The sequence below is a fragment of the Lolium rigidum genome, chromosome 3 (assembly GCF_022539505.1).
Source record: "Lolium rigidum isolate FL_2022 chromosome 3, APGP_CSIRO_Lrig_0.1, whole genome shotgun sequence".
In the NCBI taxonomy this organism is placed as follows: Eukaryota; Viridiplantae; Streptophyta; class Magnoliopsida; order Poales; family Poaceae; genus Lolium; species Lolium rigidum.
In genome coordinates, this window is record NC_061510.1 from 160670201 (window position 1) to 160742289 (window position 72089).

At 42.4% G+C, this 72089-nt stretch overlaps 1 protein-coding gene across 2 annotated transcripts; it reads right to left on the reverse strand.

Moving 5' to 3' along the window:
- Positions 1–19335: 19335 nt before the first annotated feature.
- Positions 19336–31339, reverse strand: LOC124702601 (1-phosphatidylinositol-3-phosphate 5-kinase FAB1A-like). 2 transcript variants are annotated; one of them, XM_047234763.1, is made up of 12 exons: positions 30825–31339; positions 29365–30024; positions 28357–29097; positions 27995–28148; positions 27563–27907; positions 26223–27191; positions 25795–26126; positions 25512–25635; positions 25195–25350; positions 21901–23385; positions 20405–20665; positions 19336–20145 (listed from the first exon to the last, which is right to left on the reverse strand). In XM_047234763.1, the coding sequence occupies exons 2-12, from the start codon at positions 29970–29972 to the stop codon at positions 19801–19803; spliced, it is 5520 nt and encodes a 1839-aa protein (XP_047090719.1). In that variant the 5' UTR covers positions 29973–30024; positions 30825–31339; the 3' UTR covers positions 19336–19800. The 2 variants fall into 2 exon arrangements, with proteins under 2 accessions (XP_047090719.1, XP_047090720.1); XM_047234764.1 differs by having other exon boundaries at positions 29365–30027.
- Positions 31340–72089: the final 40750 nt, after the last annotated feature.

Below are 72089 nucleotides of genomic sequence, written 5' to 3' on the forward strand. Positions count from 1 at the left end.
AAGGAACTCAACATGAGACAGAAAAGATGGCTAGAATTGATCAAGGATTATGACCTGACAATCAATTACACACCAGGGAAGGCTAATGTTGTAGCAGATGCCCTGAGTAGGAAGAGTACCGGAGGAGTGGAACAAGAAATATCACCGGAGTTGAGGAAGGAAATAAGCCAAGCCCAAATACAACTTTGGGAGAAGGAAGCCCATGAAGGATTATCGGCGTTGCAAGTAGCCGATGAGTTGAATGTCAACTCGAAGAATGAGATAATGATGGGTCAACCGGACGATCCATTCATAGTGGAGGAGATGAGAAGAATAGATGAGGGAAGACCATCGAATTTCATCGTGGAGAATCTGGATCATTATGGTTCCGTAAAAGGATTTGCGTTCCGGATATTGCTGAAATTAAGGAAGTAATACCCGGGAAGCTCATCAAACACCATATTCCATACATCCGGGAAGTACAAAGATGTACATGGACTTAAAGGAACTATTTTGGTGGAATAACATGAAGAGGGAGATAGCACAATATGTGGCAGAATGCCATACCTGCCAGAGAGTGAAAGCAGAACACCAGAGTCCCAGCAGGAAGTTACAACCTTTACCTATTCCAGAGTGGAAATGGGAAGAAATAGGGATGGATTTCATCACCGGACTACCCATGACTAATAAAAAGAAGGACATGATATGGGTAATCGTGGACCGGTTGACGAAGAGCGCCCACTTCTTAGCGGTAAACCAGCAGGATAAAGGAGAGAAACTTATCGATCTTTACATCAAAGAGATCGTGAGTAAGCATGGAGTGCCTAAGAAGATAGTATCGGATCGAGGATCCGTGTTCACATCAGCATTCCGGAAGCAACTTCACGAAGCTTTAGGATCCAAGTTGGACTATAGTACCGCTTATCATCCCTGCACCGGTGGACAAACTGAGAGAACCAACCAGATCTTAGAAGATATGCTTAGGGCTTGTGCCCTAGACTTCGGAGGATCATGGGAGGAGCACTTGCCACTAGCAGAGTTTTCATACAATAATAGCTATCAAACAAGCATCAAGATGGCACCATTTGAAGCTCTCTATGGAAGGAAGTGTAGATCACCGATATGTTGGTATGAAGCCGGAGCAAGCAAAGAGTTCAACCCCGATTATGTCAAGGAAAAACAACAAATCATTGACATTATCGTAGACAAGCTCAAGATAGCCCAAAGTCGACAAAAGAGTTATGCCGATCAAAAGAGGAGAACTTGGGAGCCACAAGTTGGAGACATGGTATATCTTAAGGTAAGCCCGATGAAAGGACTTCGCAGATTCGGAGTAAAAGGAAAGTTGAGCCCTAGATACATAGGACCCTTCAAGATACCGAGTCGAATCGAGGTTTAGCCTTTGAATTGGATCTACCTCGGAAGGTTAGCACAAGTTCATAATGTATTCCATGTGTCACAACTCGTAAAGTGTTTGAAGACCCCGCATGAACCAATATCACATGATGAGCTCGAGTTACAACCAGACTTGACATACATCGAGAAGCCAGCCAAGATTCTCGAGGAAAGCTGGAAACAACTCAGAAATAAGGCGATCAAGTATTGCAAGATACAATGGAAGCACCACCCCGAGAGGGAAGCCACCTGGGACAAAGAGGAAGACCCGAGGAAAACATACCCCGAACCGTTCAGTATTACAACCACAACTTCGGGACGAAGTTTTCTTTAAGGGGGAAAGGCTGTAATGTCCCAGTGTTTAGAGACGATCGAGGGGTAGATTTTAGAAAGGGATGTGCATTGCATAGTAAATTCTGGGAAATTTCGCGCTTTTAAACAAAAACCGCATCGAAGGGGGACAAGTTTCTCTCTCGACACCTTACAGGGTTAGGGTTTCGAGAGTGCGACAAACTTGCAACTCACCTAACTAAATTAGGGTTTTGAGAAGAGAGGAGAGTATTGCATTACAACTTAAGTTGCATGATTGAATTCTAAACTAAGTTGTATGATTGAATTCAAACCAAATTTGAATTTGAATTTCAAATTCAAACCTCAAAGGAATATCACATAATTTAAACTTGAGATAATAAACAATTATCATTAATCAAGATAATCAAGAATACAACAACTAAGTAAAGCTCATTTGAGAGAAACTTTGAGCTTTATTGATCATTACACAATTTACAATGTCATTACAATATTCATAAGTGGAATAAAAGAATAATACAACACATTACATAAATGGGCAGAATAGAAGAAAGAAAAATAAAGAAAAATTACAAGTTAATGATCCTAGTCTAAATTCTACAAGATCCTCTTCACTTGATCTTGTGATTTGATGAACTCCCTGTTCATTGTGGCTCAATGGATGATCCCCGCACAAATCAAAGCAAACAAACAGATTAAGCCAAGTGGCAAAGCCACTTGGCAGTTAACAAATAGAAGTTAAAATGGTGGATAATGATCACAGCTCGCCGAGCCGATCCTCTCCAAGCCAAGTGCACAGGACCCGGTACACACATACACACAAGCAAGACACACACAGCATGTGTGCATGCTCAACACCCAGCCACCGAGTGTGCATGCGGCACAACACACACACACATCATCGAGTGAGTCACCAAAGTGACAAGCCGGAGCCGTCGACCAGTGGATGCAAGAGAACACCATATATAAACTTTTCGAAGCCAAACCCTAGCCATTTGCTTCATCCATCGACAGGCAGCAGTGTTAAGCCACCAAGAACACCAAGAACAACCAAGAACAAGAAGAACAACCAACGGTCGTTCAACCTGCTCAACCTCACCACCGAACCAACATCAAGATCACCAGGAGGAGAAGGACAAGTAAACCAACCACAAGTTCATCACTCGAAGCAATCCTCTACACCAACAAACAATCTAGGAGCCGGAGTGAGGTATAAACCAAATCAACCCGAGCAAAACCAAGTTTTGCTCATAAATAAGCATACAATGCATCACAGAGCACAGTAGGGTAGAAAACCCCGTTTGTGTCATCATCCGGCTACAAAGCCAATTGGTGCAAGCAAATATGGGTAAAGACTCTAGGAAATCAGCCTATGGGAACATCAGCCATGCAAAACAAGTGCATAACCGAAGAAATCCAAAGAAAAGATGAAGTCCTAGTCTAGCCTAGCCCACACACTTAGCACCTACAGCCTAATTGACCATCGTACTTAGACAGACATCGTCTCGTTTGATTTCAACATCAAGAGTCACCGGCAATCCAATAAATGGATCACCCGTAAAACATTTGGTAAGCAACAAGAAGCCAACAGATAGGGGAGCTATCCCAGGGCAAGCACATGAATACCGCCAGATCACCTCAACCACTTAACCAATTCCAACAAAGAAACCATGCACAGATATCATCACCCAAAGAGGGTTCAAAAGGAGGGTTAGGGTACACAACCAGGTGTTGGCATCCATCTAACCCTACCAAACTCAATGAAATGATCATAACCGCAGAGCAGCTCACATCAATTATCCATGTGATTAAGCCAAACTAGACAGATAATTGAAATACACAAGCAACCAAGTAATACATACACTTGCTCATGATCTAGAAGATCACCGCAAGCCACAGCAGATGCTGGGTAAGCAAGAGCATGCACCAAAGACATGCTTGAGTACCACACAAAGTTAAGTAAAAGCATCAATGAAGCACAAGCCATAGGACAACAGAAAACCATTAAGTACCGATGATTATATGATCATCGTGGCTTGCCTTAGCATACAAAAGCTTGACAAGGGCAAGCCCGGCAAGCAATCCATGAATCATGTAAATGAAATAGCCACAGCTTAAGCAACAGCTTATATCACGTACAATTACATAAATCAATTATAATTGTATCTGTAAGCACTCCATCAAGGGATGGAGTTAATAATGCAACAGTTAGGCTCAATTGAGCATGTCCAGGAACTAGAGCACAGTTAATAGCACATCTGGAGCACTGGCACTTGCCAAAGGCAAGGATCATCACAGTATGATCAAGCCAAGAGCAAATCATGGCATACACAGGAGAGAGATAGTATGCAGAGAATCAGCAGGCGCTACTAATTACACAAACACCACAAAGATGCTCATGAGCAATAATTCATGAATCGCAACAAGAAGCAATTGAGCAAGAACAAGACAAAGACAAAGAAGCTAGAACCATAGCAAATGCACAAGCAGCAGAAGACAACCACACAAGATAGCAAAGATACGCACCAGCCTAGTAAGCGCAAGAAGACATCGGCACGGCCAACATCCCCACAGGGAGAAGCAGGCCAGTGGCCAAGCTAGACGAGGGGAAGGAGAAGCAGTAGAACAAATAGCCGAGAAGGGCGGAGGAGATGACCACTTACTGGTGAGCGGAGAGGAGATCGACCATGGCGGCACGGCGGCACACGCCGGGCGAACGGCAGCGCCGCAGCCAAGCCTAGCCGTGCACAACTCGCCGCAACGCCGCAGAAGACCACGGCGAGGCACACGGCCTCGACACCGTGGCGCGTCGGCGGCGACGAAACCGCCGCAAGACACCACGGTAGGCTAGCAGAGGCGAGGGGGGCGCGTCGAGGAAGCGGCGAAGCACGGATCGACGCGGTGGATCTGAATCGCCGTCGAGTGGCGGTTCAGATGCGCCATATCTCGCCGGCGGCGACGGCCGGAATCGGCCGGAATAATTCGGCGAAGGGGCGGCGACGCGTGCGTCGCCAGAGCTCTAGGGTTAGGGTTCGGACACGAGCGCGCGGTGAGGGAGTGAGCGACCGACCGCTCGGGTCGGCTGGACCCGAGCTGGTCTAGCTAAACCACCGGGCTCCACCGATAGTGGGCCCAGTGGGCAAATTAGTCTTTTCCAAATTTCATAAAAACCGTAAATTTGGACATTCAATAGAAAATTGATAAAAGCTCTAAAAAAATAATTAAAAATATGAAAATAGATCAACATAAAATTCTCTAACTAAATAAAATATCAAAGAGAATTTTTGAAGACAATTAAGAATGAATCTTAATTTGATGATTTAAATAATGATTTAAATCACACATATTATTTTCAATAATGAAAATAAGTCCATTAATGCTTTTGGATTTTAAAAACACCTTGACAACATTTCAAGGTAGTATTTTACTCTTAAACAAGTATCCCCAAATTATTCTTAGTATTAACCTCTTACATAAAATAATAACGACATCTAAGGGGGAACAAACCCTAAAAATGGAATCATGCATAATTGCTTTTTTAACCATTGCCCTTATCGGACAATGATGCTATTTTTCGAACAAGAGGACAAGGGTCAGTCCATACCTTCCAACCGCAGAACTTTGCAGTTGTTCAGTGCAAGTTCATCACTTGCTCATGTCATTTGAGTATTTCTATCAAATTACTTGCAAAGTATTATGGTTATCACTATTGCACAAAAATCAAAACCACTACTTTCATAACTATGAATATGACTAAGTGGTGGGCAATGGAACCATGGATTGTGTTGATATGGTGGAGGTTCCATTGCACGGGTTTATATCCATCTAGGATTAAACAACAAATGTCGCCAAGTGATTCTTGTGCCGTAATACCCGTGTTAACCATAAGATCCGGAGTGGGACGGAGTAGTCAAAAGTGTTTCCACCTCTCGTTCATCAACGGATGCGCTTTACCGTAGTACACTTGTAATCCAAGGGGGCAAGCCGGTGAGGCCGGGGAGTCCTAAGTCCCCACCGCATAGTCCGTAGTACACTTGTCGCCCGAAGGAGCAAGATGGTGAGGCCGGGGAGTCCTAAGTCCCCACGGTATTGCGGTCTAGGATGGGTTGCAGCCACCGGCGTAGGAGTGTATGGTAGAGCCCAAGCACCGTTGTCGTGGTCGGGGTCCACCCCGAAATACGGGAATAATGGGACCGACGTGGACCTGTGGTCGGCGCATGCAACAAAGGGTGGGTGTTCGAGGTAGCGGAGGAACATGATTGGCTAGACCTTATACCGGGCCTCACACCAAAGGAAGTGTGGACGGGAAAGCTGCCCGGTTGGCACCAAGGTTAAGATCTCTTATGGGTAAAGCAACACACCTCTCAGCAGTGTAAAGAATCGTGACTCCGTCACTCCCCGTTCCGGGATTGAGGAACTGCGAACGCGGCCGGAAAGGAGCTCCATGAAGTTCTAGTAAACCGGTGAAGGCCGACGGACATAGCTCTTTGAAATAAAAGCAATCTCTTGAAGAAATGTTTACCAAAACTTGCATTGGTATTAGACTTTCCGGTCTAATATCGTAGCTAGTGCATTAAACACCTCTTATCTATAATGAACTTGTTGAGTACGCTCGTACTCATACCACTCTTAAATCCCATGCTTAGATTGTCCGAATCGTCCGGAGGAGGACTACGACAAGCAATGAAGGAGCCGAGATCATCGGCTATGAAGAACCCGACCTCTCAGAGGTGTTGAAGGCGTAGACTATCTCATAGTCTACGGATCCGGGAGGCTTCCGGAGGAGAACAAGCCTAGGAATATCCGTTGAGTAGTAGTAGTAACCGAGCAGCCCGAACTCTTAGTATTTAGCCGCTCGAGGAAATAAATGTATAGTGTTAATGAGACTCCTATATTGTAAGTTGAGTTGGGTTCACCTCGAACCCAGGAGTATTCCTCTTAGGACCCAAGAGGAGCTCCAAGACAATATATGTTTGATGCTTGTAATAATAAGTGAATGAGTTATGGACCCCGCTATGTTCTCGTTGTACTACTCGAGGGATGTAATATTTGCGGAATGGTACTTCGTGAATGTTATATCAACGACCGGCATACTACAACATGCAAGGGTATGCAGTGGTCACCACGGATATGTACGCAACTTTCATTCAATTTGAGCATTTTCATTTGAGCAAGTCTCGGTGGCCTAATAAAATCCATCTTTACGGACCGTTCGTTTTTGACAGATTCTGCCTTTTTATTTCGCATTGCCTCTTTCGCTATGTTGGATGAATTTCTTTGATCCATTAATGTCCAAGTAGCTTTATGCAATGTCCGAAGTGTTAAAAATGATTGTGTCACCTCTCGAACATGTGAATTTTTATTATGCACTAACCCTCTAATGAGTTGTTTCGAGTTTGGTGTGGAGGAAGTTTTCAAGGATCAAGAGAGGAGTATGATGCAATATGATCAAGGAGAGTGAAAGCTCTAAGCTTGGGGATGCCCCGGTGGTTCACCCCCGCATATTCTATGAAGACTCAAGCTGTCTAAGCTTGGGGATGCCCAAGGCATCCCCTTCTTCATCGACAACATTATCGTGTTCCTCCCTGAAACTATATTTTTATTCCGTCACATCTTATGTACTTTGCTTGGAGCATCGGTTTGTTTTTGTTTTGTTTGAATAAAATGGATCCTAGCATTCACTTTATGGGAGAGAGACACGCTCCGCTTTAGCATATGGACAAGTATGTCCTTAGGCTCTACTCATAGTATTCATGGCGAAGTTTCTTCTTCGTTAAATTGTTATATGGTTGGAATTGGAAAATGCTACATGTAGTAATTCTAAAATGTCTTGGATAATTTGATACTTGGCAATTGTTGTGCTCATGTTTAAGCTCTTGCATCATATACTTTGCACCCATTAATGAAGAAACACTTAGAGCTTGCTAATTTGGTTTGCATATTTGGTTTCTCTAGAGTCTAGATAACATCTAGTATTGAGTTTTGAACAACAAGGAAGACGGTGTAGATTCTTATAATGTTTACAATATGTCTTTTATGTGAGTTTTGCTGCACCGTTCATCCTTGTGTTTGTTTCAAATAACCTTGCTAGCCTAAACCTTGTATCGAGAGGGAATACTTCTCATGCATCCAAAATACTTGAGCCAACCACTATGCCATTTGTGTCCACCATACCTACCTACTACATGGTATTTATCCGCCATTCCAAAGTAAATTGCTTGAGTGCTACCTTTAAAATTCCATCATTCACCTTAGCAATATATAGCTCATGGGACAAATAGCTTAAAGCCTATTGTGGTATTGAATATGTACTTATGCACTTTATCTCTTATTAAGTTGCTTGTTGTGCGATAACCATGCTTCTGGGGACGCCATCAACTATTCTTTGTTGAATATCATGTGAGTTGCTATGCGTGTCCGTCTTGTCTGAAGTAAGAGAGATCTACCACCTTTATGGTTGGAGCACGCATATTGTTAGAGAAGAACATTGGGCCGCTAACTAAAGCCATGAATCATGGTGGAAGTTTCAGTTTTGGACATATACCCTCAACCTCATATGAGAATAATAATTGTTGCCACATGCTTATGCATTAAAGAGGAGTCCATTATCTCGTTGTCCATGTTGTCCCGGTATGGATGTCTAAGTTGAGAATAATCAAAAGCGAGAAATCCAAAATGCGAGCTTTCTCCTTAGACCTTTGTACAGAGCGGCATGGAGGTACCCCATTGTGACACTTGGTTAAAACATGTGCATTGCAAAGATCCGGTAGTCCAAGCTAATTAGGACAAGGTGCGGGCACTATTAGTATACTATGCATGAGGCTTCCAACTTGTAAGATATAATTTACATAACTCATATGCTTTATTACTACCGTTGACAAAATTGTTTCATGTTTTCAAAATAAAAGCTCTAGCACAAATATAGCAATCGATGCTTTCCTCTTTGAAGGACCATTCTTTTTTACTTTTTATGTTGAGTCAGTTCACCTATCTCTCTCCACCTCAAGAAGCAAACACTTGTGTGAACTATGCATTGATTCCTACATACTTGCATATTGTACTTGTTATATTACTCTATGTTGACAATTATCCATGAGATATACATGTTACAAGTTGAAAGCAACCGCTGAAAATTAATCTTCCTTTGTGTTGCTTCAATACCTTTACTTTGATTTATTGCTTTATGAGTTAACTCTTATGCAAGACTTATTGATGCTTGTCTTGAAGTACTATTCATGAAAAGTTTTTGCTTTATGATTCACTTGTTTACTCATGTCATTACCATTGTTTTGATTGCTGCATTCATTACATATGTTTACAAATAGTATGATCAAGGTTATGATGGCATGTCACTTCAGAAATTATCTTTGTTATCGTTTTACCTGCTCGGGACGAGCAGTAACTAAGCTTGGGGATGCTTGATACGTCTCCGACGTATCGATAATTTCTTAAGTTCTATGCCATATTATTGATGATACCTTCATGTTTTATGCACACTTTATGTCATATTCGTGCATTTTCCGGAACTAACCTATTAACAAGATGCCGAAGTGCCAGTTGCTGTTTTCTCGCTATTTTTGGTTTCGTAAATCCTAGTAACGAAATATTCTCGGAATTGGACGAAATCAAGACCCAGTGGTCCTATTTTTCCCGGAGCCTTCCGAACACCCGAGAGCCGCCGGAGGAAGCCCCGGGGGCCCCACACCACACCCCGGCGCGGCCGAGAGGGGGCCGCGCCGCCCTATGGTGTGGGCCCCCCGTGCCCCCTCCGAGGCTGCCCTTCCGCCTATTTAAAGCCTCCGTCGCGAAAACCCCGATAAGAAGAACCACGATACGGAAAACCTTCCGGAGCCGCCGCCATCGCGAAGCCAAGATCCGGGGGACAGAGTCTCCGTTCCGGCACCCTGCCGGGAGCGGGGAAGTGCCCCGGAAGGCTTCTCCATCGACACCACCGCCATCTTCATCAACGCTCGCTGTCTCCCATGAGGAGGGAGTAGTTCTCCATCGAGGCTCGGGGCTGTATCGGTAGCTATGTGGTTCATCTCTCTCTTATGTACTTCAATACAATAATCTCATGAGCTGCCTTACATGATTGAGATTCATATGATGATGCTTCTAATCTAGATGTCATTGTGCTAGTCAAGTGAGTTTTACTTATGTGATCTCCGAAGACTCCTTGTCCCACGTGTGTAAAGGTGACAGTGTGTGCACCGTGTGGGTCTCTTAGGCTATATTTCACGTAATACTTACTCACCGTTATGAATGGCGTAGTGAAGTGCTTATTTATATCTCTTTATGATTGCAATGTGTTTTGTATCACAATTTATCTATGTGCTACTCTAGTGATGTTATTAAAGTAGTTTTATTCCTCCCGCACGGTGTAATGGTGACAAAGTGTGTGCATCCGTGTTAGTACTTGGCGTATGCTATGATCATGATCTCTTGTAGATTGTGAAGTTAACTATTGCTATGATAGTATTGATGTGATCTATTCCTCCTACATAGTGTGAAGGTGACAGTGTGCATGTTGTGTTAGTACTTGGTTTAGTCGTGTTGATCTTTCTTGCACTCTAAGGTTATTTAAATATGAACATTGAATTGTGGAGCTTGTTAACTCCGACATTGAGGGTTCGTGTAATCCTACGCAATGTGTTCATCATCCAACAAAAGAGTGTAGAGTATGCATTTATCTATTCTCGTTATGTGATCAATGTTGAGAGTGTCCACTAGTGAAAGTCTATTCCCTAGGCCTTGTTCCTAAATATCGCTATCGCTGCTTGTTTACTCGTTTTACTCGCGTTACTACTGCTCGTGTTACTACCGCTTGTTTACCGTCCCGGGCAAAGCACTTTTCCGGTGTCGTTGCTCATACTTATTTATACCACTTGTATTTCACTATCTCTTCGCCGAACTAGTGCACCTATTAGGTGTGTTGGGGACACAAGAGACTTCTTGCTTTGTGGTTGCAGTGGTTGCTTGAGAGGGATATCTTTGACCTCTTCCTCCCCGAGATCGATAAACCTTGGGTGATCCACTTAAGGGAAACTTGCTGCTGTTCTACAAACCTCTGCTCTTGGAGGCCCAACACTGTCTACAAGAATAGAAGCTCCCGTAGACATCAAGAGGCAACACCGACTCCACCCCAAGTGGTTTGGTCCCTGGTGGTGTAGCTGGTGCCCGGGCCATGAGGTCACCAACGACCGACAGTGATGGTGAAGGGCCCTATTGCGTTTTATGTATATCTTCATATGTCCTTTGTGCAATTTCCATGGAATGGCTTGTAATTTCTATATTCTTTGGGTCCTTGATGTAATTATGTGGCCACAACTTTAATAGTGAAGTTTCTAGCCATTTCTTGGTTTTTTAAAAAAAACCTCTACTGGTCCAAGTATTGTCCCTTGAAAAGAAAAACGAGCTTAAAATAGTACCTTCATTTCGAAATATAAGTTTTTTAAAAACGTAAAAGGTTTATAATTCAGAATGTAGGCACTTGTTCTTAGATATAAGGTGTATAGTTTTATGAGAAAAAAAATCTAAAATACAGTGTATTGCATTGCACCATTGTCTACATAACCTTTTTTTAGGATTAATTATATTTTTTTATCTTATGCAAACTTTTTTATTTTCTCACGTTAACTGGGATACTCTCGCCCAAATCTGATGTACTTTTTCCTTCACATACGTTTTTTAGTTTTCGTGTTAAAAGCTACAGTATACACCTATAAACGGAGGGAGTAATATTTCCCGTTCTTAAACTATCCCTCGTTTCTCTCGTACACCCTCTGACACAGCTTAAACATTGCAATATTCGTCCATGCGGGCACTTGTTTTTTGAAATCTTCCGGTACCGGCATAGGTCCAGTCCAGTGGTATCACATCAGCCCATGGGAAGACAGAGGCGTCGAGCCAAGGCTTTCAAGAAACCGAGAAAGATGCAGGCAGCATCTTCTCTGGAGTACGCATTACCCGAAGCTCGAAACAAAATAAAGAGAGAAATGGGAAGACCCGCCGGACCTGCCTCTGCCTGCTCGCAGTGCTGAAGCGTACCGGTAAAAGCAGCAACCTGCCGGCTGTTGTTGACCAGAGAGGCAGAGACCACAGGTCTCCTACTTCCTCAATTTTATCAAGGCTAGCCAAAAAGAGCTGAGTAATTACACTTCTAGTCCAACAACTTGTACATCATGTGATGATTTGGTTCTACAATTTGCAAAGTGTGAAGCTACAGTCCAACAACTTGTTCACCACGTGAAGATTTGGTCCTCAATAAATCAGAAGATGACACGTGGCGTTACAGTTTTTGCAGAAAGACCCCTAATATATTTAACTTACACATGTAATCGCTGGTGCTGTCTTACAAGTGGGACCCGCCTGTCAGTGCTGGCGAAACAAATAAAAATTCATATGCGTCCGCGGGCTGGGGGTTCGAACTCGCGACCTGAGGGCATCTCCAGCGCCGCGACGCAAATGGTCGCTGAGCGACCGTTTTCGTCCGCCGTGACCGGAAATGCGTCAGGACCCTGCTCCAGCGGGGCGACGCAAAGTGACCGGCCCGTCCGCGGAGACGCAAACCTGGCCCAAATATGCGCCAGGTTTGCGTCTCCGCGGACGCTTGGCGGACGCGGCGAGCGTCCTCCATTTCTTACCCGGTCCCGCAAGTCGGCCGAGAGCAAAATCGACCGCTTCGACCTCGATTTCTTTTTTCACCCTCGTTGGTGCCCTAGTGCGACGCCCCCGCCCCGGTCCCCGCCGTCCGCCGCAGCCGCCGCAGTGACTCGCCGCCGGCACCGTTATCGCCGCGCGGGAGAGCAGGATCGTACTCGGGGTTGGGGCTCCGGCGCGAACCTGCCGGCTGTTTTCGGGCGAAACGTTACCGGTTGCGCCGCCCTTCCGCGCCGCCCACGACCTGTTCGACCTATTGCGCCGGTAGGTTCCTTCTCGTTTTTTCGGCGCGATTTGTGCGCGGCCATTGATCACCGGTTCGTATCGACGCGGATGGACGCGTGGCATATGGTGAAGAAGTTCCGCGCGGAGATCGTTGACTCCTCTTCGGACGACGAGTCCGATCATTCGGCGCACACATTGGCAACTACCGCGGCCTCCATGATCCACGAGTTCACCTCAAACCCGGGCCGCAGCGACCGGGCTCTGTGAAGGGGCGTCGAAAAACCTGCCGCGCAACGAGTGGCAGAGGGGCCCGCCTCCACAAGGACTACTTCCACCTCACCAATCCGATCTTTCCGGAAAAATTGTTCCGGCGCCGATACAGGATGTCAAGGGACCTGTTCTTGGTCATTCTACGGGGCGTCAGGAACTACGACCCCTACTTCCAATGCAGGCCCGATGCAACGAGTGCGCTAGGCTTCACCTCCTGCCAAAAATGCTCGCGGCTATTCGCATGCTCTCATATGGAATAGCTGCCGATATATTCGATGAGTATCTTCGAATGGGTGAGAGAACCCGCCTTGAGTCCATGTACAGGTTTTGCCGAGCCGTGATTGCCGTGTTCGGACGATGATACCGTAGGGAGCCAACTCGTTGAGGATACAAGACGCCTCCTATCTATCAACGAGTCTAGAGGCTTCCCAGGAATGATTGGCAGCATAGATTGCATGCACTCGGGAGTGGAAAACTCGTCCATTTGGATGGCAGTGGTCAAGATCAGACGGGCATGAGGAGGGACGGACTGTCATTCTTGAAGCCGTCATATCTCAAGATTTATGGATTTGGCATTCATTCTTTGGCATGGCCGGTTCCAACAATGATATCAATGTGTTGCACCGATCACCGGTTTTCGAAAGGCTCATGCAAGGCAAAGCTCCCGGGTGAGCTATGAGATCAATGTAAATGCATATGACAAGCCATATTATCTTGCCGATGGCATCTACCCCGACCGGGCCACATTGGTGAAGACTCGTCCGTAATCCAAACTCGAGAAGACGAGGAGGTTTGCCAAGATGCAAGAGGCTTGCAGGAAAGATGTGGAGCGTGGATTTGGTGTGCTCCAAGCTCGGTGGGCAATTGTCCGTCACCCGGCAAGAACATGGTCCCCGAAGACCATGCATGAGGTGATGACATGCCGCGTGATCATGCACAACATGATCGTTGAGAACGAGCGTCCCGATGGCCGCAATGAGAACCGAGTGGGAATTCCAAGGTGAGTTGGTTGCGCCACTTCCCGGAGCTTCATCTTGGCGGTGACTATCTACATATGAATGTAGAAGTCACAAACGATACCGTCTCCAAACAGACTGCAGACGGATCTCGATTGAGCATCAATGGACCATGGCTGGCCATAAAGATCATGCCTAGAGGACTAGTATCTTATTTTCATGTAGACTTTTAAAAATTTAAATGTTATAACTATGACTTCGTTGAAATCCTATTTGTTGTTTCAAAACTTCATATTTGATGCAAACGCGGAAATGCGTCGCGCCGCTGGAGCCACCCCAGGGTGCAAACGGACGCGCGGACAAAAACGGTCTGTCTCGCGTCCGCCGCGCGACGCAAACGGACATTTCGGACGTCCGAAATGCGTCGCGCCGCTGGAGATGCCCTGACTCCCCGCTTACTTTGCGTTGCCAGTAAACCATCCGCACCTTAGTGCACTAATACTCATGGATATTATACTTTTATACTAATCCATACCATTTGATAACACATACTCCCTATCCTGATTTGAGGACGACTTGATTTTATACAAACTAGTAAGTAGCACGAAACAGTACGAAAAGTGTATTTGGCACATGAGCACCAGTGCTCCTAATTTTTAAAAATCATATTTTTTGAATTTCAAAAAAAAGAAATTAAATACCCACATACATATAAATATTCTGTAGGTACGATACAAATTTTGGAGAAAAATATGTTATATTTTAAGCTATACAAAAAAGACAAATTTCTGACAAATATATACCTCTATACGTAGCCACAAATTTGTTTTTTTCCTGTAGCTCAAAATACAATGTAATTTCTACCGAAATTTTGCATGAATATTCAGAACATGTGTATGCATTCATGGAATAAATGTGATAATTTTTTGAAACGCAGAAATACAGTTTTTAAATATTTTGAAAACTGTGAGCACTGGTGCTCATGTGCACCAAATTTGCTTCTGAAACAGTATAAGAATATAACCTTTAGGAAAATATTATTTACTACATTTATGTTAAAACTCAATTTTTTTCTCTAAAAATTTAAAGACAAAACACTCTAATATATAACATACTATATTTTTTTTGAACAATATAACATACTATATATGTCGAATTGTATTTGCAATCTACTATATATTTATAAAATGAAATATATTATCAATTTTTTCAGTAAAAATGAAATACATAAAAAGACCTAGAATATATTTAGACAATATATCAAAGACGTGTCGATTTCTCGATTAAATTGGAAATAAGTTATACAAGAGAACTTGTAAAAAAAATACTCCAAACATATGAAAAATATACCTATTTATAAAATATAGGGTTGCAATAATGAATAGTATACTACAAAGTTTTAAAAAAACGCGTTTTAGATCTAGCTAAATGGGGTACACGTTACTTAATTTATTTATGGACATCTCAGTTTCATGTGACGTGAATTTTTTGATCATAGGTCCCATGGACCCTATATAAACAATATGTCAAAAAATATTGAAAAGATATGTCATAAAAATATATCATAAATTATGCGTGTAGATAATGTATGTAACTTGTAAGTATGTGCATGCCAAGTTTGAATCTCAAATATATTAATATGTCACCTACAAAAAAAAGACAAAATGCACGGTTCCTAATATAAGCAATGGACGTACACCGTTCACAACAAAACGGAGTATCCGTTTCTCTTTTTTGTGTTTGTTGCATAAGGTCGTAATTTTTTTAAAAAAATTGCAAAAGTATCAAGGTGACATGTACGGGTGTGAATTATTTAAACTTTTTTGAAACATTTAAATAGAAGTTTCTGATTTTTTTAAAATATCAGGGGTGCTCCACCTTATTTCCCTAGATTCATGGCTTGTCAAAATAGTGAAAAATTGGTGTAATCTGACTATAACAAATTTACGTTCTGGGTTTAGAACATAAACATTAGTTGGTGTAGCGGTAATGATGAGTTTACTCAGCAGCTCGCGAGTTTGAACGCCCCAGACAGCGTGCATTAATTTTTATTTGTTTCGTGAGTACTGATAGGCGGGTCCCATTTGTAAGACAGCACCAAAGATTACATGTGTAAGTTAAAAATATTAGGGGTCTTTCTGCAAAAACTATAATGCCACATATCATCTTCTGATTTATTGAGGACCAATCTTCACATGATGAACAAGTTGTTGGACTGTGGCTTCACACTTTGCAAATTGTAGGACCAAATCATCACATGATGTACAAGTTGTTGGACTAGAAGTGTAATTAGCTCAACCAAAAAGTATACTCTAGAAAAATATCGATATTTATAATAGCAAATGTATATAACATGAAAATATACTTTAAGATGATTCTGATATTGTAGATGCTATAATATATTGTAAATGTTGATGTTTATTTTTAAAACATTTGAGCAATTTTTTTTGATCGGGACTACGGCGGGCTTACGCCAGCCTGAACCATTTTATATCAATGCTCAAAAAAGCAGCAGGATCCAATACAAATTTAAGAGGACAGAGAGGGAGAAGACCTAGCGGATCAAGGGGTCATAGTTATTACACCAAGAAATCAGAGTAAAAGAGGAGGGAGGGGTAGAGCATCTAAAAGCCCACAGCCTAAGATCTTCGATACATTCGCGGACAACCAGGGAGAGTGGTTTCGTCGAGGGAATTGAAGATGAGAGTGTTCCGCCTTTTCCAGATACTCCAAGCGATGGTGGTGGCGACAGAGGAAACAAATATTTGATCACATTTTACAACATTGAACTCTGAATAAACCCATAATGCAAAATAATTGTGAAAAGAGAGAGCACTAGCACTTGCAACATTGTAGACGGACACACGGATAAATTTAGTATTGTATTGTACTGCAGAACAACTCTTGTCAACTCTTGTTGGATCGTTGCTGCCTGATTAATCCACCGAGGACACTAGTACCTAGTACTACTGATATTGTTCCTTGGTGATGAGAGAACTGCTGACTAAACCGGCCTGCCAATGGATCAGTCGCCGGATACGGCTGTTTGTCAGCACAGAGTGACCTCTTGGTGATTCAGCGGTTTGACTGCAAAGTTTTCAGTGGAGACCAAACAGCAGTAGAATGCACGGAGCGCATTCATGCAAACGCACAGCGTACGTGTTGACCATCGGCCGATAACCAGCTCACTAGTACAGTACTATGCTAAGCTATGTCGTGAATCGCCTCAGTTATTTTCTTGTCAGTTACCGTATAATTTGCGATCACACCACATTTACATTTCAAATTGTCAGCTGTGACATACTTTACTAAGGGCATCTCCAGCAGGCTGACGCATATTTATATCCGTTTGCGTCGGGCACGGACACAAAAAAACGTCTGTATGTCCGCATGCGTCTGCCCTTTCTCCAGCGGCAGAGACAACATTTATTTAACCGCATGCGCTGATTAGAGAGGAGAGAGAGGGAAAGATTCTTTTTGTGTGGCTAGGAATGAGCGCATGCGTGGTTAAAGGAGGAGAGAGAGAGGCTGCATGCAGCCCAACCGGACACAAACGGACGGACGTGCGGACGCGTCCGCACAGACTGCGGACGTTTTGCGTCTAGCCGCTGGAGCGCATTTTTTGTCCACGCAGACGCAAACGGACGAAAAACGTCCGTTTGCGTCGGCCCGTTGGAGATGCCCTAAGGGCATCTCCAGCGGCGCGACGCATTTTAGCGTCCGCGCGCGTCCGTTTGCGTCGGCCCTTTTGGTCGAAAACGACCGTGCGTCCGTTTGCGTCGGGGGGTGACTCCAGCGGCACGACGCATTTTTTTAGGACGAATCATTTTTTTGAACTGAAACATAATTTACAAAAACTGAAACATAACTTACATACTTGAAAACATAAAAAAAAACCTAAAACGCCTACTCGCCGCGCATCGTGGCCGTGCCTGCTCCTCGTCGTCGTCGAGCAAGATGACCTCGTGTATGTCCCACGGCCGTAGCCATCCGGGGAGCGTACGCCGGGCGCGATGCCGGTGCTCGAGGTTGAGGAGGCTGCGGCCGAGGCGGCAGTGGAGGCACCCAAGGCCGCGGCCGTGGCGGCGGATGAGGAGCCCGGCCCATAAGGCCGTGGCGGCGGTGGAGGAGGCACCCAAGGCTGTGGCGGCGGTGGAGGAGGCGCCGCCGAGTCCGGGAGCGCTCGTCGAAGGGCTTCATCCGCGGACAGGCCCGCGGCATGACAGCGGTGGCGTAGCGGGGCAACGGCGGCTGCACAGGCGCGTCGTACTCGGAGACGAGGAGGCCGACCTTGGCCATCTCGTCGTCCGTCATGTTGTCGGGGAACTCGAAGTTCCGGCCCTCCGCCATGGCCTGCTGCCATTCGTGGAAGACGAGGCCGACGTAGTCGTCGCTGTCGTCCTTCACGTCCTCGCTATGGTACGTGAGCGCCTCGATGTAGTCGTCGTCGTCGTACATGGCGTAGGCTTCGTCGTCGTCGTCCTCGTCCTCGCGGTCGTTGTGCTGCGGCTGCCGACGACGCGTCGGCGCTCGCCGACGACGAGCCGGCGGTGCAGGGCCGAAGGGATAATCCCGTCGCCCATGAAGCCGCCCTTCGTCCGCTGTCCGTCTCCGTGGACAGGTACGTACGCCAACTCTCCGAGTCGATGGCGTACGCCGGATCGGCGAGGAGGTCCGCCGGCGGATATCGCCTCCGCCGCCGGATCTCCTTGGTCCGCTCGGGCTCGCGCGCCGGTACCGGAGGGATGGGCACCCGACGGCAGCCGAGCCGCCGGCCGCCGAGCAGCCGCACGCCGGACCAGGCGTCGCACGGCACCCATTTGCCGTGCATGAGCCTCCCCACCGTGACGAGGAGCGGCACCTTCTTGCTGCCGCTGCCGGAGGCCTCGAAGTCGTTCTTCTTCCCCATGGCGCGGCGGCGGTTGTGGTGCGAGTGGAGCTGTGGGCGAAGGAGCAACGCGGCCGCCGGACTTTAAGGACGGCCGCGCACGGGATACGATGCCATTGAAGGCGGCGCGAAGCCCGGCCCGCCGCCCGCCAGTGCACGCGCAGAACAGGAAGCTGCGGCATTCATGGCGGCGCAGACGCGGAAGCGCTGACCGCGGAAGCGATGGCCGCGGAAGCGATGCCCTCCATGCAAGCTCGCTGCCAGGCGGGCCCGGTGGAGACCGCAGTGGACACTTTGCGCGTCCGCGCAGCGTCCGCCGAGACGCAAACCTGGCGCATATTTGGGCCAGGTTTGCGTCTCCGCGGACGGCCCGGTCACTTTGCGTCGTGCCGCTGGAGACGGTGCCAGATGCATTTACGACCAAAGCGGACGCAAACGGTCGCGTCGCGCCGCTGGAGATGCCTAATGGGAAAAAAAAAGTCTGCCACAACGCTCAGTTGTTGTGATCTAGTGAACCATCAAATCGTCGCCAATTCATCTTGTCACAGTTCTATCTGTAATAAGCGGCAACCCCATTCTGCCGTCAGAAACTCTTCAGTGACAGGCTAGCATATTACAACCACTGCATCCGTGGTGTGTCGACATTTAAAAATATTTACAACCCTAACAAGACCGCTTTTGCATCATCACGCTAATTCCGTGGATGTACATCAAATTCCCAGAAAACCACACACAAAATTGCACTCCCAACATCATGTTTCTACACCAAGACAAGTCTTTCTAGAAATAACATACAACTCCAACATAGAAACAAACATTAGGACAAAAATGTTTCTAACGGCAACAAAAATGATTTCTATTTTTTTCTGCATGGTATGATATCCCAATGCACTAGACTCAAGTGTTTACGCGCTCATATACACTTGTTAATTTTCTATCTATAACACTCGAGAACTTCAGCTACATTTTGTACATCTTGGTCTGCCAAAGAAAAAAAAAATGAAGAAGGTGCCCAATAAATGGGGGCAAACCAAAAAAAAATGAGCAAAATTGCAAAGAATCAAAATCTATTTATGTAACCAAAAGAAAAGGATTTACTCCACAGTAATTCCGTGCATTTTAACGATCCAGCATGCTTGACGATCCCGTGGAGACCAACTGATCGTTATCTTGGCCGCTTTCAGATGCTTGCTTGCTGGGGATGATTGCTGACGGCGACCACTGATCTGGGACAACAAGAAAGTAGGCCGACATGGCTTTCCTGAAACGCTTCTTGTACTGCTTTGGTGAGATTACAGTTGGTGATACATTCTTCGGTCCGCCTAATATTCCTGAAGCTTTCACCCATGTCTCTAGATGTTTGTCCCACGTATATTGCCTCATGAAATCTATGATTCCCATTACAAGTTCATGCCTCTTCTCATCAACACCAACAAGTAAAGAGTAATCCATTACGTCGATGGACTGCAAAAAAGTTACCAATGTTTCTGTAAGAAACTGCACTTGTTTGTTGTATCAATTTAAAGCATACCATATTAACTCATTCAGAGTTCTATAGAGTATAGATTTCCCTTTTGGAAGAAAATAAAAATAGTTTAATAGATTCTCATAGACTCATAGTGGTAGAAAAAGATCGCAGCTCACAGCAGATATACCACATATGATATAGATTATAGAATAAAACAATAGATGTCAATCAAGTATGCAGGTGTGTTGTACTTACAGCAAGGAATGCAGTATCATTCCAAACAGCTCTCTCCAGAAGCCGCTTCGCCTTGTTCCCGACAAAAATTGGGGATGTTGGCATCACTTCAAGTAAGTTCTCATCAAGAAGTACTTTGTCACTACCATTCGAATCAGGGTTATATCTTGATCTTGTCGAGCCTTTCAAATCATATAATCTTGTCACACGACGTTCAAATAAGAGATTTTCCATGACCAGAACATCCATCTTCACCTCCTTTCCACCTTTCAGACTCTTAACCTACTCATTCCCAAACTATAATATTAAAAGATCTATAAAGCACTTCTGAAGATTAAGCACATAGATCAAATTTCACACTAAAAAGCTGCTGTTGAATTACATGCCAAACAAGTTTGAGTCCAACTATCAGGATCACTTTCAGGCTGTTGCATCACTCAATGGATGACTTGGATAACATTAACTTAATGCTTACTGAGAACTAATGTTTTCAAAAGGAAGTATATAAAGCTGTATCTTGTGAGTCGTAATGCTATTTTTTTTATATGTGTCTACTTTACAGGTGCGACATGATTTTCTAACCAAGTAACGCCACAGCCTAAGCTCCTTTGCGTGGGCGGCTGAACAGTGGCACGGTGGCAGGCAAGGTAGGTTTCGTGTAGGTAAAGCCTCCTTTTCTGGTTTCTTGATTAATTGATTGATGCCTTCAGGCTTACACAGATTGCCTTCATATAGGCTACTTAGCTTGATCCTGAAGCCAGATCAAACCTTCCCAGCCTTTTAATGTTTTCCTATCTTTAACAAACCCTACCTTGTCTAACTTTGGAAACTAAAAAACTTCATAAACAAGGAAATTAAAAGATCAGAGGCTAAGCCTCAAGGCTGATGGCCCTAAGTCTTCCCACGGATATTTGACGGTAAACAAAACTAAATCAGGTAATTTTTAAATATTTAGTTATTTCCACTGCTCATATACGGCTGCCATTTTATTTTTCCAAAAATAATCTAGCTTGGGCCACTACTTTTTAAACAGTACAATGTTAACAAAGAATTATAATATAGTATGAAATTACTTCAAATGCAAAAGGTAGAGGCTCATTTTCTACATGGCCAACCACCTGAAGTTTGGAAAACATGACTACATGTCGGTACACATCTATGGTGTTACAGTTCCCCTCCCTTGCATCCATCGATTAATAATTTTCTAAGAAAGACTACTCCTCCCTCCGATCCATATTAATTGTCACTAATACGTATGCATCTAAATCGAAATGTGTCTAGATACATCCATATTAGCGACAAAAATTATGGATCAGAGGGAGTAGTATAAGTGGAATCCATCAAGCTTTCATCACAAATAAATATAGGTCTTTCAATATAAGAAAGCCACAATTAAATGATGTCACCTAAACTATGGTAACATGACCACCGGAAAATTACACATGGGGCACAACACATAAAATTTAGTGTGCGGTCAGTGGAAAGGAATACATGCAGAAAACATTCATGGAAATTACCTGATAAATACCAAGAATTTTTGCAATGCAAGTAGGACTGCCTGTGACAATTGACTCTGACAGATATTTGAAATATTCCGGAGCAAATTTCATGAAAGACTCCAATTCTGTTTTGGTAACCTGCTTAATGATGAACCTATCATCCAGTGATTTTGCAAAGAAAACATTGCTCTTGCCTCCTTGAGCACCCCATTTCTTGCAGCGACTTAATGACCTGACAAAGTCACGCTCTGATGGACAGCATATTCTCCTCAATGCATCAAACTGTTTTGCATAGTAACAAATCACAGTGTACTTCACTTGTTCTAGAGGACCTTCATCTCCAAAATTTACCTTTATGTGAGTTACCTTGCCATACACAAAGGGGTCCGAAGTAGATGGGTTCTTGCTTCCTGGCATGGAGAGAATATTGTCCTCTGCTGACACAACACTTCTTAGAAGTTCAGAAGTAGTTTCATCTACTGATTCAGTTAATGAGACACTTCTGGAATCACTGAGTGGAAGCGAAGTGTCTGTTGCTTCTTTTTCGAGCTCGTCTGACAGCTGAAGATGGTATTCATGAGAGGCAAGTGCGTGCGAGATGATGCTGGTAGGTTCATCATCAAAAACTCCAACAACAGTGTCATTGGTGCCTATAGGAAAGAGAAATTTGGGCCCAATCTGACGCTCCACCGGCCTTAAGAAAGAAATATAAACAGGTGTATATTCAATGAGCGCATCAAACCTTTTTGAGCGACTCCACTGCTTGTTAAGAGAACGGTATAATTGTAAGAAAGGCATCCCTATCCAATTGGAATGGTCCTCTGCACAATCCCCTAGCTTGTTAAGCAACACAGAGGCGTACGAAGGTGTAGTGTCACTGATGTGTTCTTCTGAGTCCTCTGACGATGCCGTGGAATCTGGCACTCCTACCTTGCTAGTAACAGGGTCATTTTCACCAGTCCATTTTGCATCAAGTGCATTAGACACATCTAATATACTGGGAAACTGCCCTTCTGACAGGGTGCGTCGAGCAACAAGATCAGACTCCAAAGGGACTGAATCTGCGTTCACGCTAACACTGCTATACAGAGGTGTTTGGACATTTCTTTCGAGAAAATCCGACTCACTTGTAAGTATTCGGTGGTCAAGATTACAATAGCTATTACCTCCATCAACTCGACTACAATTCTGTCTACAAATGCTCACCTGAAGATTTTCAGCGTATTTAGCTTCTTTATTAGCAGCCCCAGTGCCACTATTAAGACTATGAAGCTGTCCTGTGGCATTTGGATCAGCAACACTATCCGCAGAATGGATTATCTCCTTATCACCTGGCCTGATGTTAGATAGTTCATGGCGATTTCTGTCTGATCTTGCAGCAAATATCAGCCTTTGATCCCACAGGTATGAATGGAAGAGCAACTGCCTCCTCAGCCTATTAATCTCAAGAATGTCTGGTTGACATTTCGGTACTTCCTTTTTCAAAACTTTATTCAGACATCCCTAATTGGTAAAATAAGACAACAATCAGCTACCTCATAAACAATGCATGAGTGCAGGACCAAAGTAATGGAATTGAATTTTTTGGTGCCAAAATCATTTCACGGACCAGATTCACAGAACTTCTGGACATTTCAAGTTGATTTCATGTCTACACCAAGAGGGCTCACATGGTAGCACTTTCTATGTTTGTTATCACTAGATATGTTTATGGCTAAATCTCAAACTTACTAGTCAAGTACTCAATTAGTCATATTTGTAGTTCCAAATATACCATTATCCAAGAGATTCGTATTTGCATCTGCTGACATGAAAGTTGAAACAAATCTATCCTAATTGTTGACACAATTATAAAGAGAAATGAGCTAGGCCTTATTCTCTACAAAACAAAATGAGTTGGGGATTGACTTGTCAGTGATATATTGTTGTTGAGTTGTACATACAGTCATACACAGATGGCAGATTTTCACAACCCTGTACACATGTGGTACAGTTCAAGCAACATGTGCCACAAGTCCACGACCTTGGAGCTGTCAAGTGGTGTGCCTTTTCCATGAGTTGAAATTGAGAAAATGACGCAAAACCACCACAATTGGGGTAAGGTTTTCACTTAACTACCAAGTTGGGGCGAAATGACACTTCACCACCACTGTTGGGGCTGGTTCGTGACGAAGAGCACTGATTTTTCGTTTTGCTGATCTTAACCAGTTTTCTGGCAGGTGGGGCCCTCTATTAAATCCTAGGTGGCAAAACCAAATAACTTATTTATGCCAAATTTACAAGACCCCCCACCTCAGTTTCCCACAAGCAATCAAGGCCTGGGAGCGTCCGCTGCGCCCTCCTCCATCCGCCCTCCTCCACCAAACGTTCGTGCTCACCGGCGCCCCTCCCCTACATAGGTCGGCGCTGCCCCGCCCCACTCCACCCCTGCTCGGATGGCGCCACCACCCTCTCACCGGCGTCCTGGTCAAAGCTGAGCTCGGTCCCTCCACCGGCGCCGCCCAGTCCCGCCGCCCCTCCTTGTCTAAGGTGAGATCCGGCACACATGCGAGGAGTCAGGCCGCGCCCCCTGGCCTGGGGCTGGGGTTAGCCTGTGGTTGCGCCGGCGTCAACCGCCACGGCCCAGGCCAGTCGCGCATGCGTGACCCGCTGCAGCAGTATGAGGTAGAAGCGGCCGCGAAATGGGAGGCCTTATCGGCAACGAAATAGCACGGGGGCGCAGCGGCGGAAGCCTCTGACACCACGGCGAAGGCGAAATCAAATGGGGACGCGGCCCCCAAGGCCTCGATAGCGGCAGAATCGAACAGGCACCGCGCGGGCTTCCGTCTCTTCTCCGTCCAGGCCAGGGTGCTCCTCGAGGTGTTGCTCCGCGGAGGCACATTTCCCTCCGGCGGTGAGTGGCCCAGGCCAGGTCAGACGTGAGGCAGAGGAAGAGGACGGCGTTGACCTCATGGCTGGATCACTAGGGTGATTTTCTTTTCTAACGGAGGACACATGTGATATAAAATATATTTTAGAGGTTCTTTTGCAAAATGAAACCGGCAGTTAGGTTTCCGCCAGCCACGTTGACCTGACAGGTGGACCCAAATGGTCAGAATGTGGTTTAACACCACTAATTGGTGAAGTCAGTGCTCTCCATCATGAACCAGCCCCAATAGTGGTGGTTAAGTGTCATTTCGCCTCAACTTGGTAGTTAAGTGACAACGTTGCCTCAATTGTGGTGGTTTTGCTTCATTTTCTAGTTGAAATTACAAGTTTAAGGTCTACTTCAATGGAAATGGTATAAGAAAGCAGTATCAAAAGGAAGCGCACCTCAAATTCTAACTTTTCCTTTCGAAACATGCCCTCAAGTTCAGCAATATAATTGGTAAATTCCACACCGACAGAACTGCTGTGAGCCTTTTTCTCAGAAATCAGGTGTAAAGTACGTGATATTTCGTCGAAGAGAACCTTTGCCCGGTCAATAACCTATAAAATTTGATAAAATGTTAACCACTCAGGTGACAACCAAAGCAGTTCTTTAATAGCAAACTACTAAAAAATAAAGAGAAATTTAACATGCTTGACAAAGGCTGAAACAGACTCAAGTTCTATGCAAACCAAGCCTTCTATTGATGTATGATACACACCTCGTTTACTTCTTTCTGTATCCACTCCAAAGGCTGGTGAGTAAAATAAAGCTTATGAGGTGGTACATGGACTGAATGAACATTAATAGGTGCATATCGGAAGCAGGCCACCATTTTGCCCAACCTATGTACAAAAGCAGAACATCAAAAACCAAAATATCCAATCTTTTATAATTCAACATGAGATTTATGGCCAGCCTCCAGGGTGCATACTCAGTACTCGCTATGAAAATCAACTGAGAACAATTCAGTCTGGAAATGCTAACATCTGAAGACAACTTACCCATAGAATCGAAGACAGTCCCTGTGGAGAGAATGACCACAACTGGCTACCCTACTTGCAGCTGCATGATTTGAAAAGCTAAGCTCCAAAAATTTTCCCAATGACAAACCCCAAGCAGCATCAGACATGACAATCCTAGGAGTCGCTGGTGGAAATCCATCACTCCGTGGGCACTTCAGGCACCTGTGCCACATCCAAAGTTTCCCATCCCTTTCTCCTGGCAAAACAATATCTGCGTGTTTTCTAATTGATATTGTTAGACTCCCCTGGTGATGAGTGTAGCATTGGACATGAGCTTCAGGTGGCGTATCACATGCTCGGCACTTGTGATCCTGTATAAATCATTGTTACTACTGTCATACATGTGAAGAATGGGAAAGGCCGAAGTTCATGAAATTACACATGCAGGGAATAAAAAGGATAAAAACCTTTTCAAATAGCTGATCACGCAAAAACCTTCCTAGGGGCTTGTCAGCATTACCATAATACTTGATGCGTAACAGGTGGGCTCGCTCACAAATAGATCTTTTCCATACACAACGTATGGACAAAGAGACTAAGATGCTCTGATGGTCAGAAGGCACAACATCTTCCCTATTTGATGTGACGTCATGTCCATGACTATTTTCTTGATTTTGTACCGCAGGAGTAGACACTGGTTGCACTAGGAGCAAATTGTTAGTGTTGATGATTCTCACATTAGGCAAAGCACTTGAACCCTCTAATGGCTCCTTGAGATTAGAATAATTAGTGGTATTTGAGCTGACCACAGACATGCTCTGATGATGATTAGAGTTGATTGAATCTGCTCTCACCAACTTAAGGTCTGAACTCCTTGAATAATCCTCATGGTAATCACCAGAGTACACACTCCTTTTCTCTACAGTAGAATATATATGTGAATGGTCCATGGGTACATCAGATGTAGCTATTGAAGACATGGATACAGAATCTGCAGTTGCAGTGACCTCTAGTTTATCACCATTCCTGCTGTTAAAGTTACAACCATTGGTGCACAAAGGTCCAAAAGAACAAGGGTTGGCCTTTTGAGAAGTAAGGCAATCACTGTCTACTGGTGGTTCAACCACAGCTGTTGCACTTGGGTCAGCTGATATAACAGAGTCTGTGTCAAGGTGCTCAAAACTAGCAGTTGCCTGTTGGCTGTTGGAAGTATTAATTGTGAAACCTGGCACGGTTGAAATAGAGCTGTCTGCAGTAGATCGTTTATCTGGTAAGTTTACAGTCAGTGGAGACCTTAGGGGAAGTTCTGGCAGGGTGGCACCTTCATCTGCAAGGAAAGATGTTTCTAAGGCCAAGTGATATGCTGCAAATATGCCATACTGGACCACATGCTTAATTCTCTTCAGCTCATCCATGCTACCGCCTTTCAGCAGAACCTGCAGGTCATATAGGCCAAAATGATAATTTTCAGGAAGAGATTATATTTCAATGTTTTATGCAAACAAACTGGAGTATGACAGGAAAAAATGTACAGAAATTTTATCATATCTTATTGGAAAAAGAAATAAAAAGTTATGCTTGCCACCATCTCAAATAAGTGGATCTTTTTTAAGAGAAAAGTAAGTTAACGTTTTGACACCTTTCAGTTTGGAATACATTCACAAGCAAGGGAGATAAGCTAACAAGTTACTGTTACGATCACCCTGATCAATAAGTAGTATTATGTCTTCTGTAAAATATTTACTACATGCACTTTTGGAGCCCAGCTTTCCTAGAAGAAATAACAGGAAGTAGTTATATCACTTACAGTGCATCCTAATGGCTTTGCGCATCCTTCAAAAAACATCATGGTCTTCAGCATTTTCTTGGTCTTATTATCCGGCATCACAGAATGTTCAATGTGTTTGTCTACATGAAACAACTCACAATAACCAAGTTTCTGCGACGGTGTGATATCAGCAGAAGAACCTATCTGAGCACCTGTGCAACGAGCAATACGCTGCAAGAGGGATTCTTTAATATTTAAAACCAGCGATATGTTCTTTTCTAGAAGCAAATCTTGAGCATAGCGAGAAACTGAATTCTCAACCAAAATGAGGTTAGGTTTTTGAGCTACAATCTTCGCGACTGCCATTTTAAGGTGATCTGTTTCCTGCACAGTGCATATCATATGAGAAATAAATATAAGACAAATGTAAGCTTAATAGTGATAACAGCAAATGTGAAAAGGTTCATGAACCTGCTGGAGCAACGTGTCAATACTCGACAGCTGATTTGTAACTCGTTGATACTCAAGAGCTCCGGAAAGTAGAAGGAGACGAGGTTTTTCTATTCTGGAAGACATGCGCCTATGTGCGACATTCTTCTTACAGACTACTCCTTTTACAACAGCGCTGAAAGAAAATGGATACACGCTTCAGAAAATATTTAAACAATATGTCTCAATGTAGCATTAAAGTCATCTAATTGACGGTACCAACTGGATCACCATTAACAAGATGTAGACTCCAAGAGGGAAAAAATATTTACAGATAGAGCTTCATGAGCGTCAACAAAGATCTCAATTGTAGGTCCATAGTACAAAAACAAGAGATAATTCACCTTTCACTGCGGTGTCCACTTGCTAAACACTTAACCTTGACATATCCACCAGGGTCCATGCTACCATCTTCGCTTGTGTCTGGTCTGAGGAAGTTTGCAGCTTCCCATGATACCAACGTAACAATCTCCAACCAACCCATGTCATCACCTTCCTCTAATGCAATATTCTCCACCTGCAACAGCTGAGAAATCAAAGCCCTGAAATGCCCATCAACAACATTCTTCATTACTTTCTTATGTTCTTCAGATGAGCGATCTCTACTTCGAAATTCTCCACTGCCGAAGCTACTTGATGATTGAAGATAACACCTTCCACCATCAGATAAAGGAGCATCGTCGTCATCGTCGTCATCAAACATATCAGTTTCTAGCTCATCTTCTTTATCTTCTGGTTCAGGAGGGATCCAAAAATTATCATTCTTCTCAAAATCCACTGAATTTGTATCCACAGTTTCCAGAGCATAAATGGAAGACGCAGCCCCACACTCTGAGCTATTATCAAGTTCTGGCTCATCCTCCACTTTGGTGACCGTCAATGTGCTGGGGAATCCGTGGTCAAGTGCACAAGAGGATAACTCCGTTGGAATTACATTTTCTTCAACCGGCCTTGCTATTGTTGTATTGTATGTAGCATCTAACTCATCAAAATCATCTGAGCGGAAGTACTGGTTATTGTGCTGTTGATGTTGCACCTGCCTGTCAGAGCAGTAAGCAGCATACTCTTCATCTTCATCATCACTCCTGAAGAAGAAAGTCCACGATGAGACTTGGTGTTTTCAAGCATCATAACTTGTTAATTAATCAAGTACCACATAACAAGATCAATACAATTCAACTTTGAACCAAAATTATAATGATGTTTTATACCTTTTGTGAAGATAAACCAACAGTATTTAAGAAAAAGCATAGGACATATTATGATATAGAGGGCATTTATGGGAAACATACCTACTAATTATAATTATACTGGGTAATGTTATAAGATATATGAGGTCCTATACAGAATACCTGTTTGTGTAATAGCCAAATTGAATCGAAGAAGAGTCATCTCTGTTTGAAATGATCGACATACTTTTCTCAGGCAAATGGCTGTCTTGCATACGATGAGAAAGTTTGTCTTGAGAAAATTTGGGAGGGGGAGGACCAATGGTGGGAGCCCGAGCCACATGTTTATAATTTCCAGCAGGGTAAGAACCAGCCAGTGTGCTAACACTCTTAATGGTGATAGTTGACTTTGTACTGAACAGACTCGCCTCAGACAAGCAAGGGCTGAGCACTGGCAGCAGCTGCTTGACAGCAGCGATTTGCTCTTGCTCCCATTGCTTGAAGCAAAAGTTGCAGACACGAATCCTGTCCCCCTCATCGTCACTTTTATCAGGGCCACTTGAAACTGGGACAGAATTTGCTGTGCACCTACCACAGAATATGCGGCCACAACGACGGCAATGGTGCCTGCGGTTGAATATGGTGAACTGTGTATCACAGTCATAGCAGACTCGACAACTGTGGTCAGGCATCCAGAAGTCCCTTGAGACATTTTCTGGTTTGGACCGGCGAGGCAGCCATGATGTCAAAAGCTTAACTACATCAGCACAAGTTTTATCTGAGGGCTCCATGGGTGGCTGCAATGGTACCGCCTCAAAGAAATCCTCATGCTTGCATCCTCATCTGCTGCAACATAAATGTATTAAGAAATTATTAAGACACACAGTATGACATATTGCCCGGAAAAGAATAGAGGTTGTCCAAGAATGTATGCAGTCAAACTATTTTAATTTTTACCAACAGTGCTTCATTATAAATTAGATCATGATGAAAATTACGAGCAGATTACTCAAAAGTACTTTCATAATATTATAATTCTATTATTAGGTAATGCATATTGATTGCAACAGAAAATGGTGGTCCAAGATATGTTCTGTATACAGGTACATCACGCCACAATGGCACATTTGATCTTGTAGGGAGTGAGCTCACTCGTGTATTCCAAGTAATGTCTCTTGTGTGGAGTCCAAGCATGGTGCTGCTCCGTGGTTTATATGAGATATGGCTTTTCCTAACAAAGATATATGTAGTACTACCTAACACAGCAAATTATGACATGCACCTTGTGTAGAATCTAATACCATGTATTTTTAATACAACAATAATTGTCTGAATGGACTAATAGAAGGAGCATGACCAAACTATAAGTTCTGTACTTAACTTTTATACATAGTCCAATTTACATGGTAATTTAAAACATCGATACAAAGGTGTCTGAAGATACATTCTCTAACCCGAGAGCATACGGGCAATCAACAATACGCAAAGAACAACACTGTAATAACTCTATAAGCACCTAAAAAAATTCCAAAGGTTTCTTACTGAGAAAAAATTCCAAAGATTTAATTTTTTGAGAAAACAATCTGAATTTGTTTTCAATGCAATGCCGATACAGAATCAATACCGCTGCCGGGGGGCTGTACCTCCTGCAGAACCAGTCAGAATTAGCACCGCCAGAGCGGAGCCGTGGCAAAAATTGGACACGAATCCGCAGAAGGGCCTCCAAGAGAACCAAGATCGGGCAGGTGGCGCCTGTTGCAGCAGCCGCCGCCGCCGCCACCACCACCACACCACGGGGCGTGACAAGAATTCCTCCGCGCGCGCCAACAGGACAGGTCACCTATAAGAAAAGAAAGCGTGATGTCACCACCCGATGTCGTGCCCCGCGCCCATATATCGTATAGGCGGCGGGGGCGGGGCGGGGGCGCTGCTCGCGCCGGGCATTGGCGCCGGCGTCGCCGGAGCCACACGACACGAGACGGCGCGCCGCGCGATGCAATGGGAGGTCGTTTGGCGGCGATGCCGGGTCGGACCGCTGCGGGAGAATCCGATCGGAAGGGGGGCAAAAGATGGAGAAATTTTGGTTCACGAATCGGCGGAGAGGGGAGGACGGGGAAGAGAGAGAGCGACGAACTGGGAAGAGAGAGAAAGGGAGAGGAGGGAGTTAATTCCTCTTTCTAAATTTCTTAATTTTTGTGGTTTTGTTGTTGGCATGTGAGGGTGACAAGTGGGGTCGTGAAGCGAGGAAGTCGCGGCGGGCCCACAAGGGGCTCCTGGGGAATCTGTATCGCTGGCTTTCCATTTGTGCTCTTCTTTTCCATGCGAGGCACTGGTGTGCTGGGTTTCACTAGCGTTTCTTTCCTTTCCTTTTTTTTTTTTGAGAATTTCATTAGCGGTTTCGTGTAGAGCCTCCACGGGAAGTGATTTCTCATTCCCATCCCATTCGTTTGTCCTACTTTTTTATGTGAAAAGCACCTAAAAGCCCAAACAAAGAGACCCTTAGTAGGTGCGGAGATTATTTTTCTTATCACATTCCTATCAGAAATCCGGTTGTCCATTAAGAAACTATATTCAAATATTCTTTGCATAATTTTACGATCTTCCATTGTTGGCATGCGAAAATAAGAAACTTTTGTAATAAATATTGGGGAAAATTACAACAAATTAGTATCATGTATGTGTGTGCTAAATATTACTATGAAAATGTACTAAACTAGATACCTTATTACCGCATATTACATATGAAATATATACCAATTTATATGTATATACAAATATAAAACGACATATAGCGGAAAGAGGGAATGGGAGACCTTTTAATCCCCAAACCCATCCCTTCATGGATGAATTTCTTGGAGGTTTGCGGGAGGAACATGCCCCATTATCATTTTTAATGGTGGATTAAACAACTCTTGCATGTGCAGAAGTCCTAGATGACCTGCTTATAAGTAGGAAAAGTTTGAAATCGCCGCATGACCTATTGTCCGGATCGGGTCGCTCGGCACACTCGTTCTTCTCTCTTTCCCTTCTTGCCTAGCTTCTCTCTATTGCTCCAGCACACTGCTAATGTTATCACTAACTTCCACCACCCACGCCCACTCATTTAGCCATACAACTCATCTGACGATCCTTGCTACTCGGCTTCTCCACTGACTCTCCTGCTCCTACTACCCATTCTCCTTCATTGTTGGATCTCGAAATGTTCATTGAACTCATATGCCATGGATGAACTATGGGAGGATCTTAGATCTGAGGCTCTCTAGTGTGCCGAGTCAAAAGGAGATGGTGGGTCGGAGCTTTGGCGAGTCGGATTCGAAGTGGACACGAAACTGTGGCATGCCATGGACGATGTTATATGGTTAGTTTTCATATATTTTTAATGTTTTGTAGGTGTTTTTTAAATGCTTCAAACTCATGTGCATTTTGCTGAATACACAAGTCACCCCATGATGCATACGAGTGTTGGCTTTTATCTTGGAGTTTTGTTGTGACTAATGGGGACTCGCCGCACACTCAGATTTTTTTGCATAGGTCTTTCAATATGTTGCAATGTTTCTTGTACAATTTTGATGCACCTAATCCTGCTCCGACACGACTCATGTTTTTGTCCCTTTACTTTCTCCGACCATGTACCATTTGTCGTGTCTTCAATCGACGATTCGCCAGGTGGCCACCTAGTGACCTCTGGATTCCTGACATTATGGGTCAAACCCAATACCAATTTGTTTGTTCTTTCTTTGTTCATTTCCTTCTTATGAGTAACTATCTCGTATGGATACGCCCCTTGAAAGTGAGGCGACGACCAGTAGTCGGGATATGACCAAGACACATACACACACAAGGAAGAGGCTCGAAGGGGGAGGCATTGGTGCGGGCCGGCTTGGAGTAAGCATGCCAGTGCATGGTGATGGGGGGCGAACGAGGAGCCCGGCAGAGGGGAGCATAGGCGATCAGGAGGAGAATGACAAGTCCTACCTAGGGTTCTGTTCTAGTTTTTATGCATTGATTATGCATATATGAGTAGCCCCCGAGAACCATGATGCCTTGGTTCTCAGTAGGTTTTGTCCCGCAACTGTGTTGTTAGGTGCAACCACGTTTGCTCCCAAACCGTATTTTGAAAATGGTATATTCTATAAGTTACTAGAATAATAAAGAAATGTTTGATATGACAATAAACTAAGAACGAAATTAAGCTAGAACGAAGTAATTATTTGAAGTGGACAAAGAGCATGCGGATGTTGTTATAGGGAGTTGCAAGATGAATAAAGGAGTTCTCAGGGAGTGATGGATCCATCGTTATCATTTAAGTAGAACGCGATTAGGATATAGGTTTGTCCTTATTTGTGTATGTGTGCACTGGCGGGCCGTCTTGGTGACCATACTAGGCCATGGCCCGGTCTTCCCAAGATTTTTTCATTTTAACAGAGCATTCGGCCCATTAAATATTAAGATTTGTACATAGATTCTTCATGGGCTAACAAATCGGCCCGGTCTTGTTAGGCTGGCACGGTCCGCTATTGTATGTGTGCATGGGAAGAGCTTCAAATAAATATGATCATAGACCAACCATCTATTATTTCATCTCTCATAACCACAACAGTTATTTCATCTCTCATAACCACAACAGTGATCAATGGCCAGTCGTCATGATCCACTAGCAATTAAGGGTTAACCTCATCCCCTAAAAAAAGGGTCAACCTCATGGTCATGGACTAAGCTTTTTGAGTCCCCTTTCTTCCCTGTTGACACATGAATGATAAGCTGACGATATATGTCACTTAATGCCTTTAAAGTACCATCCACATACCTATGGTAATTCCCTCTCAAGACTCAAGTCCCAATGGGCAAATACAATGCAGTCGACGTTCACATATATCAATAGAGTTAATTGAAACACATACATATATAAGATAGAGATGAACAATCTTTATTTCAGTCCAAAATATTACGAGGGCTTCTCATTCTCCCCAAAAACAACAGTAACTACTCACATATGAAGGAAATCAAAATCATCAATATAATATGAATGGAGTATGACTAACCGAAAGCCAGCAATTGCTAGACCTTTCAAAAAAAATGAATCGAGTATGACGGTATGAATGGATACACATGCAAGTCCACACTAGGGTTTGCAATTACAACGAGGTGAATAGGGGAGTCGGTGATGGAGACGTTGTTGTTGTTGCCGATGATGATGGAGATCGATGTCGTGGCCTTCAAGATCTAAGTCCCTTATTCATCTTGTTTGGTGGTGGTGGTGATGGAGATCTGATGGAGGTGCGGCGGCGGTAGGGCTCCATCGTGGAGGATCGTGGTGTGCCTTTTTTGGCGGCTAGGGTTCTCCCTCTTGAAATAGGCATCGTGGAGGTCCTGGGGCAGTTTTGTAAAGATCCATGGCGAATATTTCCTTTGGCCCTTCACAAAGGAAGTTCCGTTTGACGCTTTAGAGCCAACGGAGGTCGGTATAGTGGCACCGTATGGCCATCTCTGCCATACTGATGCTCGTTATAACTTATGGACCCTTTAGTATTTTGGTTGTTATTTCTTCGTACGAACTTCGATTGCGAAGTTTTTGGGATCATTGGGTTCACATGGATGAGAGCTACAAAACCATGACCTTGGATATTTATTTTGTGTTGATGTAAAGATATCAATTTTTTACTTTCATATGGCTAAGTCAGGTGCCTGTAACTCCTCCACATTGGATCCACTTGGTTCCTTTTGCCTTGCTTTGTCCATAAATCCTCAATACACCTACACACACATCAAATACAAAGAAAAGTAATAAAATCCTTATAAAAAACTAATAGTTTTGCAACACTCACATGGAAAAGCATGGGAACAAGTAATCATGTATAATAATAACTAGATGGAGTATTTTTTTAATAGGGGTCAAAGTGACCCCGGTGGAGCTTTCATTGCAAACACACGTGGCGGTTACATTTTACAAAGAGGCCCTTCACAACACTCTCACTAAGAAACTGAAATTTGAAGATAAGGCCTCTCTTTCTTATAGAAACCACCCTAGGACTAAAGATGAAAAAGCAATCAGGTCCTAAGGCTCCTCCGCCACACGTCGCCGGCGACCTCCAGGCGTCACCGCCGAGATCTGAGAGCAGCGCGCTCGATGGCTCTCCTCCGATGACCAGATCAGTCCACCGGCCACATCCAGGATACCGGGGACGTACCACTTGGTACCCTGGAGGCGTCGAGCACCGACAGAAGATCGAGATGGCCTCCATACCGGAGGTTGAAGAAGGGCCGCATCTACGACCAAGGATCATAGCGACGGTCGTCACTGTGTGTTGCGCACAGGCCGAAGCAGCAAGAACCCCACCGCCACCAATCCAGAGGAGCTCCAGTACCTCCACCGCCACCATGACGACAAGAGGAACATCGAAGCTGAAGAGGATCTGGACAACAAGATTCTCGGCGACGCTTGTTGAGGAAGACCTCGTCGGATCTGCAGCCACCACCATGCCTCCACCTTGGAGGGTATGATACCTCTCAAACGTATCTATAATTTCTTATGTTCCATGCTACTTTTATGATGATACTCACATGTTTTATACACACTTTACATCATTTATACGCATTTTCCGGCACTAACCTATTAACGAGATGCCGAAGCGCCAGTTCCTGTTTTGTGCTGTTTTTGGTTTCAGAAATCCTACACAGGAAATATTCTCGGAATTGGATGAAATTAACGCCCAGGGTCTTATTTTTCCACGAAGCTTCGAGAAGACCGAAAGGGATACGAAGTGGGGCGACGAGGCGGCCAGACCATAGGCCGGCGCGGCCAGGGAGGGGCCCGCGCTGCCCTATGGTGTGGGCCCCTCGTCAGCCCTCCGACGCTGCCCTTCCGCCTACTTATAGCCTTCGTCGTGAAAACCCCAGTACCGAGAGCCACGATATGGAAAACCTTCCAGAGACGCCACCGCCGCCAATCCCATCTCGGGGGATTCAGGAGATCGCCTCCGGCACCCTGCCGGAGAGGGGAATCATCTCCCGGAGGGCTCTTCATCACCATGATCGCCTCTGGATTGATGTGTGAGTAGTTCACCCCTGGACTATGGGTCCATAACAGTAGCTAGATGGTTGTCTTCTCCTCATTGTGCTATCATGTTAGATCTTGTGAGCTGCCTATCATGATCAAGATCATCTATTTGTAATGCTACATGTTGTGTTTGTTGGGATCCGATGAATATGGAATACTATGTCAACTTGATTATCAATCTATCATATATGTGTTGTTTATGTTCTTGCATGCTCTCCGTTGCTAGTAGAGGCTCGGCCAAGTTGATACTTGTGACTCCAAGAGGGAGTATTTATGCTCGATAGTGGGTTCATGCCTCCATTGAATGCGGGACGGTGACGATAAAGTTCTAAGGTTGTGGATGTGTTGTTGCCACTAGGGATAAAACATCAATGCTTTGTCTAAGGATTTTTGTGTTGATTACATTACGCACCATACTTAATGCAATTGTCTGTTGTTTGCAACTTAATACTGGAAGGAGTTCGGATGATAACCTGAAGGTGGACTTTTTAGGCATAGATGCATGCTCGGATAGCGGTCTATGTACTTTGTCGTAATGCCCCGATTAAATCTCATAGTAGTCATCGTGATATGTATGTGCATTGTTATGCCCTCTCTATTTGTCAATTGCCCAACTGTAATTTGTTCACCCAACATGCTATTTATCTTATGGGAGAGACACCACTAGTGAACTGTGGACCCCGGTCCATTCTTTTACATATGAAATACAATCTACTGCAAACTCTGTTCTTTACTGTTCTTCGCAAATAAACATCATCTTCCACACTATACATTTAATCCTTTGTTTACAGCAAGCCGGTGAGATTGACAACCTCACTGTTACGTTGGGGCAAAGTACTTTGATTGTATTGTACAGGTTCCACGTTGGCGCCGGAATCCCTGGTGTTGCGCCGCACTACACTCCGTCACCAACAACCTTCACGTGTTCCTTGACTCTGATGACCCACAAGTATAGGGGGTGTATCGTAGTACTTTCGATAAATAAGAGTGTCGAACCCAACGAGGAGCAGAAGGTGTTGACAAGCAGTTTCGATGAAGGATTCACTGTAAATGCTCACAGACAAGTATTCAGGAGGTTTTGATATAGCAGATGAATAAAGTACAAGTAAATAAAGTACGAGAGAAATGATTGCAGTGAGTGGCCCAATCCTTTTTAGCACAAAGGACAAGCCGGTTTGTTTACTTATAATGACCAAATGTTCTTGAGGACACACGAGAATTTAGTCTAGTGCTTTCGCTTCATATAGCTGATTAATCTTCATTGTTTTGATAAGTGTTGTGTGGGTGAACCTATGCTAATGCACCGCCCTTCCTAGGACTAATACATACCTGTGATTATACCCCTTGCAAGCATCCGCAACTACAAGAAAGTAATTAAGATAAATCTAACCACAACCTTAAACTCTGAGATCCTGCTATCCCTCTCCGCATCGATATACCAACGGGGGTTTAGGTTTCTGTCACTCCGGCAACCCCGCAATTAGCAAACGAATACAAGATGTATTCCCCTAGGCCCATAAATGGTGAAGTATCATGTAGTCGACGTTTGATGTCTACGGGTGCTTCTATTCTTGTAGACAGTGTTGGGCCTCCAAGAGCAGAGGTTTGTAGAACAGCAGCAAGTTTCCCTTAAGTGGATCACCCAAGGTTTATCGAACTCGGGGAGGAAGAGGTCAAAGATATCCCTCTCATGCAACCACCGCAACCACAAAGCAAGAAGTCTCTTGTGTCCCCAACACACCTAATAGGTGCACTAGTTCGGCGAAGAGATAGTGAAATACAGGTGGTATGAATAAGTATGAGCAAGTAGTAACGGCGCCGAGAAAAGTGCTTGCTAGGCGTGTGGTTGATGGTGGTAATATTGCGAGAAGTACGGATACGGTAAAACAATAAACAAGCAGCGGTAGCGATATTTAGGAACAAGGCCTAGGGATCATACTTTCACTAGTGGACACTCTCAACTTTGATCACATAACGGAATAAATAGATAGATGCTAGACTCTACACCCTCTTGTTGGATGATGAACATCACTAACCGTGTAGGATTACACGAACCCTCAATGCCGGAGTTAACAAGCTCCACAATATTCAATGTTCATATTTAAATAACCTTAGAGTGCATGACGGATCAACATAACCAAACCAAGTACTAACATAGCATGCACACTTGTCACCTTCACACTACGAAAGGAGGCATAGATCACATCAATACCATCATAGCAATAGTTAACTTCATAATCTACAAGAGATCACAATCATAGCCTACGCCAAGTACTACACGATGCACACACTGTCACCATTACACCGTGCGGGAAGAATAAACTACTTTAATAACATCACTAGAGTAGCACACGGATAAATTGTGATACAAAACACATTGCAATCATAAAGAGATATAAATAAGCACTTCACTATGCCATTCATAACAGTGAATAAGTATTATGTGAAATATAGCCTAAGAGACCCACACGGTGCACACACTCGTCACCTTTACACACGTGGGACAAGGAGTCTCCTGGAGATCACATAAGTAAAACCCAGCTTGACTAGCATAATGACATCTAGATTACAAGCATCATCATATGAATCTCAATCATGTAAGGCAGCTCATGAGATTATTGTATTGAAGTACATAGGAGAGAGATTAACCACATAGCTACCGGTACAGCCCCGAGCCTCGATGGAGAACTACTCCCTCCTCATGGGAGACAACAGCGTTGATGAAGATGGCGGTGGTGTCGATGGAAGAGCCTTCCGGGGGCACTTCCCGTCCCGGCGGCGTGCCGGAACAGAGACTCCTGTCCCCCAGATCTTGGCTTCGCGATGGCGGCGGCTCTGGAAGGTTTTCTCTGGTTTCGTCGAACGTCGTAGGGTTTTCGCGACGGAGGCTTTAAGTAGGCGGAAGGGCAGCCTCGGAGGGGGCCTGGTGGGCCCACACACTAGGGGGCGCGGCCCCCCCTCTGGCCGCGCCAGGGTGGCGTGTGGGGCCCCCAGGGCTGCCCTCTGGCGGCTCTCGGGTGTTCTGGAAGCTTCGTCCAATTCTAAGACTCGGGCGTTGATTTTGTCCAATTCCGAGAATATTTCCTTACTAGGATTTCTGAAACCAAAAACAGCGAGAAAACAGAATCGGCCCTTCGGCATCTCGTCAATAGGTTAGTTCCGAAAACGCATAAATATGACATAAAGTATGCATAAAACATATAGATATCATCAATAATGTGGCATGGAACATAAGAAATTGTCGATACGTCGGAGACGTATCGGCATCCCCAAGCTTAGTTCACTGCTCGTCCCGAGCGAGGTAAACGATAACAAAGATAATTTCCGGAGTGACATGCCATCATAACCTTGATCATACTATTGTAAGCATATGTAATGAATGCAGCGATCAAAACAATGGTAATGACATGAGTAAACAAATGAATCATAAAGCAAAGACTTTTCATGAATAGTACTTTCAAGACAAGCATCAATAAGTCTTGCATAAGAGTTAACTCATAAAGCAATAAATTCATAGTAAAGGCATTGAAACAACACAATGGAAGATTAAGTTTCAGCGGTTGCTTTCAACTTGTAACATGTATATCTCAATGATAGTTTGTCAATGCAAAGCAATATAACAAGTGCAATATGCAAGTATGTAGGAATCAATGCACAGTTCACACAAGTGTTTGCTTCTTGAGGTGGAGAGAAATAGGTGAACTGACTCAACAATAAAAGTAAAAGAAGGGCCCTTCGCAGAGGGAAGCATTGATTGCTATATTTGTGCTAGAGCTTTGGTTTTGAAAACATAAAGAGAGCATAAAAGTAAAATTTTGAGAGGTGTTTGTTGTTGTCAACGAATGGTAGTGGGCACTCTAACTACCTTATCAACCGGACTTTCAAGAGCGGCTCCCATGAAGGACGTTATCTCTACCAGCAAGGTAGATCATCCCTCTTCTCTTTTGTTTACACATGTACTTTAGTTTCATTATTTATGGATGACACTCCTCCCAACCTTTTGCTTACACAAGCCATGGCTAACCGAATCCTCGGGTGCCTTCCAACAATCACATACCATGAAGGAGTGTCTATTTGCAAAATTAAGTTGCTTACCGATGAATCAGAGCAAAACATGTGAAGAGAATTATTAATGCAAGTTAATTAATCGGAGTGGGAACCCCATTGCCAGCTCTTTTTGCAAAATTATTGGATAAGCGGATGAAGCCACTAGTCCATTGTGAAAGTCCGTCAGAAGTAAATGACAAGATCGAAAGATAAAACACCACATACTTCCTCATGAGCTATAAAACATTGACACAAATCAGAGGTGATAAATTTTGAATTATTTAAAGGTAGCACTCAAGCAATTTACTTTGGAATGGCGGAGAAATACCATGTAGTAGGTAGGTATGGTGGACACAAATGGCATAGTGGTTGGCTCAAGGATTTTGGATGCATGAGAAGTATTCCCTCTCGATACAAGGCTTAGGCTAGCAAGGTTATTTGAAACAAACACAAGGATGAACCGGTGCAACAAAACTCACATAAAAGACATATTGTAAACATTATAAGACTCTACACCGTCTTCCTTGTTGTTCAAACTCTTTACTAGAAATTATCTAGACCTTAGAGAGACCAATTATGCAAACCAAATTTTAGCAAGCTCTATGTATTTCTTCACTAATAGGTGCAAAGTATATGATGCAAGAGCTTAATCATGAGCACAACAATTGCCAAGTATCAAGTTATTCAAGACATCACACCAATTACTACATGTAGCATTTCCCGTTTCCAACCATATAACAATTAACGAAGCAGTTTCAACCTTCGCCATGAACATTAAAAGCTAAGAACACATGTGTTCATATGAACCAGCGGAGCGTGTCTCTCTCCCACACAAGCATGAATTTATTCAGAGAATGAAAATAAAAAAACGAAAAATAAAAGCACACAGACGCTCCAAGTAAAGTACATAAGATGTGACCGAATAAAAATATAGTTTCAAGAGAAGTGACCTGATAAGTTGTCGATGAAGAAGGGGATGCCTTGGGCATCCCCAAGCTTAGACGCTTGAGTCTTCTTGAAATATGCAGGGATGAACCACCAGGGCATCCCCAAGCTTAGACTTTTCACTCTTCTTGATCGTAGTATATCATCCTCCTCTCTTGACCCTTGAAAACTTCCTTCACACCAAACTCGAAACAAACTCATTAGAGGGTTAGTGCATAATCAAAAATTCACATGTTCAGAGGTGACACAATCATTCTTAACACTTCTGGATATTGCCCAAAGCTACTGGAAGGTAATGGAACAAAGAAATCCACCCAACACGGCGAAAGAAGCAATGCGAAATAAAAGGCAGAATCTGTCAAAACAGAACAGTCCGTAAAGACGAATTTTATTGAGGCACAAGAATTGCTCAGATGAAAAATGCCCAAATTGAATGAAAGTTGCGTACATATCTGAGGATCACGCACGTAAATTGGCATAATTTTCTGAGTTACCTACGGAGAATTAGGCCCAGATTCGTGACAGCAAGAAATCTGTTTCACGGCGATAATCCAAATCTAGTATGAACCTTACTATCAAAGACTTTACTTGGCACAACAATGCAACAAAACTAAGATAAGGAGAGGTTGCTACAGTAGTAACAACTTCCAAGACACAAATATAAAATAGAGGTACTGTAGCAAAATAAACACATGGGTTATCTCCCAAGAAGTTCTTTCTTTATAGCCATTAAGATGGGCTCAACAGTTTTAATGATGCACTCGCAAGAAATAGTATTTGAAGCAAAAGAGAGCATCAAGAGGCAAATTCAAAACACATTTAAGTCTAACATGCTTCCTATGAAAAGGAATCTTGTAAATAAACAAATTCATGAAGCATGATGCAACAAGCATAGAAAGATAAAACAAGTGTAACTTCAAAAATTTCAGCATATAGAGAGGTGTTTTAGTAACATGAAAATTTCTACAACCATATTTTCCTCTCTCATAATAACTTTCAGTGGCATCATGAACAAATTCAACAATATAACTATCACATAAAGCATTCTTATTCACATGCATAAAAGTATCATCACTCTCCACATAAGCATAATCATTCTTATTAATTGTAGTGGGAGCAAATTCAACAAAGTAGCTATCATTATTATTCTCATCATCAAATATAGGAGGCATAGTATAATCATAACAAGCTTTATCCTCCATAGTAGGTGGCAACAAAAGACCACTATCATTATAATCATCATATATGGGAGGCATATCATAATCAACATAAACTTTCTCCTCAATACCCGGAGGGCTAAAGAGATCATTTTCATCAAAACCAGCTTCCCCAAGCTGAGAATTTTCTATATCATTAGCAACAATGGTATTCAAAGTGTTCATACTAATATGTTCCATGAGTTTTTTAATTTTCGCATCAAACCATCCATGTCTTAAATCAGGAAATAGAATAAGAAGCTCATTGTTGTCCATTATGCCAAACTAGTGTAAACAAGAAACAAAAAGATGCAATTGCAGGATCTAAAGGAAATAGCTTCGAGCACACACACAACGGCGCCAAAAAAGTACTTTTACCTGGGACCGAAGTATGAGTGCCTTTTACCTTTCCTCCCTGGCAACGGCGCCAGAAAAGTGCTTGATGTCTACGGGTGCTTCTATTCTTGTAGACGGTGTTGGGCCTCCAAGAGCAGAGGTTTGTAGAACAGCAGCAAGTTTCCCTTAAGTGGATCACCCAAGGTTTATCGAACTCGGGGAGGAAGAGGTCAAAGATATCCCTCTCATGCAACCCTGCAACCACAAAGCAAGAAGTCTCTTGTGTCCCCAACACACCTAATAGGTGCACTAGTTCGGCGAAGAGATAGTGAAATACGAGGTGGTATGAATAAGTATGAGCAATAGTAACGGCGCCGTAAAAGTGCTTGCTCGGCGTGTGGTTGATGGTGGTAATATTGCAGGAAGTACGGATGCGAGTAAAACAAGTAAACAAGCAGCAGATGGCGGTATTTAGGAACAAGGCCTAGGGATCATACTTTCACTAGTGGACACTCTCAACTTTGATCACATAACGAGAATAAGTAGATAGATGCTAGACTCTACACCCTTTTGTTGGATGATGAACACCACTAACTCGTGTAGGATTACACGAACCCTCAATGCCGGAGTTAACAAGCTCCACAATATTCAATGTTCATATTTAAATAACCTTAGAGTGCATGACAGATCAACATAACCAAACCAAGTACTAACATAGCATGCACACTCGTCACCTTCACACTACGAAAGGAGGCATAGATCACATCAATACCATCATAGCAATAGTTAACTTCATAATCTACAAGAGATCATAATCATAGCCTACGCCAAGTACTACACGATGCACACACTCGTCACCATTACACCGTGCGGAGGAATAAACTACTTTAATAACATCACTAGAGTAGCACACAGATAAATTGTGATACAAAACACATTGCAATCATAAAGAGATATAAATAAGCACTTCACTATGCCATTCATAACGAGTGAATAAGTATTATGTGAAATATAGCCTAAGAGACCCACACGGTGCACACACTCGTCACCTTTACACACGTGGGACAAGGAGTCTCCGGAGATCACATAAGTAAAACCCACTTGACTAGCATAATGACATCTAGATTACAAGCATCATCATATGAATCTCAATCATGTAAGGCAGCTCATGAGATTATTGTATTGAAGTACATAGGAGAGAGATTAACCACATAGATACCGGTACAGCCCCGAGCCTCGATGGAGAACTACTCCTCCTCATGGGAGACAGCAGCGTTGATGAAGATGGCGGTGGTGTCGATGGAGGAGCCTTCCGGGGCACTTCCCGTCCCGGCGGCGTGCCGGAACAGAGACTCCTATCCCCCGGATCTTGGCTTCGCGATGGCGGCGGCTCGCGGAAGGTTTTCTCTCGGTTTCGTCGAACGTCGTAGGGTTTTCGCGACGGAGGCTTTAAGTAGGCGGAAGGGCAGCCTCGGAGGGGGCTCGGTGGGCCCACACACTAGGGGCGCGGCCCCCCTGCGCTGCGCCGGGTGGCGTGTGGGGCCCCGGGGCTGCCCTCCGGCGGCTCTCGGGTGTTCCGGAAGCTTCGTCCAATTCTAAGACTCGGGCGTTGATTTCGTCCAATTCCGAGAATATTTCCTTACTAGGATTTCGAAACCAAAAACAGCGAGAAAATAGCAAGCGGCCCTTCGGCATCTCGTCAATAGGTTAGTTCCGGAAAACGCATAAATATGACATAAAGTATGCATAAAACATGTAGATATCATCAATAATGTGGCATGGAACATAAGAAATTATCGATACGTCGGAGACGTATCAACGTTCACATGACACCACTAGAAGAATAACACCACAACTTAAATATCATAACATTGAATATTACCCAACATAATTCACTACTAACATTTAGACTTCACCCATGTCCTCAAGAACTAAACGAACTACTCACGAGACATCATATGGAACATGATCAGAGGTGATATGATGATGAATAACAATCTGAACATAAACCTTGGTTCAATGGTTTCACTCAATAGCATCAATAACAAGTAGAAATCAATACCGGGAGAGTTTCCCCTATCAAACAATTAAGATCCAACCCTAATTGTTACAGCGGTGACGAGGTGCAGCGGTGGAGATGGCGGTGATGATGATGAAGATGATGGTGATGATGATGGAGATGATGTCCAGCTCGATGACGATGACGATGGCGTGGATTTCCCCCTCTGGGAGGGAATTTCCCCGACGGGTTTCAGCCTGCCGGAGAGCTCATTTCTCTCTGGTGTTTTCCGCCCCGCAGAGGCGGCTGTGACTCTTCGCGACTATCCTCTGGAGCTTAGGTTTTCGGGGCGAAGAAGTACACGAAGGAGAGGAGGCCAGAGGGGGCTGTGGGCCCCCTCCCCACATGGCGGCGCGGCCAGGGCAGGGCCCGCGCTGGCCTATGAGGGGGGCCCATGGCGGCCCTCCTCGGCTCCTCCTTTTGGCTACCTCCGTCTTCTGGAAAAATATGATTTTCAGTATAATTCCCGTCAGTTGTTGATCTTCCGAAATATTGCATTCTGACGGTGCTTTTTCCAGCAGAATCCTGGCTCCGGTGCGCGATTCTCCAATAGTGATGAAACATGCAAAATAGATGAAATAACATAAGTATCATCTCTAAATATGAAAAGATATCAATGAATAACAGTAAATTATGATATAAAATAGTGATGCAAAATGGACGTATCAACTCCCCCCAAGCTTAGACTTCGCTTGTCCCCAAGCGAAACTGAGCTCAGTAAACAAGACCACATGTTTATGGAGCGAAGAGTCGATAAATAAAATACGGACGAGAAGCATCATATTAATTCACACAAGACATTCTAGTAGACAACTTCCTCATATAATTCAACTTGAAACAAGTAAAAGGAAATCACAAACAAAGGTGCATAGGAAATCATAATTGGTGATGGCAAACTTTGTTCTTGGTCAGAGAACAATTAACAGATTGTACTTATCTATTGAGCAACGCTCTTATATTAAAGCTTATAACAAAACTTGTATACTCAATCATAATAATCTCCTCATAATCATTGATAACCTTCAAAGCTATATTCATTAAGATAAAACTTGTACTGCACAAGGAAGAATAAAAGGCATGATTAAGTAGATCACAATATAGATGGTAGGATCACAACAACTCAATTGCTTGCTTAAGATGGAGGGAAATAGGTTTACTGACTCAACATAAAATAAAAGACAGGCCCTTCGCTGAGGGAAGCAGGGGTTAAATCATGTGCTAGAGCTTTTTAAGTTTTGAAATCATAAAGAGAGCATAAAAGTAAAGTTTTGAGAGGTGTTTGTTGTTGTCAACGAATGGTAGCGGGTACTCTAACCCCCTTGCCAAACAGACTTCCAAAGAGCGGCTCCCATGAAGGACGTTATCTCCACCAGCAAGGTAGATCATCCCTCTTCTCTTTTGTTTACACATGTACTTTAGTTTATTTAAGGATGACACTCCTCCCAACCTTTGCTTACACAAGCCATGGCTAACCGAATCCTCGGGTGCCTTCCAACAATCTCATACCATGGAGGAGTGTCTATTGCAAAATTAAGTTGCTTACTGATGAATCAGGGCAAAACATGTGAAGAGAGTTATTAATGAAAGTTGATTAATTGGGGCTGGGAACCCCGTTGCCAGCTCTTTTTGCAAAATTATAGGATAAGTGGATGAAGCCACTAGTCCATTAGTGAAAGCTGCCCAACAAGATTGAAAGATAAAACACCACATACTTCCTCATGAGCTATAAAACATTGACACAAATAAGAGGTAATAACTTTTGAATTGTTTAAAGGTAGCACATGAAGTATTTACTTGGAATGGCAGGGAAATACCACATAGTAGGTAGTTATGGTGGACACTGATGGCATAGGTTTGGTTTAAGGGTTTGGATGCACGAGAAGCAATCCCTCCCAGTACAGGTTTTTGGCTAGCAAGGTTGATTAGCAAGCATAAGAGTTGAGGGAAACAAACAAATATACATGTGATAGAAACAATCATGCATCTTCCTTGTAAGCACAAACAATTTTAACTTTAGAATACTAAGCTAGGAACTAACAAGAAAGATAATAACATGTCTACATGTACTTCCTCTTTTCTAATTAATCTCAAAGTGTTGTTGCTATTGACCAATGCTAAGTTTGCCAAAACCAAATAGATTTACTCAATGCTCCCAAAGTGATACCAATACTAACAACAAGATCAATCATATAATAGAAATTGCAAACTAAAATAAGATGTGCAATATGTAAATGATAAGACTTCTCATTAATATTTCATAACGATAACTCACACCAAGGGATACATAGATAACCAACTAAAGAGAGATACTTCCATACCGCAACACATCTTATATGATAACTTCCCTACTCATGATATGACACTACTTGATAAAAAGATAAAAGATAGTGATGATGTGATACCGCGACACTCCCCCAAGCTTGGAACAAACCAAGGGGATGCCAATACCGATGATGAATTATTCCTCCGGCGATGGTGATGAATTCTTCCCATCATCAGACTTCCAAGGAAGAGGCTCTCCATCAACAAACGACATCTTGGTCTCAGGAATCCTGAAACTAGCAGCATAGCTTATGTGTTTAAACCTGTTTTCATACTCACAGTTTTGATTCTGAACATCATAGAGTTGAGCTTGGAGTTTGTTGGTGGTATCGTGAAGTGAGAGGATATCGTTCCACAGCTTCGCAGTCTCCTTTTCGTGTTCATCAATAAGTTCAGACACGATTGATACGTCTCCAACGTATCGATAATTTCTTGTGTTCCATGCCACATTATTGATGTTATCTACATGTTATATGCACACTTTATGTCATATTCGTGCATTTTCTGGAACTAACCTATTAACAAGATGCCGAAGTGCCGCTTCACGTTTTCTGCTGTTTTTGGTTTCGAAATCCTAGTAACGAAATATTCTCGGAATCGGACGAAATCAACGCCAAAGATCTTAGAATCCCCGGAATCATCCGAACACACGAGAGGGACCGGAGGGGGGCACGAGCCCACCACACCATACCTGGCGCGGCCTAGGGGGCCCGCGCCCCTAGGGTTTAGCCAGCCCTTCGACCCCCTGGCGCCGCCTCTTCGCCTATAAGAAGCCCCTGGATCAGAAAACCCGATACAATTGACGAAACTCCAGAAAGACTCCAGGGGCGCCGCCACCGTCGCGAAACTCCAATTCGGGGGACAGAACTCTGTTCCGGCACCCTGCCGGAGCGGGGAAGTGCCCCGGAAGGCTTCTCCATCGACACCGCTGCCATCTCCACCACCATCTTCATCACCGCTGCTGCTCCCATGAGGAGGGAGTAGTTCTCCATCGAGGCTCGGGGCTGTACCGGTAGCTATGTGGTTCATCTCTCTCCTATGTGTTTCAATACAATAATCTCATGAGCTGCCTTACATGATTGAGATTCATATGATGATGCTTGTAATCTAGATGTCATTATGCTAGTCAAGTGAGTTTTACTTATGTGATCTCCGGAGACTCCTAGTCCCACGTGTGTGAAGGTGACAGTGTGTGCACCGTGTGGGTCTCTTAGGCTAGATTTCACAGAATACTTATTCACTGTTGAATGGCATAGTGAGGTGCTTATTTATATCTCTTTAAGATTGCAACATGTTTTGTATCACAATTTATCTATGTGCTACTCTAGTGATGTGTTATTAAAGTAGTTTTATTCCTCCTGCATGTGTGCAAAGGTGACAGTGCGTGCACCGTGTTAGTACTTGGTTTATGCTATGATTATGATCTCTTGTAGATTATGAAGTTAACTATTGCTATGATAATATTGATGTGATCTATTCCTCCTACATATGCATGAAGGTGACAGTGTGCATGCTATGCTAGTACTTGGTTTAGTCTCGTTGATCTATCTTACACTAAAGGTTACTAAAACATGAGCATTATTGTGGAGCTTGTTAACTCCGGCATTGAGGGTTCGTGTAATCCTACGCAATGTGTTCATCATCCAACAAAAGTGTAGAGTATGCATTTATCTGTTCTGTTATGTGATCAATGTTGAGAGTGTCCACTAGTGAAAGTGTAATCCCTAGGCCTTGTTCCTAAATACTGCTGCGTTACTACTGCTTGTTTACTGTCCTGGGCAGAGCACTTTTCTGCCGTTGCTACTACTTATTCATACCACCTGTATTTCACTATCTCTTCGCCGAACTAGTGCACCTATTAGGTGTGTTGGGGACACAAGAGACTTCTTGCTTTGTGGTTGCAGGGTTGCATGAGAGGGATATCTTTGACCTCTTCCTCCTCGAGTTCGATAAACCTTGGGTATCCACTTAAGGGAAACTTGCTGCTGTTCTACAAACCTCTCGCTCTTGGAGGCCCAACACTGTCTACAAGAATAGAAGCTCCCGTAGACATCAAGCACTTTTCCAGCGCCGTTGCCGGGGAGGAAAGGTAAAAAGGCACTCATACTACGGTCTCAGGTAAAGTATTTTTCTGTTGCCGTTGTGTGTGTGCTCGAAGCTATTTCCTTTAGATCCTGCAATTGCATCTTTTTGTTTCTTGTTTACACTAGTTTGGCATAATGTACAAGAGTGAGCTTTTTAATCTTTTTCTTGATTTAGAATTGTTTGATGCGAGAATTAAAAAACCTATGGAACCTTATCTGCATGCTAGTAGCGATGTTATTAGTATGAATGCAATTACTGCTAATGCTATGAAGAAGTCTAAGCTTGGGGAAGCTAGTTTTTGTGATCTTTTTAGCTTCCCATCTTTAGGGGAGAAAATTTGTTACGATAATGCTTTATCTCCCATATGCGATAACTCTAATAATGCTTCTGATGTTTTAAATCCACCTGCTGAAAGTATTCCATATAAAATACCCATGAAAATTATTGAACGTGTTATGGACAACCACTATAAAGGGGATGGAACTGTCCATCCTAGAGATCATTTACTGTTTTTGCACGAATTATGTGGGTTATTCAAGTGTGCAGGTATCTCTATGGATGAAGTGAGGAAGAAGCTATTCTCTGTTTCATTGTCCGGTAAAGCGGCGCATTGGTATAAATTGTTGGAGAATAGGCATTCTCTTGGTTGGGAGGAAATTGCATCTCTCTTTTATTCTAAATTTTATCCTCCGCATGAAGTGCATATTGATAGGAATTATATTTATAACTTTTATCCTCGTGATGGAGAGAGTATTTCTCAAGCGTGGGGAGATTGAAATCACTAATGCTCAAATGTCCCATTCATGAGCTCCCCCGTAATGTTATTGTTAATAATTTTTATGCGAGGCTTTCGGGACAACACAAGGACTATCCGGACGCGTGTTCGGAGGGATCTTTCACAAGCAAGGAGGTTGAAGCTAGGTGGGACCTCCTTGATCGGATTGAGGACAACGCTGAAGGATGGGAGAACAATGAAGGTAAAGAGTCAGGTATAAATTATGATTATGAATGCATTGAAGCTTTTATGGATACCGATAAATTTCGAAATATGAGTGCCACTTATGGTCTTGACTCTCAAGTTGCTGCAAATCTTTATAAAGCCTTTGCTTCTCATTTCGAATTGCCTAAAAATAATTTTGATAAGTATCATGAACCTTTTAAAGAGGCTTGCATGAAGAATGAAATTGTTGTTAATTATTGCAATAAGCATGCTCAAACTCCTAAGAATGCTATTTCCTATAAGCATGTTAATTTTTGTGGAATACATAGACCTTGTGGAATTAATCAAATCAAAGATGAATATTGTATCCATCATGCTAATGAAAAAACTAGAAAGTGGTTTAGGGCTCTAGATGATCTTGGTAAAAAAGTTTGTACCCTCTATCCTTTTATTTGTGAAGTTTGCCATGAAGTGGGTCATTTTAATTTTCAATGCTCCTCCAATGATAATTTGAACCCAATGAGTGCTGCAAATTTGTATTGTGATGATGAAATTACTCCTAATCGAGCATGATGAACTTACTTTATTTTTGGGGCGTGAAGAACTGTCGAGAAAAATCTCTTTGTTACATATGAGTGATCTTGATATTGATGATGTCCTGCATGGGTGTTTTTCTTATTGCATTGATAATAGCCATACAAATACTTACATACAAAATATTTTAGAAGATGACACCTTGCCAAAATATGATAGGACCGCTGTGTGTTTTCAACTAATTAATGAAAAGGAGGGATCTTCCCAAGTTTCTTCTATTGTTTCTGAAAGTAAATCAGGTTATGCGGACAAGCCACCTTTCAAGCCTCTCCCTCCTGAAGAAGGGAACGAGGAAAAGGAGAAGGAGAAGAAGAAGAAGGGAACGAAGAAGAAGAAGAAGAATAAGGGAAATAAAAAGAAAGAGGTAACAGCATATCCCCGCGTATGTGAGATAACGATAGGTAACCGTAAGTATGTTGCTCCTGATGATTATTGTGATAATGAATCTGAATATGATGATCTTCCTATGCCCTTTACATACATTAGCAATCATGATTTGAATGAGCACACTACTTTTGATATTGCAAATCTCTCGGGAAACTAATTCTGAAAATGATGAGGATAATAATTGCCATAGTGTCGATACTATCCATGCTTCCTCCCATAATGATATAGAAAGCTCTAAGCTTGGGGAAGAGGTGTTTGCAAATCCTTTAGCTACTGGTCATTATGTTCTTGATACATCTCCTTCTAATAACAATAACGGTGTGGACACAGGATAAACCGATTGTGAAGGATAACTATTCTATTTCTTATGATAACACTATGCCTCCGATCTCTAATGATTATTATAAAGAATGCTATGATATAGGTTCTAACTATCCTTATGAAACTTGTCATAGTCATGATTGGATTACCAAAAACAATCCCCTTAATAGGCAACTTGTTTACCATGTTCAAATTCTTGATAATAATCTTGCTCCAATTACTATTAATGAGAATAACTCTTCTTATGCCAAATTTAATGATACTTCTATGCATATGAACCATGATAAGAATGTTTTAAGTGATGGGTATATTGTGGATTTCATCAATGATGCTACTGAAAGTTATTATGAGAGAGGGAAATATGGTTATATGCATCTTAATAATATTAAGTTTCCCCTCTTTATGTTGAGAATCTTGAAGTTACTCATGTTTTATCCTCTTATGCTTGTCACTTTGTTCTTCATGAATTCGTTTGCGTACAAGATTCCTCTTCATAGGAAGCATGTTAGACTTAAATGTGTTTTGAATTTGCCTCTTGATGCTCTCTTTTGCTTCAAATACTATTTCTTGCGAGTGCATCATTAAAACTGCTGAGCCCATCTTAACGGCTATAAAGAAAGAACTTCTTGGGAGATAACCCATGTGTTATTTTGCTACAGTACTTTGTTTTATATTTGTGTCTTGGAAGTTGTTTACTACTGTAGCAACCTCTCCTTATCTTAGTTTTGTGTTTTGTTGTGCCAAGTAAAGTCTTTGATAGTAAAGTAAGTACTAGATTTGGATTACTGCGCGAGAAACAGATTTCTTTGCTGTCACGAATCTGGGTCTAATTCTCTGTAGGTAACTCAGAAAATTATGCCAATTTACGTGAGTGATCCTCAGATATGTACGCAACTTTCATTCAATTTGAGCATTTTCGTTTGAGCAAGTCTGGTGGCCTAATAAAATCCATCTTTACGGACTGTTCTGTTTTGATAGATTCTGCCTTTTATTTCGCATTGCCTCTTTTGCTATGTTGGATGAATTTCTTTGATCCATTAATGTCCAGTAGCTTTATGCAATGTCCAGAAGTGTTAAGAATGATTGTGTCACCTCTGAACATGTGAATTTTTATTGTCCACTAACCCTCTAATGAGTTGTTTCGAGTTTGGTGTGGAGGAAGTTTTCAAGGGTCAAGAGAGGAGGATGATATACTACGATCAAGAAGTGTGAAAGCTCTAAGCTTGGGGATGCCCCGGTGGTTCACCCCTGCATATTCTAAGAAGACTCAAGCGTCTAAGCTTGGGGATGCCCAAGGCATCCCCTTCTTCATCGACAACATTATCAGGTTCCTCCCCGAAACTATATTTTTATTCGGCCACATCTTATGTGCTTTACTTGGAGCGTCTGTGTGCTTTTGTTTTTGTTTTTGTTTGAATAAATTGGATTACATCATGCTTGTGTGGGAGAGAGACACGCTCCGCTGGTTCGTATGAACATTTGTTCTTAGCTCATAATATTCATGGCGAAGTTTCCTCTTCGTTAAATTGTTATATGGTTGGAATTGGAAAATGCTACATGTAGTAACTCTAAAATGTCTTGGATAATTTGATACTTGGCAATTGTTGTGCTCATGTTTAAGCTCTTGCATCATATACTTTGCACCCATTAATGAAGAAATACTTAGAGCTTGCTAATTTGGTTTGCATATTTGGTTTCTCTAGAGTCTAGATAACATCTAGTATTGAGTTTTGAACAACAAGGAAGACGGTGTAGAGTCTTATAATGTTTACAATATGTCTTTTATGTGAGTTTTGCTGCACCGGTTCATCCTTGTGTTTGTTTCAAATAACCTTGCTAGCCTAAACCTTGTATCGAGAGGGAATACTTCTCATGCATCCAAAATACTTGAGCCAACCACTATGCCATTTGTGTCCACCATACCTACCTATACTACATGGTATTTTCCCGCCATTCCAAAGTAAATTGCTTGAGTGCTACCTTTAAAATTCCATCATTCACCTTTGCAATATATAGCTCATGGGACAAATAGCTTAAAAACTATTGTGGTATTGAATATGTAATTATGCACTTTATCTCTTATTAAGTTGCTTGTTGTGCGATAACCATGTTTGTCGGGGAACGCCATCAACTCATTGTTGAATTTCATGTGAGTTGCTATGCATGTTCGTCTTGTACGAAGTAAGGGTGATCTACACTGAGTTGAATGGTTTGAGCATGCATATTGTGAGAGGAGAACATTGGGCCGCTAACTAAAGCCATGATTCATGGTGGAAGTTTCAGTTTTGGACAAATATCCTCAAATCTCTAATGAGAAAAGAATTAATTGTTGTCAAATGCTTAAAGCATTAAAAGAGGAGTCCATTATCTATTGTCTATGTTGTCCGAGTATGGATGTCTAAGTTGAGAATAATCAAAAGCGAGAAATCCAAATGCGAGCTTTCTCCTTAGACCTTTGTACGAGCGGCATAGAGGTACCCCTTTGTGAAACTTGGTTAAAGCATATGTATTGCGGTGATAATCCGGGTAGTCCAAGCTAATTAGGACAAGGTGCGGGCACTATTGGTACACTATGCATGAGGCTTGCAACTTATAAGATATAATTTACATGATGCATATGCTTTATTACTACCGTTGACAAAATTGTTTCATGTTTTCAAAATCAAAGCTCTAGCACAAATATAGCAATCGATGCTTTTCCTCTATGGAGGACCATTCTTTTACTTTCATTGTTGAGTCAGTTCACCTATTTCTCTCCACCTCAAGAAGCAAACACTTGTGTGAACTGTGCATTGATTCTTACATATTTGCATATTGCATTTGTTATATTGCTTTGCATTGACAATATCCATGAGATATATATGTTACAAGTTGAAAGCAACCGCTGAAACTTAATCTTCTTTTGTGTTGCTTCAATACCTTTACTTTGAATTATTGCTTTATGAGTTAACTCTTATGCAAGACTTATTGATGCTTGTCTTGAAGTGCTATTCATGAAAAGTCTTTGCTTTATGATTCACTTGTTTACTCATGTCATACACATTGTTTTGATCGCTGCATTCTCTACATATGCTTTACAAATAGTATGATCAAGTTTATGATGGCATGTCACTCCAGAAATTATCTTTGTTATCGTTTTACCTGCTCGGGACGAGCGGAACTAAGCTTGGGGATGCTGATACGTCTCCAACGTATCGATAATTTCTTGTGTTCCATGCCACATTATTGATGTTATCTACATGTTATATGCACACTTTATGTCATATTCGTGCATTTTCCGGAACTAACCTATTAACAAGATGCCGAAGTGCCAGTTCTGTTTTCTCGCTGTTTTTGGTTTCGAAATCCTAGTAACGAAATATTCTCGGAATCGGACGAAATCAACGCCAAAGATCTTAGAATCCCCGGAATCATCCGGAACACACGAGAGGGACCGGAGGGGGGCACAGGCCCACCACACCATACCCTGGCGCGGCCTAGGGGGGGCCCGCGCCCCCCTAGGGTTTAGCCAGCCCTTCGACCCCCTGGCGCCGCCTCTTCGCCTATAAGAAGCCCCTGGATCAGAAAACCCGATACAATTGACGAAACTCCAGAAAGACTCCAGGGGCGCCGCCACCGTCGCGAAACTCCAATTCGGGGACAGAACTCTGTTCCGGCACCCTGCCGGAGCGGGGAAGTGCCCCCGGAAGGCTTCTCCATCGACACCGCTGCCATCTCCACCGCCATCTTCATCACCGCTGCTGCTCCCATGAGGAGGGAGTAGTTCTCCATCGAGGCTCGGGGCTGTACCGGTAGCTATGTGGTTCATCTCTCTCCTATGTGTTTCAATACAATAATCTCATGAGCTGCCTTACATGATTGAGATTCATATGATGATGCTTGTAATCTAGATGTCATTATGCTAGTCAAGTGAGTTTTACTTATGTGATCTCCGGAGACTCCTAGTCCCACGTGTGTGAAGGTGACGAGTGTGTGCACCGTGTGGGTCTCTTAGGCTAGATTTCACGGAATCACTTATTCACTCGTTGAATGGCATAGTGAGGTGCTTATTTATATCTCTTTAAGATTGCAACATGTTTTGTATCACAATTTATCTATGTGCTACTCTAGTGATGTGTTATTAAAGTAGTTTTATTCCTCCTGCATGTGTGCAAAGGTGACAGTGCGTGCACCGTGTTAGTACTTGGTTTATGCTATGATTATGATCTCTTGTAGATTATGAAGTTAACTATTGCTATGATAATATTGATGTGATCTATTCCTCCTACATATGCATGAAGGTGACAGTGTGCATGCTATGCTAGTACTTGGTTTAGTCTCGTTGATCTATCTTACACTAAAGGTTACTAAAACATGAGCATTATTGTGGAGCTTGTTAACTCCGGCATTGAGGGTTCGTGTAATCCTACGCAATGTGTTCATCATCCAACAAAAGTGTAGAGTATGCATTTATCTCTTCTGTTATGTGATCAATGTTGAGAGTGTCCACTAGTGAAAGTGTAATCCCTAGGCCTTGTTCCTAAATACTGCTGAGTTACTACGCTTGTTTACCTGTCCTGGGCGAGCACTTTTCTCGCCGTTGCTACTACTTATTCATACCACCTGTATTTCACTATCTCTTCGCCGAACTAGTGCACCTATTAGGTGTGTTGGGGACACAAGAGACTTCTTGCTTTGTGGTTGCAGGGTTGCATGAGAGGGATATCTTTGACCTCTTCCTCCCTGAGTCGATAAACCTTGGGTATCCACTTAAGGGAAACTTGCTGCTGTTCTACAAACCTCTGCTCTTGGAGGCCAAACACTGTCTACAAGAATAGAAGCTCCCGTAGACATCAACGATCTTGTGGAAGATGTCCACTTCACGCTCAGCCATCTTCTTGTAGTTAAAGACCTCTTGTTCTAGCTTCTCCATCCTGTCTTCCAAGCTTCCTTCTCCTTTAGGACCCCGGACATCCTCAATCTGCAACTCTCCATCTACGAGCAGCAATTCCTTGGGGTGCATCTTCAACTCGCTCATGTACGGGTTGACGACGTCCTTAAAGAAGCTGTCCTTCGGAGCTCCCGACGAAGACATGGTGTCTCTAGATCAAAAACAGATCCTGGCAGAAATAGCTCGAAACAAAATGCGACGAGAAAACGATATAGGGACCTCCAGGGGTCTGGGGGATTATATAGCAGAAATTTTCACGACAAAAGGAAAGTAACAGATCGAACAAGAGTCAGAGAGGGACAGCGAGGGGCCCTCCTCATAGGGCGGCGCGGCCAGGCTGGGGCCCGCGCCGGCCTATGGGGGCACGCCCTCGTGCGTCTCCTCCACTCTGTTTCGATCTCGTAATTTTTCATATTTTCCAAAAGTAGCAAAAACATTGTTCGGAAAGTTAAACGCGGACTTTTTCTTACCAGTACTGTTACCTATTCAAAGTAGAACTCTGCAGGACTGTCAATTTGACCTTTGATGAAAGCTTCCGGAGTTACCACTTGAATAACATCAACATCTTCATTATAAGAATCACCGGAGATATAATGCTTGAGTCTTTGTCCATTCACCACTTGTGTGGCATTACCTTGCAGAGAGCTGATTTTAATTGCCCCTGAACGATACACCTCATCAATGACATATGGTCCTTCCCATTTTGAGAGTAATTTCCTGCAAAAAATCTGAGACGAGACCGATACAATAGGACTTTATCCCCAACATTAAATTCTCTTTTGATAATTCTTCTATCATGTCATTTCTTAACTTTCTCTTTAAAGAGTTTAGCATTTTCATAAGCTTCACTTCTCCATTCATCTAGAGAACTCAATTGTAGCAATCTTTTCTTACCGGCAAGTTTAGGATCTTTATTTAGTTCTCTTACAGCCCAGTAAGCTTTGTGCTCTAGTTCTAAAGGTAAATGACAAGCTTTCCCATAAACCATTTTATACGGTGACATCCCCATGGGATTTTTATAAGCAGTTCTATAAGCCCATAGTGCTTCCTTCAATTTAATAGCCCAGTTCTTTCTAGATTTATTAACAGTCTTTTGCAAGATAGATTTAATCTCTCTATTTGATAATTCTACTTGCCCACTAGTTTGAGGATGATAAGCGGAAGCAATTCTATGATTAATACCATATTTACCAAGAGTTTTTCTAAAACCACCATGAATAAAATGAGAACCTCCATCAGTCATAAGATATCTAGGAACTCCAAATCTAGGAAAAATAATATCTAAAAGCATTCTTAAAGAGGTCTCACCATCAGTGATGTCTACGGGAGCTTCTATTCTTGTAGACAGTGTTGGGCCTCCAAGAGCAGAGGTTTGTAGAACAGCAGCAAGTTTCCCTTAAGTGGATCACCCAAGGTTTATCGATCTCAGGGAGGAAGATGTCAAAGATATCCCTCTCAAGCAACCCTGCAACCACAAAGCAAGAAGTCTCTTGTGTCCCCAACACACCTAATACACTTGTCAGATGTAAAGGTGCACTAGTTCGGCGAAGAGATAGTGAGATGCAGGTAGCAACGGCACCAGAAAAGTGTTTGCTGGCGTGTGGTTGATGGTGGTAATATTGCAGGAAGTATAGATGCAGTAAAACAGTAAACAAGCAGCGGTAGCAGTATTTAGGAACAAGGCCTAGGGATCATACTTTCACTAGTGGACACTCTCAACATTGATCACATAACAGAATAAATAGATAGATGCTAGACTCTACACCCTCTTGTTGGATGATGAACACCACTAACTCGTGTAGGATTACACGAACCCTCAATGCCGGAGTTAACAAGCTCCACAATATTCAATGTTCATATTTAAATAACCTTAGAGTGCATAACGGATCAACATAACCAAACCAAGTACTAACATAGCATGCACACTGTCACCTTCACACTACGAAAGGAGGAATAGATCACATCAATACCATCATAGCAATAGTTAACTTCATAATCTACAAGAGATCACAATCATAGCCCACACCAAGTACTAACACGATGCACACACTGTCACATTACACCGTGCAGGAGGAATAAACTACTTTAATAACATCACTAGAGTAGCACATAGATAAATTGTGATACAAAACACATTGCAATCATAAAGAGATATAAATAAGCACTTCACTACGCCATTCATAACGATGAATAAGTATTCTGTGAAATATAGCCTAAGAGACCCACACGGTGCACACACTTGTCACCTTTACACACGTGGGACAAGGAGTCTCCTGGAGATCACATAAGTAAAACCCACTTGACTAGCATAATGACATCTAGATTACAAGCATCATCATATGAATCTCAATCATGTAGGGCAGCTCATGAGATTATTGTATTGAAGCACATAGGAGAGAGATTAACCACATAGCTACGGTACAGCCCCGAGCCTCGATGGAGAACTACTCCCTCCTCATGGGAGACGAGCAGCGTTGATGAAGATGGCGGTGGTGTCGATGGAGGAGCCTTCCGGGGGCACTTCCCTGTCCCGGCGGCGTGCCGGAACAGAGACTCATGTCCCCCAGATCTTGGCTTCGTGATGGCGGCGGCTCTGGAAGGTTTTTCGTACCGTGGCTTTTCCGTATCGAGGTTTTAGGTCAGGGACCTTTTTATAGGCGAAGAGGCGGAGTCGGAGAGGCGACGAGGCAGTGACACACTAGGGGGGCGCGCCCCCCCCCTAGGCCGCGCCGCCCTGTCATCTGGGGGCCCATTGGCCCCCCTCTGGCGACTCTCGGGTGTTCTGGAAGCTTCGTGGAAAATAGGATGCTGGGCCTTGATTTCGTCCGATTCCGAGAATATTTCCTTACTAGGATTTCTGGAACCAAAAACAGCGAGAAAACAAGCAATCGGCCCTTCGACATCTCGTCAATAGGTTAGTTCCGGAAAACGCATAAATATGACATAAAGTATGTATAAAACATGTAGATATCATCAATAATGTGGCATGGAACATAAGAAATTATCGATACGTCGGAGACGTATCAGCATCCCCAAGCTTAGTTCTCGCTCGTCCCGAGCAGGTAAACGATAACAAAGATAATTTCTGGAGTGACATGCCATCATAACCTTGATCATACTATTGTAAGCATATGTAATGAATGCAGCGATCAAAACAATGGTAATGACATGAGTAAACAAATGAATCATATAACAAAGACTTTTCATGAATAGTACTTTCAAGACAAGCATCAATAAGACTTGCATAAGAGTTACTCATAAAGCAATAGATTCAAAGTAAAGGTATTGAAGCAACACAAAGGAAGATATAAGTTTCAGCAATTGCTTTCAACTTGTAACATGTATATCTCATGGATAGTTGTCAACATAAAGCAATATAACAAGTGCAATAAGTAAACATGTAAGAATCAATGCACACAGTTGATACAAGTGTTTGTTTCTGGGATAGAAAGAATAGGCAAACTGACTCAACAATAAAGTAGAAGATAGGCCCTTCGCAGAGGGAAGCATTGATTAAATCATGTGCTAGAGCTTTTTAAGTTTTGAAATCATATAGAGAGCATAAAAGTAAAGTTTTGAGAGGTGTTTGTTGTTGTCAACGAATGGTAGTGGGCACTCTAACCCCCTTGCCAAACAGACTTTCAAAGAGCGGCTCCCATGAAGGACGTTATCTCTACCAGCAAGGTAGATCATCCCTCTTCTCTTTTGTTTACACATGTATTTTAGTTTTATTTATGGTTGACACTCCTCCCAACCTTTTTCTTACACAAGCCATGGCTAACTGAATCCTCGGGTGCCTTCCAACATTCACATACCATGAAGGAGTGTCTATTTGCAAAATTAAGTTGCTTACTGATGAATCAGAGCAAAACATGTGAAGAGAATTTATTAATGAAGGTTGATTAATTGGGGGCTGGGAACCCCGCGCCGGCTCTTTTTGCAAAATTATTGGATAAGCGGATGAAGCCACTAGTCCATTGGTGAAAGCTGCCCAACAAGATTGAAAGATAAAACACCACATACTTCCTCATGAGCTATAAAACATTGACACAAATAAGGAGTAATAAAGTTTTGAATTGTTTAAAGGTAGCACATGAAGTAATTTACTTGGAATGGCAGAGAAATACCATGTAGTAGGTAGGTATGGTGGACACAAATGGCATAGTATTTGGCTCAAGGATTTGGATGCACGAGAAGAATTCCTCTCAATACAAGGCTAGGCTAGCAAGGTCGTTTGAAGCAAACTCAAGTGTAAAACGGTGCAGCAAGACTCACATATGAACATATTGTAAGCATTATAAGACTTTACATCGTCTTCCTTGTTGTTCAAACACCTTAACCAGAAAATATCTAGACTCTAGAGATCAATCATGCAAACCAAATTTTAACAAGCTCTATGTAGTTATTCATTAATGAGTACAAGGTACATGATGCAAGAGCTTAAAAAAGATCTATATGAGCACAACAATTGCCAAGTATCACATTATTCAAGATATTATACCAATTACCACATGTAGCATTTCCCGTTTCCAACCATATAACAATTAACGAAGCAGTTTCAACCTTCGCCATGAAAATTAAAAGCTAAGAACACGTGTGTTCATATGAACCAGCGGAGCGTGTCTCTCTCCCACACAATGAATGCTAGGATCCATTTTATTCAAACAAAACAAAAACAAACCGACGCTCCAAGCAAAGTACATAAGATGTGACCGAATAAAAATATAGTTTCAAGAGAAGAAACCTGATAGGTTGTCGATGAAGAAGGGGATGCCTTGGGCATCCCCAAGCTTAGATGCTTGAGTCTTCTTGAAATATGCAGGGATGAACCACCGGGGCATCCCCAAGCTTAGAGCTTTCACTCTTCTTGATCATATTGTATCATCCTCCTCTCTTGACCCTTGAAAACTTCCTCCACACCAAACTCAAAACAAACTCATTAGAGGGTTAGTGCATAATCAAAAATTCACATGTTCAGAGGTGACACAATCATTCTTAACACTTCTGGACATTCCCCAAAGCTACTGGAAGGTAATGGAACAAAGAAATCCATCCAACACAGCGAAAGAGGCAATGCGAAATAAAAGGCAGAATCTGTCAAAATAGAACAGTCCGTAAAGACGAATTTTATTAAGGCACCAGACTTGCTCAAATGAAAATGCTCAAATTGAATGAAAGTTGCGTACATATCTGAGGATCACTCACGTAAATTGGAATAATTTTCTGAGTTACCTACAGAGAATTAGGCCCAGATTCGTGACGACAAGAAATCTGTTTACACGCGATAATCCAAATCTAGTATGAACCTTACTATCAAAGACTTTACTTGGCATAACAATGCGATAAAAATAAGATAAGGAGAGGTTGCTACAGTAGTAACAACTTCCAAGACTCAAATACAAAATAAAAGTACTGTAGCAAAATAAACACATGGGTTATCTCCCAAGAAGTTCTTTCTTTATAGCCATTAAGATGGGCTCAGCAGTTTTAATGATGCACTCGCAAGAGATAGTATTTGAAGCAAAAGAGAGCATCAAGAAGCAAATTCAAAACAAATTTAAGTCTAACATGCTTCCTATGCATAGGAATCTTGTAAATAAACAAATTCATGAAGCATAATGCAACAAGCATAGAAAGATAAAACAAGTGCAGCTTCAAGATTTTCAGCAAAAAGAGAGGTGTTTTAGTAACATGAAAATTTCTACAACCATATTTTCCTCTCTCATAATAACTTTCAGCAGCATCATGAGCAAACTCAACAATATAACTATCACATAAAGCATTATTATCATGAGTCTCATGCATAAAATTATTACTCTCCACATAGGCATAATCAATTTTATTAGTAATAGTGGGAGCAAATTCAACAAAGTAGCTATCATCAAATATAGGAGGCATATTGTAATCATAATCAAATTTATCCTCCATAACAGGTGGTACTAAAAGACTACTATCATTATAATCATCATAAATAGGAGGTAAAGTATCATCAAAGTAAATTTTCTCCTCAATGCTTGGGGGACTAAAAATATCATGCTCATCAAAACCAGCTTCCCCAAGCTTAGAATTTTCTATATCATTAGCAACAATGGTATTCAAAGTGTTCATACTAATATGTTCCATGGGTTATTTAATTTTCTTATCAAACCATCCATGTCTTAAATCAGGAAATAGAATAAGAAGCTCATTGTTGTCCATTATGCCAAACTAGTGTAAACAAGAAACAAAAAGATGCAATTGCAGGATCTAAAGAAAATAGCTTCGAGCACACACACAACGGCGCGGAAAAATACTTTACACGGGACCGGAGTATGAGAGCCTTTACCTTTCCTCCCCGGCAACGAGCGCCGGAAAAAAGTTTAGTTGCCGGGGTCCGGTGTGTGTGTGCCGTTTACCTTTCCTCCCGGCAACGAGCGCCAGTAAAATAGCTTGATGTCTACGGGAGCTTCTATTCTTGTAGACAGTGTTGGGCCTCCAAGAGCAGAGGTTTGTAGAACAGCAGCAAGTTTCCCTTAAGTGGATCACCCAAGGTTTATCGATCTCAGGGAGGATGAGGTCAAAGATATCCCTCTCAAGCAACCCTGCAACCACAAAGCAAGAAGTCTCTTGTGTCCCCAACACACCTAATACACTTGTCAGATGTAAAGGTGCACTAGTTCGGCGAAGAGATAGTGAGATGCAGGTGGTATGAATAAATATGAGCAGTAGCAACGTGTAATATCCCAGGTTTAGAGGCTATAAAATGAGAGAACACCAAAGTGTGCATTGCATTCATGCATAGAAAATCCGGGGGATTTTCGCGCTTTCAAATAAAACTTACCATAGTCACTGAAGTTTCACTTGACTTGCTGGAATTGAAGTAGATCATCAAGTCAAGCGCTATAAACTTCACTGTGATCTTTGCTAATTCTTGTTTTGGGTAGAGATGATTTGATTTATGGATTAGATCAAATGGAATTATATTTACAACAACACATTCTTTAAGAATCAAACCCTAACTTATTAACACTTAAAAGTTAGCAACTGCCTTTGTGTGTAATTTAATTCACTTCTAAACTTATTACCAAATAAGGTAAACCACGGGGTCTAAAGTGCATAAAAGCCACACATTCTTATTTAAATCATAACTTATTAAGTATATGGAATATCATAAAACTAAATCCGTTTACATTACGAATTATAGTTCAAACTATTTGAATAAAACTAACTATGAGTATTTTGAAACTCATATGATCATGCCTTGGTGAAATCAAACCCAACTATCCAAAATTGAGAAATAACCTTCAACCTTAACTTTTTACCAATATTATAATGTAAATCCAATCAAATATGATATGATGACTCATCACAATAATAAAACCATCCACATGATATTTAGTAGCAAATGCCACTTGGCTATCCAAAAATAAATCATATGAGAGGATAATATCTATGTCACATGGGATGAAAATATCTACATAACTTGCTTTCCAAGCTATGCCACCTCATGCTCAAAGGATTGCTATGGATGAGGGCATGACAACCAAGAACCTTACTCATCAAACCAACACAAGAGTCACCACTTATGTGTCATGATACTAGAGCTTGCCCAAGCCTATAAATAGAGCCACACCCTTCATACATTTTCTCATCAAGTACCATGATACATGGGAACAAACACATAGAGCCACTCCATGTGAATTAGCTAGGATCAAGATGAAGAAGCTAGGAGGTGGAGGCATACCACAAGATGCAGGTTTATCAGATTTCCTGAAGAACAAGCAACAAAAGATACCAAGGTAGAATTCCTAGGCAAACCATATATTTAGAGGATCATATCATCATCTCTTGAGTAGGACCTTAGGATATTCCAAGACATTGAGAAGTGAGAGAAGTTATAATACTAATCATAGCCATGCCCATACAAGAATACTAGAGTAGTACTAATCCTAGTTGTTCAAGTCAATATTTAATCTTGGAGGTGAGAACCCTATTCCAATAACAATACCTTAGAAAACCAATTCCATAATCATCACAACTTAGTATTAATTATAAACCCTAAGAATCTAGGATGAGTGTGATGAGAGGAATAATAAGGAGGGATTAGTGAAGAATGAGTGGATCTTGTCTAATGCATGATCATCACTTGTAGATATAGATGATAAGTTAAATCATATGATCACTAGATCTTATCTATCACATAAAATAATAAGTATATCACTAGTAGTTAACCCCAGGCCAATCCTCATGCCTTGTATGGAGGAGTAAACCTAGCTAGCCAATAAAACATAATCAAATCTTAAGCTTATAACCAATTCTAGCTTGTGCATCACATGGGTAATTCCAACTAAAACCCTATACCACATTTGAATCCAAGTATCACTTGGGATCATGAAAAGAATCCTGCCATGCCTCATGCCCATTTATACTTCAACTAGTGAGCATTACCAAAACCCTAAACCTTTTCACATAGGATTCAATCCACATAAAATAATATGTCCTAACTTGTGCATCATGGATCACGAGGTATAAACTAAGCCATATGTACTTAGGACTAAATATCATTTGGTGAGTAGAGTGAAACCAATGTCCCAATCATCTTCTTAAAACTTAAGAACTATCATTCACATAAAATCATTAACCAATTCCATTTCCTTTACCATTTGTTAAACCCTAGCCATAATTAAATTATATGTGAATGATCACTATGGTTAAGCACTAGAAAAATAGAATGTGTTCACCATGCACATGTTCTAAATTTCAAATCAATTAAAACAGGTTTAATTCCTTAATTAAAAAAGCAATTGAGATAAACCCTAAAATCATATCTATTTGAATTTTGAATTATGTCTCATAAGAACACAAAATAAATCAATGATAATATGGTTATTTATAAACAAAACCATACAGTAGGTAGCATTATCAAATTGTTTTGATATTCAAATATTCTAGAACCTGTAAAACAAAACAGAATTCAAATTTGAATTCAAACAACAAAATAGAAAACAGAAAATATAAAACAGAATTTGAAAAAGGAAAAGAGAGGGAAACTTACCAGACCTGGCCGCAGCAGCCCACCACAGCAGCCCATCAAAGCCCAGGAGCAGTCCAGCCCACGGCCAAATACCGTTTCGCGTGCGTCAAGAATCGTGCGAAGAGGATAGACTGCGTCGTCATCGTCTCCGAGCTCGACAGCGGGGCAGAGCCAGTAGGCCATGATCTCGTCGTCGATAAGCTTGCCCCGGACGTCACCAGACACTCAGAACCACGCCCAACCTCTCTCGCGTCCGAGCTTATCCGCGGACGAGGAGGTCCTTGCCAGCTAGAAGCTTCCAGAGACCGCCACCTCTCCGACCATGGCCGTCACCGTGTCGAGGCCACAGGGCTTCCCTTGGCCTATAAATAGGTGGAGAGCATCGCCGTGCACTTCTTGTTCACCTCCACCACTCCATTGCTACTCAGACACTCTCTATCTCTCCCGCTCATCCACTCTGTCGCCGGAGTCGAAGACGAAGCCGACGGAGGAGGTCACCCCAGCCTCCGGCGTGTGGTCCAGGAGGAGCGCCTGGACTCAAGGAGCATCCTGGAGGAGCAGAGCATCAAGGGGAGCAAGGAAGCGGCTTAATTTCGGCGTTCCCTTCTGCAACACATCGCCGGGAAATCTCTAATCGCCGTCGTCTCCGTCGACCATCGCCGGAGCTGACCACACCTTGAGCTTCAGGGTGAGCATACGCGTCTATCGCACCTACTCTCGCTTCCTGGCATCGCCTGTAGCCCTAATTCGCATGTTGGCCGGAGTAGTACCGCCGCAGTACCCATCGTCGGCGAAGCTCCGGTGATCCCCTTGCAAAACCAACACCACCATTCGCTTCGTCTCGTTGTACTCGTTCGATAGAGCCTAGCCACGCATCCCGGGTGGCCGTAAATCGGCAGCGCCACCATCTGCTGACCGCCGGCGTTTAACCGCCGGTGAGGTCAAAGGTCCTGGTCAACTTTGACCGGTCCTTGCTTGCGTGGCAGCCGACGTGGAGACAAGCCCCACCTGTCTGTCTCTAGGGCTAGGTGTGAATAGGTATCTTTAGTATTTTTGTTTAATTTCAAATTCCAGTAAAATACTGAAACTTTGCAAAATTATATAAAATCCATTTCAACTCAGAAAAATATAAATAATATATCATAATGTTCACAAAAATAAACTCTATTCAAATAAAATATAAAATAAAAATGTGTGTCAAAATAAAAATTCACTTATTTTTAACCTTATTAATTATGCCATTTCACTTATTTAACATACAATTTGAATTCAATATTTAGTGAAGTTTTAAAATTAAATTTTAACTATTCAGTAACTAAGTAAAATGTTAAGATCAATTTTATTTATCATATTTACATTTACTTAATTATTAGTGGTAATTCATAAACCCTAATTTGCAAATTACCATTTACCATTTTCTTTAAATAGTAATAACTCATGAAAATATTATAAGTCAATATTATTTTGGTAAATCAAAACTTATTTACTTAAACATCTTTAGTTAACAAGTTAATTATTTTAAACCCTAATAACAATTATTAAACCCTGATTCTGAATTAAACCAAAATAGGAGTACTCTAATTATTAAATCTTGTGAAGATTAATAAAATATCAAACCATCACCAATTTTGATTCAAAGTAATTAGTAACCACAACTCTATTACCAAACATCATTTTAGGAGTTGTACCATAATTTAGAAACCCTAGTTTTAATTTAAGTAAGCCATTGACCCTAGTTATGTGTCACATGTAATCATGAGAGATTCATTTATACCTATAGAACCCTAGTTAAAAACAAATGCATGCATGATCATGATCTACTAAAATAAAACAACATCACTTTACATGTGATCATCATTTCATGTCTTTACTTTTCAGTAAAACCTATATGATTCAATTAGTACCACCTAGGTATAAACCTTAAACTTGTTAATTGAATTAGTACCATTGACCACTATCCTATATACCATACCATTAGGATCAACCTTAACCATCATAATTTAGTAGAATCATAATTATGAACCCTAGTATCAACCTTGTGTAACAATTCACAACACATGTTCCTATATATTCCACTAAACCCTACTTAGGAAATGATAAGTCACTTAGTTTAGAAACCATTAAAGATTATTTAGTAAAGCAAATGTGAAGCCATAGTAAACCTAATAACAAACCTATGGAACCATCTTAATAACCATTCTTTGATATGATGTATATGGGAAACCATAGTAATAACCCTACCATACTTGTTGTATATAGAACCAATTCAACTTAAGAACCCAACTAGTTCCTATTAGTGGAACTAAATGAATTCAATAGTAAACCCTAGAAAGCATAGCTCCTATGTATAGTAGTTCATATTCTTATTTAACCTGTTCTTCAAAAGTTATTCTTTTGAAGTACAAATGCCAAGCAAACCTTAGAAGCCCTATCCTTCTTTGAAATACTCATTATTTCTTAATTAACATGTTCTTCAAAAGTTATTCTTTTGAAGTATGGTAAAGGTAACCATCAACCATGTTCTGTAGAACTTAAAATTGACAACTGTTCTTTACATACTATTCCACCACTATTCTTTATGTGTATGATTGTTATAATGCTTTATATCACTTGGTTATGATGCTAATATAACCAAACCCTAATAAGAACCTTGTTGGAGAACCATTCTAAAAGTGCAACCAACCCTAAAGAAATCTTTACAACTCATCCATCCTAAATCATCGAGATTAGGTTACGCTCGGGACGATTGCATCTCATATTATGCATTATAGCATCCTTGCCAGTTCTTTAAACATTGTCCTTACCGGACGATGATGGTATTTCAGAATTTGGAGTTATCACGTAACGAAGCTTTTGCCTGCATAATCTTGCAGTCAAGAAAGGCAAGTTCATCGCTTGCTCATGTCATTTGATTATTTGTATCAAACTATATGCAAAGTACTATACTTATCACTCATGCATTGAAAAGCAAAGTATTATTTTACAATTATGAATATGACTATGTGGTGGGCAATGGAACCATGGTATGTGTTGATATGGTGGAGGTTCCATTGCATGGGTACTACTCATCTAGGACTAAGTACCAATTCCGTCCAGTGATTCTAGCGCCGTACATATCGCGTTGTCCATAAGATCTATAATGGCTCTGGGGAAGTCAGCTGTATCTTTTCCCTTTTGCACGCCAACGGATTGGTAGAGCTGGCGGGGTGTTGGAGGCACTGCCGTAGGTTGGGATAGCCTTTTAAATCCCCATCCATTAGTGATGATAAGCTCTACGATCTATGATGGATTGTCCGGAATACACCGTGAGTAAAGCCGTATTATCGGGAGAAGTCTACTGGGGGTGTAGGGTCGGACAAAAGGGTGGGTTTGCAGGGTCGCGGAGAAGGCAGTGATTGGCTTGGATCTTATACTGGGCCTCACACCCAAGGAAGTGTGGACGGGGACATACTCTCGGCCGGCAACAATGTTAAGATCTCTTGTGGGGTAAAGTAACGCACCTCTGCAAAGGGTATCAAGAATTGTGACTGTCACTCCTGTTCGGGAAGGGAACTGCGAACGCGGCGAGAAAGGAACTCCACGAAGTTCTAGTCAACCTGTGAAGACTGACGAGCATAGTTTTTCAGAATAAAATAAACCTTTTGAAGAAATGTTTATGAAAACTTGCATTGGCCTATGACTTTCTGGTCTATGGCTGTAGCTAGTGCATGATACACATATTTCCTAATATGAACTTGCTGAGTACGCTCGTACTCATTCCCTCCCATTTGAACCCCCTTCTTAGATCAAGGCACCGAAGGAGAAACTACCGTGGAACTTGAAGACAAAGGAGTCAACTGTAACAAGATGAAGAATCCAATCAAAGAAGTCAATGGAGTCAACTTCTGCATCAGCTAGAGTGGAAACTTAGACTAGTAATAGAAGGGAATCTTTCCCTAATCCTAGCACCTAAGTAGCTAGATTTCTATAGCAAGCCAATTAGCTCTTAAACTTGAGTTAGCTATAAGATAGACTACGAGTCGTTCTTCTGGAGCTTTATTTGAAGTTTTACCTCACTGTAAAGTAGGAGGTCTGTGTGGATCTTATGTAAACGAGTTCGTGTGTACTTCTATAGACATACCTTGGACTCGCATATGTTTCTGTTGTACCACTCTGAGGGATGTAATATGAGTGGAACGGTGTTTCACTTGTGTTATGTCAACGACTTGTGTACTACACCATGCAGTGGTACGCTGGGTCACCACACAACGGCACCAGAAAAGTGCTTGCTGGTGTGTGGTTGATGGTGGTAATATTGCAGGAAGTATAGATGCAGTAAAACAGTAAACAAGCAGCGGTAGCAGTATTTAGGAACAAGGCCTAGGGATCATACTTTCACTAGTGGACACTCTCAACATTGATCACATAACAGAATAAATAGATAGATGCTAGACTCTACACCCTCTTGTTGGATGATGAACACCACTAACCGTGTAGGATTACACGAACCCTCAATGCCGGAGTTAACAAGCTCCACAATATTCAATGTTCATATTTAAATAACCTTAGAGTGCATAACGGATCAACATAACCAAACCAAGTACTAACATAGCATGCACACTGTCACCTTCACACTACGAAAGGAGGAATAGATCACATCAATACCATCATAGCAATAGTTAACTTCATAATCTACAAGAGATCACAATCATAGCCCACACATGGTACTAACAAGATGCACACACTGTCACCATTACACCGTGCAGGAGGAATAAACTACTTTAATAACATCACTAGAGTAGCACATAGATAAATTGTGATACAAAACACATTGCAATCATAAAGAGATATAAATAAGCACTTCACTACGCCATTCATAACAGTGAATAAGTATTCTGTGAAATATAGCCTAAGAGACCCACACGGTGCACACACTGTCACCTTTATACACGTGGGACAAGGAGTCTCCGGAGATCACATAAGTAAAACCCACTTGACTAGCATAATGACATCTAGATTACAAGCATCATCATATGAATCTCAATCATGTAGGGCAGCTCATGAGATTATTGTATTGAAGCACATAGGAGAGAGATTAACCACATAGCTACCGGTACAGCCCCGAGCCTCGATGGAGAACCACTACAAGAAAAGTTGCCATGGCCGACGAAGTTGAAGTCGCGCCGTGGTTGCTGGTGTACCATGGCCGACGATTTTTGGTCCCTCCGTGGTGCATGTCAAAACTTTTTTTTTCTCGTTTTTGAGGCCACCTAGCCCGACGAAAGCGGCCAAAATGTCGCGTATGGTGGCCCTGGGACGTGGTGCATCTCGAAATCTCGGGTTCGCCGGCCGAGTCAACGCAAATCCGCACCGCCGAGGGATGTAGGGCCCGGATGGCAGCCTCTCCGGCATTGTTTTTTTCTCGATCGCGCCATCTCGTTCAACGTTCTCCGATCGAGCCGTTTACGATGCGGGATCATGGGTCCCGCATGTCATCCTCTATGAACCAAAATTCTTTCTATTCTTGGATTTTTTGACCCCCGATTTCGGCTACTTCCTTTTTCTTTTGATCCCTTGCCGCCTTGGAAACGTTGAGACCGCTGCTCGCTAAATGGGACCCGCATGTCATCCTCTATGTGCAATCAACTTTCTTTTCTTGGAGTTTTTTTGGCACCTCATATTTGGTCACTTGCCTTTTTCTTTCGATCCCCTGCCGCCTCTCAAACGGTGATACCGCTGCTGCTAAATGGGACCCACATGTCATCCTCTATGTACTATAAAACTTTCTTTTCTTGGAGTTTTTTTTGGCACCTCAAATTTGGTCACTTGCCTTTTTCTTTTGATCCCCTGCCGCCTCTCAAACGGTGATACCGCTGTCGCTAACTCGGGACCCGCATGTCATCCTCTATGTACTATAAAACTTTCTTTTCTTGAATTATTTTTGGCACCTCATATTTGGTCACTTACCTTTTTCTTTCGATCTCATGCCACGTTTGAAACGTTGAGGAACCTGCGAGGCTCATGGGACCCGCATGTCATCCTCTATGTACTATAAAAGTTTATTTTCTTGGTTTTTTTACCCTCGATTTTTGGCAATTTCTTTTTTCTTTTGATCCCTGCCGCCTCTCAAACGGTGATACGCTGTCTGCTAAATGGGACCCGCATGTCATCCTCTATGTACTATAAAACTTTCTTTTCTTGGATTATTTTTGGCTCCTGATATTTGGTCACTTGCGTTTTTTCTTTCGATCTCATGCCACGTTTGAAACGTTGAGGAACTCTGCTGGCTCATGGGACCCGCATGTCATCCTCTATGTGCTATAAAGTTTATTTTCTAGGGATTTTTTTCACTCTACGATTTTTGTCTATTTCCTTTTTCTTTTGATGCCACTGCCTCCTTGGAAACGTTGAGTAAGCTGCTTACTCATGGGACCCGCATGTCATCCTCTATGTACTATAAAACTTTCTTTTCTTGGATTTTTTGGCACCTCATATTTGGTCACTTGCCTTTTTTCTTTCGATCCCTGCCGCCTCTCAAACGGTGATAACGTCTGTCGCTAAATGGGACCCGCATGTCATCCTCTATGTACTATAAAACTTTCTTTTCTTGGATTTTTTTTGACACCTCATATTTGGTCACTTGCCTTTTTCTTTCGATCCCCTGTTTGCCTCTCAAACGGTGATACCGCTGCTTTGC

Coding starts and splice junctions, on each gene's coding strand:
- LOC124702601 (XM_047234763.1), bottom strand. CDS start 29,972: ATGGAGCCCTCAGATAAAACTTGTGCTGATGTAGTTAAGCTTTTGACA. Junction 25,636..25,794: donor GACTGTCTTCGATTCTATGG/GTAAGTTGTCTT, acceptor TTTTGTACATAG/GTTGGGCAAAATGGTGGCCT. Junction 23,386..25,194: donor AGGAAAAGTTAGAATTTGAG/GTGCGCTTCCTT, acceptor TTTACCAATTAG/GGATGTCTGAATAAAGTTTT.